Raw genomic sequence first — 72,089 nt, 5'->3', positions numbered from 1 at the left:
CGTATATTGAACCACTTTCTAAAACGAAGTATTATAGTGCAAATGAAATGTCCGTTGAAGAGAGGAACAAGTTCATGCAGTGGTACAACGACCATCGAAAGAACACGTTTGATTTCCAGAAGGAAATTATTAGCTATTGCGTTCAAGATGTCAATGTACTGCGATAAGCATGTGTTTCGTTTATGACGTCATTTGAAGCAGAAACTAAAGTGAATCCCTTCTTGGAGACGATAACGATTGCAAGCGCTTCCAATTTAGTATTCCGCCGCAATTTTCCTCAAGCCTAATACCATTGGAATTCTACCGGCACATGGTTATCGATGAAGTACGCAATCGATCGCTGCAATGCAATGGCTGGCCTACATTGAAAAAAACGAAGAAAAACAAATCTTACATGCGGTTCGACAAAAAGGTTTATTGCGGGATTCCATGTTGATGGCTACTACCAAGATCCTGAGACGTTAGAGGAGCACGTCTATGAGCATGCCGGCTGTTTATATCATGGGTGTAAAGTGTGTGTAACTACAGGCCGTAATCAACCCATTTACTGCAATCCAGAAGACAGCATGGAATTCCATTATGAACGGACGCAACAAAAAATGCAAGTCTGCGTGAATTGGGATACATTGTATATGAAATGTGGGAGTGCGAATTTAAACAGTTCTTGAAACAAAATCCAGCAATGGCGAAGTATCTCAAGAATCACCTGTACATTAATCACAGCCCCTTAAATCCAAGAGAGAGCTTTTTTGGAGGCAGGACCAATTGTGTGAAATTGTATCATCAAGTCGACGAGAAAGCAGGAGAAAAAATTAGATATCTCGATATTGTTTCTTTGTATCCGTTCATCCGGATACAGACCTAGCGGAAAAGAGTTCAAGAACTTCGCGAACACTACCTTAGCAAGGGGTAGGGAGTTTAAAACATCTTGACCCTCGCACTACCCACTGGCGCAAATCCTGGGGGTGAGGGGGACATGTCCCCTCTAATCTTGGAACTGGAAGGACTATTCCCCCAATAATCCGATTTGAAATGTGTTGTTTGGACAGAAACGTGATGATTTGTGTCGGATTGCCACAAAGGAAAGTGAGAGGAAATTGATGTTCCCCCAGAAAAACCCTCAAATCTGCCCGCCTCCCAACCTTAAAGACAAGTTGCTCCCCTAATCCTCCACAGCATTGTTTCTCAACTTCATAAATATTTTGAACATCGCTTACAAAAAAAAGCGGTCTTACCCGTCCCCCGCATATATTTTATTCCTGCCCCAGTCTAGCCATGGCTCATTTTCATTGGCTGATGGATCACATGACAATCTCCTTTTCGCCATGATTTGTATTGTATCCATCTTGGAACATGAGCCATGAGGCGTGTTGAAAATGTATGCTGATAAGAGAATATTAAAACAAGAAAATGTGATTCGCATGGTGAACAATCAGTTTTCGACGATATCGAAACAATAGAAGGCGATGGAGCAGATAAATGTTACAAAATAGGTTGTCAATCAGTATTTACAGAATCAGTTGCAATTCTGTAACCCGCCCATTCTCGTTGTTTGTTGTATGTTGAAGGGGGTTATATGTCTTTTGCTATCAATGGCATTGAATGACCTCTAATTTAATAATGATAAGTTTTTTTTTGTTAAGGACGAAGGGATGGTAATTTTCTCTTATATGATTGTGGTCTTCAGTAAATAGATTTTGTTCTCCTGCCTCCCAGAGGGTTACGCCCTCTCTTTGGCATGTGATTCTTTTATACAAAATAGTTGCAAGAAATGCTGAAGGGATTAGATAACAGATATTCTTTATTGGCACCTGGAGTGAAAGAGACTATGAAGAGGATTGTGGAATCATCATCATTTAATTTTATGTCATCATACTATATTTATTTTTATTTTGTTGATAAATATATAACATATAGCGCTACAATAACTCTAAGATTGCATAATTACATTTTGCAAAGAGAGAAAAGGTGAAAGAAGTGCAAAAAAATCAGACATATAACTAATCATCAGTGCAAGATAATCAAAGGTGTGGAATAGGTGCAGAATGTGGCCAGTGATATTCTAAAAAGTAAGATAGTAAATGAGATGAAGTGCCAGCACGTCACAAACATAAATGTGTTAATCAGACAGATGCAGGGTTATATCTTTTGTCCCGGGGCAACTCGGGACTAATGAACACAGGGGGAAGCCCTTGTTAATGGTGAGGATCTCTGTGCAATAATGTAAAAAGATGAGGAATGTGATCGGCAATGAAATAAATGTCGTAGATTTCTTGTTCGTCTGGTGTCAGGTGTGTGTTGTTGATATATAGAGATATAAATATATTTAGTGGTGAAAGTTTCTACCGAAAGGTGGAGTTGGTGAGAGCGTCGGAGTGAAGAATGTCTAAAAAGAGCGGATGGTCTGTGTGTATGCGAGAGTTGACATATCTAATACGGAGTTCTGCAAGATGTTCCGTAATTTTCGGAAAGGAGATGTATTCATAAGTGAGCCATGTGGGATATGGTAGTTTAAGGCGATAAGCTAGACGAACAACGTGTCTCTCCAGTATGCAGAGCTTTTCGTAATAAGAAGCAGAGGCATTACACCAGGTAGTATGTCCATAAGTGAGGACGCCTTATAGGTGTGAAGCAAGACATCCGCTTGTAAGCCCCAAGTTGTTCCAGTGAGTCTTCGTAAGGGATTCAATCGATTTTTAGCCTTATCTGTTAGCCTTTTCAGGTGTATGTTCCAGGTGCGCTTAGAATCGAAGACCACGCCTAAGTAGGTGACAGTGGGTGTAGGATGTATAAAATATCCATCTATAGTGACTCATAAAAGAGTTGGGTTCCTGTGAACTCTGAAATGTCTTTTAGATGGTAAGAACACTACTGCTTGTGTTTATTCTTCGTTGATTGTTAGATGCCATTTCTTGCACCAGGTGATGAAATTATTGAGTGTGGTTTGAAGGGCAGTTTAAGTTGATGTACAGTTCTGCCAAGAGCGAGGAAAACCGTATAGTCTCCATATTGAAAAGTGAACACATTGTACGGAGTTGGAGGTATGTCGGAAGCATAAAGTATATATAGTAAGGGGCTAAGTGTTGATCCCTGAGGAACGCCAGTAAACGGAAATATAGGCCAAGAGAGCACATTACCAACAGTGACGTAAGCAATACGATGTGTAAAAAAAGAATGAATAAGCCTCAAACAGCACATGGGAAGGTTGAGCGACTGAAGTTTTTGAATGAGTCCATAATGCCAAACCTTATCAAATGCTTTCTCTAAATCCATGAGTATAAGACATGATGGGAATGTTTTGTTGTACTGGTTTGTGATGATAATACTAAAGCAAAGCAATTGGTCATTTACTGAGAAACGTGGTCTGAAGCCTGCTTGATAAATAGGTAGTATGTTACGTGCTTCCAGATATGAATGAAGGCGGTACACGAGACTTTTTTCTAGTAGCTTACTGAACACTAAGTTGGATTGGTCTATAAGAGCTGACAGAATGTATAGGATTGTTTGGTTTATGAAACATGCAAACTTTCGATACTTCCCATTCCAGTGGATAGAAACCAGTTTGTAGGATGAAATTGTAGTTTGCTAGAAGGAGAACCAGCAGTGATTGTGGAGTTTCTTGGGTATGACGGTAAGAGACGTTATCAATTCCCGGTGTTGTGTTCTTTTTTCGCTTAAGTGCGGTTTGAAGTTCAGCAGTGGCAATGGGTGTTGTACCCACCCAACCAGGTACATTCTAGGAACGTGCCATTTAAGTTCCATATGTACCGTTTACGTACCTGGTACTTGAAACATGTACATTTCATATGCATAGCACGTGTCGCTAGGTACGTGCCTTTCGAGGAATTTCTGACACTTGAAAGGTACTTTTACATGCTTCACTGGAATGTGAGGAATGTGAATGGCACATACCCCATGTACCATGGCATGGTTGTGCGTAAGTTGCTTCGTATTGCGACTAGGGTTGCCAATTTAGCCACTTTGTGACGAGATCTGGCCATTTTGAGAACGTCGTTAGTCACATAATTTCCAAAGAGCCAATAGTGGCTTTTTAGCCATATGCTTTTCACTTCTATAGCCACTTTCTGAGTTTAGCCACATTGTAATATATTGTGTGTGTCATTTTGCAATTTTCTGACGTTTGATGCGTTCTCTAGGTTGTAACATTCTAAACCCCACTGGCAGAATTGTCCTCATAAAATTAGCATTGATGGTTATATTGTGACGTTACACAGCAGAGAATTAGTTCAAAACCTGTACGTTAAAACTAGACGTTAAATAAAATTTTCGGGAAGACGTAAGTTTAAGTATAAACTAACTCCTTAAAGAAATTCAGCCTGATAATATAGACATCCTTCAGGAAATGGTTATCCTTCCTTTTCCATTAGTATTTGGCTATGAAACAAATGCCGCCGCTATATACAACAGTGTGGTGTTGGAATGTGTAATGATTAGGATGTGATGTTTTATTTTATTTTTTTGAAAGTTCAACACTTCCAATGTACCCGTAAAAATGTACTAAAGAAATAGTGCCCATGTTTTTTAAATATTCAATTAGAACTGGACAATCTACATGAAATTTGCAATCGATCAGTGAAAACGTCATCTTTCTAGAGCCTGTAGTTTCTGAGATCTCATTGTCGAGAAACATATATGTGTATTTTAAAAGAGCTCCAAAGATGGCAGCACAATTCATTTGCATGTATTTCGGAGAAGGCTTACTAAAGGCAAAGGCCTTTGAACAATAATTTAAAAGGATAAACTTTGTGAAAAATATTTATTTCAGTAATTTATTTAAACTACACTCTTTTCAAAATATTTGTCTTTGTTATAAACGTGAAATCACAAATAACCGTAAATCAAAGGTTTGAATGCTAAGATTATAGGTTAGAGCTCGGTCGCTCGTAAATGTTACTGTAGTATTTTAATAGCTAGTTAAATTGCCACACAGATGCCGGAGGAGGGCATATATTTTCAGAGTTAGTTGCTTGGCTTTTTTTTAAAGTACAAGCTTGTAAATTCGAACGTAAAAATGAAGCGTTAAGGTTTTAGTACTCGCACCCCCAGTTGCATAGCACTGCCCTAAGGAACATTACTGACATGCCTAGTACATTCCTGGCACATGCCAATGCCAAGTAAATGTGTCAAGTACATACACGGTACGTGATATACACATAATAGATACATTCCTCGGTATGTGTCATGCACGTACTTTTGGGCGGAAGTAACCTTATTCCTTACATGTGTATTTCACATGATTGCTCTATTCACGTACCTATCATGTACATTCCAATGTACCTCGAGGAACATTCTTTACACATGATCAGTATGTACTTGTGTTGGGTGGGTAAGAGGATGCTCCGGATCAATGACATGCTCTGTAGAAGGCTGCAGAGCATGGATGCTAGATATATTTATCCGTTCTGAACGTGTGGAAGCGGCGGATGGAGTAAATACTGTCTGTAACTGAGTAGCAAAGGCGTTCGCTTTATCTTGATCCGAAAAGAGAGGTGTGCCATGGTCAATGAGAGGATAGGTAGTTTTGGTGTTCTTTCCAGCAAGTTGATTGAAACGCTTCCAATATCGAGAAGGATGTGCGTCCTCAGATAAGTTGTTACATGTATTAATCCTATTTCTACGTTTATACGCATCCAGATAGTTCTTAACTGTTCGTTGCCATTGACGGTGGTGCTGAAAAGGTTCACGGTTCCCTGTTCGATAATAGTCGCAAAGATGTTGTCGCGCTTTCTGTGCAAGTGCAAGGTAGGTTGGAGACAATTTCGTTTTATAAGGATGTATTAGGTCTATTGGAATGTGAAGTTGAGAGCTGCGTTGTATTGCAGTAGTGATAGTATTGAGACAAGAAGCGAGATCTGTGTCATTGGTAGGTGGTGTTACACTATGAAGAGTATCCTCAATTTCTTGTCGGAATTCAGGCCAATGAGCCTTATCATATCTCAAGACGGAGCGAGGCGCAATAACAGGACGAGTTGAAAGTCCATGTGTTAACGTTAGTTTCACTGGATGATGGTCAGTACCAATAGAATCGAGCGCCTGAAGCTGGCACTTATTAATGAGATCCAGAGATGCAATGACAATATCTGGCGTAGTTTGGCTTAAAGGCCTGGTGTACTAAGGAAGAACATGAATATAGAGCTGAAGATGGTCAGTTATATACTGTTGAAATTCATCTTTTTCTCGAGCACTCCAACTATGCATATTAATATCTGCCATGATAATGATATTGGAAAAAGCATTCGTTATGTATCTGAAATATTCTAAAGGTAAAGGTTGGCGTGATCTAATATATATATTGTGCTGAAATTTATGGTTACTGACGGGAAGTATATGGAACAAAGAAGGTACTGCGGGATATTATCGAAAGCTTGTGGGCTATATGTTCTAATTGGATATTTTGGAGAATGTCCTATTGCGTCTCCACCTTGGCCACGAGACATGTGGTCGTGATAATCATGACGTAGTAACAGATATCCAGGAATGTGAGCTAACATATTTGGTTTCAATGCAGTTTCATTGAGTGCAAGTACATTGATATGTTCCTCGAGTAACAGAGCTTCTAATAATCTTCTGTGTTGAAAAAATGATCAGATATTAACAAAGAGGAAACTAATCCCCATAATGAAAAGTATAAGTATACTGCAGTTTCCAGAGATCCAATATGGAAATGAACATAATTGTTGGAACAGGTGGCATGAAGATTTATGTGAAAAATTGATTTTGCGGCAGAAATGATATGTTGGGTAATATGGGCTCTCTGGAATGGAAAGATGTTTTGAAATACTTAAACTGGTGAAACGGAGAAAATATTCTACTTTGAGTGGAGGTAATATGAATTGGTTAGGTTGAACTGTAGTGTTTGTGGTTTTAAATGGTACAGTTAATTCCGGTCGTTTAGGTTTTGGGACTGGTTTTGCTTTGCAACGATAGCTGTACGTAGGATGAAGTTCACTACCACATTTAGGTTGCCCTTTGAGATTAGGACAAGGTTTAGTGTCATGAAGCCCCGAACAATAACCACATTTCGGTTGATTAGGACAGTTGGCTGTAGTGTGGTCATTGTATATTTGGCACTTTTCACAGCGGATCGGTAGTGGTCCGTTAGTCTTAGACGGTTCAACACGATGTATTCACTTATAGATAGATGCACCAAATCAAAGAAGGTAATCAATTGTGTCCTGTCGCTGCGGTAGAACGCGGACTAGATATGTCGGACCATTATTATTTCTAATGCGAATGCATTTGTCGACTGAGATTCTTTCTTTTTTTAAAGTTCCTCCTGAATTTCCGCATCCGTTAATTCGGGTGATACACCTTTTATTACAACCGATATAAAGGGTGGCTTTCTAGGTGGTGGAGGCTTCTTCTGTCGTTTGTTTGTTAGCTTCGACAGTTTAGCATTCTTACCAAAGATTTCGTAAGAGGCTTTATTGCGTATAGTTATCCCAAAATTTGGATCTTTCGATTTAAGAATGAAGTCATTTTTGATTTTAACTATTTGAGCTAGAATGCCCCGTACCCGAGGAACATACTTCATTATTTGGAGAAAGATCATTTTTGGATTGGTGTATTTAGCGACGCAGTCAGTGAGAAGGCAGTGCTAAAGAAAATCAATATTAGCTTCTGTTGAAATTAAATTTGAAGACACCGTAGCAGAGTTATGTTGTGGATCGACCTCGATATCCATTGAAGCTAGAGGTGAACGGGACTGTATTCGTTTAGCAGACTGTATAGACTCGTTAGATGGATGCCGATTTTTAGATGTAGTCGACAAAGGCTCGTTTCCCCATGAGAAATGCCGGGTGCGAGTAGATGGTACTCGGTATGTCGGGTGTGTTAGAGAAGTGCTTGAATTAGACTGAAGAGTTTGTGGTAAGCCAGTATGTCGACCGAGATTCGATTGTCCATGTGAGTTGCCAGAGTCCGTCATCGTGATGAAGTATCCTAGGGCCGAAACCCAAATGAAAGTGAAAACGAAAGAAAAGATGATGAATGAGGTTCAAAAATCAAGTTTGCCCTCCGAAAGTGAGAACTTCCGTCAACCCTTTAAGTGTTGTATGTGTGCTGTGCTCACAAATGCGTTTGCTATACTTGGTCCTTGCTAGCACATTAACATACACAAGAGAGGTTAGGCTCCTTGGTTCAGTATGTGATAACTCGCTACTTGGCGATGGTGTTAGGAATCTTTTTACATTATTACCGCGATTACTTGTTTCACAGCCTCATTAGTTTCATTACACCTATTGTATACTTAATACTGGTGAACGTGAGCATGAAGACGATTATTTTCACTTAAGCTTATTTCGCTAGTCGACTCTTTTAGTTCATTGTATATTTCTTTTCACGTCTTTAAATTAAAATAAATATTAATTGTCCTCTATTATATCTTTTAATCTAAAGATGAATTGTTAATGGTAGTGAATAATTAGCCTTTTTTTTTTTTTTTTTTTTTTTTTACTCAAACGAGTCTGCTGGTAAACCACTGGTTCCCCCCATTGAATCTGCATGTGGGAAAAAAATTACGGTAATTGCTTGCACGCAGGACGCAGGTAAAAATTCTGTTCTTCCCGTATCTTACCAGGCAAATGCCAGGATAGATGATAGCAAAATGGGTCTGATGATACTTTCCCGAATCTTGACCTTTATTATTTGAGCTTATCAACTGTAAAATAATGTATTGGTTTAAGGGTTCGGGTATTGGGTCTAACCTAGAAGGAGTTGAGTGATTGGAACGAAACTTGCAGGATTCGTAGCTCTTCAGGCTACAATAAAATTGCGAAAAAATTAACATTTTCCCTTTGTACATACAAAGGGGGGACGGGGAACATGATTCTAAAAAAATATTAATCTCTATTAGTAAATTAAAAGCTTACAAATATTAATCTCTGTAATGTCCTGAGAAGAGACATTTTAAATTTTTTTCTATTCCTATTTGGAAGGAGTAAAGGGGCATATTCCCCCATAAAATCCTATAGTTCGGCTCTTGGGTATAGTCTAGAAGGACTTGAGTGATTGGAACGAAATTTGCAGGATTCATAGCTCTTCAGCTTGCAACAGAAACGCGATAAAATAAAAGTTTCCGTTTGCGAATACAAATGCGGGATAGGGATATTACCCTAAAAGATTGTTCAAACAGGATAAAACTTGCAAATTTTAATCTGTCTAACATCCTGAAAACATAGGTCTAGATGGTTTTTAATTTTTTTTTCTATTCCTATTTGGAGGGGGCAGATGGGGCATACTCCCCCATAAAATCCTAAGAACAGGGACTGGATCTAGCCTAGAAGGAGTTGAGTGACTGAAACGAAACTTGCAGGATTCATAGTTTTTCAGCTTGCAATAAAAATGCGAAAAAAGAACTTTTTTCATTTACATATACAAAAGGATACGTGGGGCATGACCATAAAATATTGTCCAAATGTGAAGAAACTCACAAATTTTAATCTGTGTAACACCCTGAGAGCAGGAATATTTTTTAAAGTTTTTTTTTCAGTTCTATGTGGAGGGGGCAAAGAGGGCATATTCTTCCATAAAATCCTATGGTCCGGCTACTGTTCCATTTGGACAATTTTTGAGGGTCATGCCTTTGTACCCCTTTGTGCAAATGGATTTTTTTTTATTTTTTCGCGTTTTTCTTGTAGATTGAAGAGCTATGAATCTTCAAGTTTCGTTCCATCCACTCAATTCCTTCTAGGTTAAACTCAAGAGCCGAAGGATTTTATGCGGAGGACTATGCCCTTCTGCTCCCTAAAGGAATAGGAAAAAAATTGTTCTCAGAATACTACTTGAATTAAAATTTGTAAGTTTTGTCCCATTTGGACAACTTTAAGGATCAAGACACCCGTCCCTCCTCTGTATGTGCAAATGGAATATTTTATTTTTTCTCATTTTTATTGTAAGCCGAAGAGCTATTAATCCTGAAAATTTCGTTCCAATTGCTGATCTCTAGTGATGAGCAAATGCAAGACCAAGACCAAGACCGGAGTGGTCTTGGTCTTGGTCTTGGTCTTGCACACCCAGTCTTGGTCTTGGTCTTGGTCTTGGTCTTGGTCCTGGTCTTGCACACCCAGTCTTGGTCTTGGTGTTGGTCTTGCATGCAAGAGTCTTGCAAGTCTTGCATTTAAGAAATCTTATGCTTTTCATAGGTAAATTTTACTATGGATATAAGGGATAATAAACTCTACAATGCGCCAATAGCAACGGAAATACAATGTATGTTTCTAAATGTAATATAGGTTAACTTGGTGTAAGTATGATGATAGTGTACAACATAGGTGATGACCTTTAGTTTTTTAATGGGTGCCCACGCTTCACTACTTATAAGATATGCTAAATCACAACGTTTCGTAATCTGTTTATATTTTTTTTAACATATACAACACTCCATTGGTTCCCAAACTGGGGAGGCTACCCTTGCAACGCATGAAAGAAAATCAAGACGACACAGATTATTATTGAAATACCATGAATTACAAAATTATTTTTACACTCTAAAGGCGCCAGATTTTTCTTTTCATGGACATTACGCAAAAGCGATTTTAAAAAATTGCAGGCTTTCGAAATGTGGGCATGGAAAAAACAAAGAGAGAATTAGCTGTGTTGAACGTAAAACGAAAGAGAAGGTGTTAGAAATATTAGCAGTAGGAGAAAAAGAAGAATTTTAGATATTGTTAAAGAGGAGGAAGAGGAACTGGTTAGGATATTGGCTGAGGAGGAACTGTATTGTGAGGGACGTGCTAGAAGGTATTGTGGAAGGAAAAAGAGGGAGGGAGCGAAGGAGACTGTAGTTGAAGGAAGGTATTAAAACAGAAAATTGCTACGTCAAGGCGAAGTGACTAGCTGAGGAGCACAGAACATCAAACCTTCTCAGTTGCAGCAAGCAATCTGCCAATAATGGCAGAATAGCTATGATGATGATGATGACATGTTTAGCAACATTGACCAAAAAAAGAGAGAGAAAATTAAAATAATAATTATTATAATCAAACCTCTTAATATTTTAGAATAATTTGAGTGGAAACTGAAAATGACTCAACTCCCTATGTCTTGTATAAACTCAATTTATTTGAATACTTTCGACCTGTGTTAGAAATACAAAATAACGGCATCAAACTACAAGTTATTTGAAGTCTCACTTGTGAATATGGATTACTAGCATCAATTATCCACTTCGTTGGGTTAGACCGAAAAGAATAGTAATATATTTCGTCAGTCAGTCACTTTTTACTATTAGTAAAGCGCTCTCTGATATCGAACGTTTTCGATTATGGTATTTTTATATTTCTCTCCCATCCTCCTCCCCAAGTTGGTTGGCTGAATTGGATTTAAACGGCTTCAGAAGTGTCACTGTTCGTCTCAAAGACACCGAAAACTATGGATTCGGCACTAATATCGGTCATTTTCAATAAACATATATATATCTCCTCCTCCCCTATGTTGCAAGGCACGGGATCGGAAGTGTCATTGTTCACCTCAATGACCTCGAAAACTATGAGTTCGACATTAATAATTGTCATTTTCGATTTTTTTTAATATCTCCTTCCTCCCCCAAGTTGCAGTGCTAAATTTGCATTTAAACGGGATCAGAAGTATCACTGTTCACCTTAGCGACGCCAAAAACTATGGATTCTACACTAATATTTGATCATTTTTTATCATTATTATGTATTTCCCTCTCCCCCAAGTTACGAGGCTGAATTTGATCGTAAACGGTATCGGAAGGTCAGTATTCAACTCAGCGACCCTGAAAACTATGGATTCGACACTAATATTCGTTATTTTCGGTCATTTTTATATCTTTTCCCTTCCCTCCGCTAAGCTAAGGGGCTCAATTTGAATTTAAACAGCATCGGAAGTGTCACTGTTTAGCTCACCGACCCCCAAAACTATAGATTCCATTTTAATATAGGTCATTTTCGATCATTTTAAAATATCTTTCACCTCCCCCTTCCCTATACAGCACCGTCAAAGTGATATGACAGAAACCATCTCAGGTCCGATCCTCATCTATGTTAAAAATGAGATCGAGTTCGGTCGGGTGCTTCAAGAGTTACAAAATTTTATTTATTTTTGTACATTTTCCATCCCCTTCCCCTCCACTAAGAACTACCGTCAAAGTGATTTGACAAAAATCACCACAAGTCCTAACCTCATCTATGTTGAAAATTTGATTGAGATCGATCGATTGGATCAAGAGTGATGAAGTCACAATGACAGTCACTTATAGTTTTAGTTTTTTACATATATATTTCCCTCCTTCCCCTCCCCTACGTTGCACCATCAAAGTAAAATTATAAAAGTCTCTCCAGGCCTGAACTTCATCTATGTTGAACATTTGATCAAGATTGGTCGACTGTTTCAATAGTTATTAAGTTTTATATATATATATATATATATATATATATATATATATATATATATATATATATATATATATATATATATATATATATTTCCCTCACATCCTCTTCCACTACGTTCCACCATCGAAATGAAAGGAAAAACGAACTGTAAAAAACTTTCCAGGACCGAACCTCATACATGTTAAAAATTTCATAGAGATCGGTTCAAGAGTTATTAAGTCACAATCTTAGTCACTTTTATTTTTGTTCATATTGATTTATATACATCTCTCCCTCCTTCTCCTTCCCTACGTTGCTCCGTCAAAGTGAACTGACAGATAACATTCCAGGATTGAACATCACCTATGTTAAAAAATTGATCGAGATTGGTCGTTTGGTTCAAGAGTTATTAAGTTTTATTTATTATTTTATAACTCCCCCTTCTCCCCTCTCCTAAGTTTTACCGTGAAAGTGAAATGATGAAAACACTTCCAGGTCCAAATCTTATCTATGTTGAAAATTTGATCGAGATCGGTCGGGTGGTTCAAGAGATTAGTAGTTACAAAAATAGTCACTTTCAATTTTATAATATAGATTTATTGTAGTATAATATTATATCACTCAATCCTCGATGTGCCGTATACCTGAGGAGGCTAAAAGTTATATTAATAAACAATTATTCAACGTACAAACATCCGTCTATGAAATCAAACTTGCGATCACATGCTCTAAGTTTTTGTCAATGTTATGAAAATGTTATTTCGATATTAATTTAAAAATTTCCACCTGATGCTTGAGTCTCGGAGCAAGGCCACACCCGTCGACACCAATGGTGTACGGTATTACCGATGTTCAATACTACATTTCTCTTTAGTTTTGGAAGAAGAACACCACTAATATGCTTTGAAATGAAATGAAGTATATAGTTTAACGTCCCACCCACAATTATGCATCAAGGGTAAGGGAGACGGTAATATGAGAAATGACTAAAATGGTGGAATGAAGAAAGTAGGAGGAAAGAGAAAAACACTGAGAAAATTCACGCACACAGTGTTTGTCCACCAAAAAAACTCACATGGTGCAAGGTGTGTGGTTTGAAAACGAGCAATATCTACAGAAAACGCGAACAACTAATTCAGAAAACGACATACTGTAGCTTTATGTTACAGGGGCAGATCGACTCACACGGATTGCATAAACTACTTGAAACACATTCACTCCAGCAGCATTTTTACTAAAGCCAAGAAATCCATCTCCTTCCTTTTTACATTCTATATATAAAAAAAATTCAAGTAGTGTCGGTACTTGTGCAAGACTCTTGCGCAAGAGTCTTGGTCTTGGTCTTGGTCTTGCAGGTATGGTCTTGGTCTTGGTCTTGGTCTTGCACCCCTTGGTCTTGGTCTTGGTCTTGCATCGGGATTCCTGGTCTTGGTCTTGGTCTTGGTCTTGCATGCAAGACTCTTGCAAAAACTGCAAGACCAAGACTCTTGCGCTCATCACTACTGATCTCCTTCTCGGATAGACCCAAGAGCCGAACCATAGGATCTTATGGAGTAATATGGCACCTCTGCTCCCTCCAAATAGGAATAGAAAAGTTTCAAAAATTATTTTTCATCTCAGGACGTTATTTGAAATAAAATTCTGACTTTTGTCCCATTTGGACAGTTATTGAGGGATATGCTCCCGTCCTTTCTTTGTATGTACCATAGGGGAAAGCTGGAACTGTTTGCACATGGGGCAATATTTTTTTCCTCCCTCATTTTTCAAGATATAACATTGAAACTTCGTACAGTTATTTAACATAGTATTTAGTATCTTTGAGAATTTTTTTTGGGCTCTGTGGGTTGACACAGGGATCGCCCAGAGGGTCCCAAAATCGGGGAAAAAGATTTTTTGAGAAAAATTTCCCTTTTTTGCGAATTTTCTCCACTATGGTACATGCTAGAGACATGCGAGTGGTCCGTTTGAAAGACTGGTTCATGCCAAAGAAAACGAGATACGTATCATGACTTTAGAATAAATAATGATAATACTGTAAATACTTTACTAAAGTAATTGACTAAAAATGTGTAAGAAATGAAAAAAATAAAGAAATCGAGATTTTTTTTTACATACGACTGTTGACTCTAGCAACATGAGTCATACCTCATTTTCTTCAGCGTGAGTAAGTCTTTCAAATGGTATCACTCAAATTTCGCTATCGTGTACCTGTGAAGAGAAAAATGGGGGAAAGGGATTTTTTTTTTTAAAAATCCCTTTTCCATTTTGGACGAGATTTTCTCGCTTCTGGTACACGATAGGGAAGTTTGAGTGGTACATTTCGAAAGCCTGCCTAAGAACAAAACCAACGAGGTACAAACCATGATTCTAGGGTAAATAGTAATGTGTCAGGGATTTTTTAAAAAAAACTTCTCAAATATACCCTTTTTTTAAACCCATCATTCATGTTTGTGACGTCACAGCCCCCAGACAGAGCACGCGAGGCTGCAAAATGCCCATAAAATATGTTTTATGATGCTTCCATATTTGAATGAATGCAAAAACCCCGGTCTAAAAAGCTTTACTAGAGACTTACAAAGCAAATTCCGAAGGTCGACGCCATGGCACAGGTGTTGTGCCATCATAATTTAAAAGGGTTAAAGCTTCTGCTCGCTATATTAATTTCGCAAATTAATCTAAGAGTCTGAAATATCTCCTACGTCTTTTATACATTTGATGTAGAGAATTTTCTTTTTCGAACAATTCACTGTTAGTACTCGTAAGAATAATATGGAAGCTTACCTGAGTGTCTGTCGCGTTTAGATTCATTGTCTTAGATCTAAATTTCGTTTGAAATTGAACTTCAACGATTATAGAATTGCTTTGATATAGCTACTTTTCCATGTTTGAATAAATATTTCTCAAGATACTGTGCACTCATTCAATAATTTTGGATTTACATTTTTTCCTTTATCTGATAAACTTTTCAGTAATTTTGAGATTAAATTCCGTAACAATTACTCTAGCACAAGAAGTGGCAATTAAACACATAAAGGATGTGTTTTGTTTAATTTTGATACTGTTTATTTATTTATTACCAAGCTTTTGGAGAGCTTAAGTGTAAATCTTATACTTTTTGTATGTCGTTCTGAATTTAGTGTTCCGCCAAGTGAACTTTGTGGCGGACAAACACCGTGTGCGTGGGTTTTCTCGGGGTTCTTCCGTTTCCCCCACTTTCTTCATTCCACCATTTCATTCATTTCTCATAATCGCCGTCTCCTTTAGCCTAACCGGCATAACCGTGGGACGTAAAACGCAAAGATTTTTGAATTTAGTGTAAATGTATTTTTTCTTGCTAAATGCTAAATTTGTATTTCTTTTAAGGTAAGGTAGTGTTTTTAACTCAGATGATGAAGCAACAAAGAAATAAATATCTCTTCAATTGTAAGTGGTAGGGTGTGTCATAATTGGGGCAATATTTAGGACCTGTTAAACACAACAAATCCGAATTCAGAACAAGTTAGGCCAGGTAGCTCTTCTTATGTTACCTTTTCACGTTCTTTATACATCCGTTGTGGCGCTTGTGATAACTGTGTATAGCAGCGTTTCCCAACTGGTGTGCCGCGAATGGACCGCTGGTGTGCCGCGAGGAAATCGAAACAAAATTATTAATTCTATAGCAACCAAATTGCAAGACATAGGAAAAAATGTATATTTTTGTATTTCTACCATGGAAAAAAATTACTGTAATTGTAATATATTATTCTACACCTGTGTAGCAGACAGTATTTCGGCTCGTACACATTTCCACGGTTAGCTGCTATGTTACGCTTCAATTGAGAGTCATACTAATACCGAGAAATGGAAGCACTTGTACGGTACGCATCAAGTGAATGTTCGTAGAACACTCATTCGCACGTGAATTACAGAACAACACTTTGTTCAACATGCGTGTCTTGACTTCGACGCATCGCAAGCTGTGTGATTGCAATAATATGCACCGGTTTTGGTTAAAACAGCAAAGTTAAAAGTACAAGACAATTGTTTGTTCGTTCGTTATTTAGTGATCTTCGTTCTTAGTGAAAGGTTGGATACAGTTTTCGAAAAAGAAAGCGTATTTTTAAAAATCTGAGTCCTATATTTCATTGCAATTGTTTCTTATTTTAAAATTAGAATAAAAAATAAGCATAATGAATTAGCATAGGGAAAACCAGTGATCGAGCTTTCATCTCTGTGAGAAGGAGATCAGTAATCACAGAAAAAATTTTACCATGGTATTTTATATTTGCAAATAATAATAATAATATATATGAGTGTACCGCGAGAATTCAAGTTACACCCGTAGTGTGCCGCAAGTTGAAAAAGGTTGGGAAACGCTGGTGTATAGAATGAACTGGAAAATTGTGGGCAGTAATCTGGAAAAGACAGGTTATTGATTCTAACCACATGAGTAGGAACCCTGACCTTATAGCCTGAGGCCAGTGTCCTGGTTTTTCGTTTACAAAATCTGGCAACCCTATATACATAAACTCCATGCAAAGCGGTTAGCATACTCGCCTTTGGCGCGGGAGACCCGGCTTCGATTCCCGGCGGGAGCTTACGTGGTTCGGATTCCATCTTAGTAGGTCCACGTATCATATAGCCTCGCTGCTGAACGGGATGTTGAAATCATCTCCATGCCATATAGAACCCGAAGGTTCAATTCCGTGTTCACAAAAGCTCGCTAGGAAAAAGCACATGAAATTTAAACCTTTACAGAGAAAAAAACTTACACCCTCTTCACCGTTTACTCGGGCTTTTAGAAATAATATTGCATTATTTCTGCCGTTCAATGGAAGCTCCGCTAACTAAATTACATGGAAATTTAAATTTGTTTTCCTTAGATGATAAGACGTGGCCCCATAGGAAAACAAAGCGGGATTCTGGAGATATCACACGCTATATGGGCTGTATATTAGTCAAACTCATTGACGCTTGGACTAATTCAATTAAGTAAAAGAAATGCAAACATATAAAAACTTTTCAATTAATAGTGCTTGATTTGTTCACATCACAAAAATCGCTAGATTTGTAAATAAGTCGCCAAAGCATTATTTAAAAATCACCAAAAAAGTCGCTAATCAGGAATGTTATGTTTTGTCGCTATTCTGGAAGTCGAATTCCCTAGATTTAGCGACTTTCTCCCAAATTGGCAACACTGAGTAGCTTCTCGTTTAGCATATGACTTGGACATAAATGTTAAGCATTCTTTGTTCTAGTCTTCTCCCTCAATTTTATATGCCAGAGACGGCCATGGTTACAACATTCATAATACAGTACTTGTAAGTTAAATAACTATAAAAACTAACGTATTTAAGTATACCGGTACATATAATATTTGGTTCCTTGTAAATTAGATATAAATTATTTAAATGTTGCTTTTATGTTCTTCAGTACTTCTAGGAATTCCGACAATTCTTCCAACAAATAGAAAAAAAGTCAATGCTAGTGTTAAAAAAAAAAAAAACATTTAAACGAAGATTTACGAGTAACGTAGAAAGAGATCAGTATTTACTAGTCAAACTCGTAGTCTCTGTAACGTTTGCTACATTGTAAATGGTTATTACAATTCATAATTTCACGCCTAATTTATGTCAGTAGCTTGTGCCCCCCCTCGCTCTTCACGTTCTCTAGTTTGGGAACCACTGCTCTAGAGATTAGCGACCCGATGCAAAATGAACGTCTCTCACTGTCATATGTGATAACAATTGCCATCTGTTGGTAAAATTAAGTAGCATTTGAAGTACACAATCAATGAATTCAAGGTTCAATTTGGAGATTGCGAAATATAAACACCAGATGGATAGTTCACACAATGATGCAATCGCAATATGTTCTTCATTTCTTTCGTCATTTGCAGGTGGACAAGTGATACCAATGTATTCAGTTTTCCGCTAAATTTGGCGGTTTTAAAATAATAGCTGTTAAAATTCCTCGCCAGCTCCGATTCGTTGGAAATCTGGAGATTTCAGAAACAAAATCGCTACGAGTGCAGTACTCCTCATTACATATTCATTTAGCATAATCAAATGAACAGAAACTGATTTAATTAACTTAACACGAATGATTCGGTCTCTAATGACAATTCAGAAACACCCAAAGCTCTCAGCTTCAGTTCCGAGTTCGATTCCCAGTGGCGGCACTTGGTCGAAAAAAGTGTAAAAAGCTTTTTTTTCAGGCCAGTCATCCTGAATGAGATTTTAATGGGTTTTCCTCATTTACACCAGGCAAATGCCGGGGTGAGACCTAACTTAAGAGTCCCAGGCCATTTCCTTCCTTCCCTTTCCCCGAATAGTGTGCTCGTCGAGGGATGCCATCCTTCATACGTGACGGACTGAATGGCCATAGATGCTGAAAGCCTAGAAATCTAAATTCTAACACCCAATATAAAGACCTACTAGCAGACGATATCACAGACGATATAGAGACGAGCAGGTATGGAAATGTGATGAAGTTACAGTCATTATCTCAGTTACAGCTATTATCCCTAAAACACTGTGGCACAACTGGCACAGATAAACACAAGACACTTTGCAATAAAAAACACAAAAACAGCAGTGCTTTTTTTTTTTTTTTTTAGAAGAAGAAGTTTTCATAATATGCATTTGCCAGAGACGATAGTCAGATTATTAAGTTGAAACCGGTTTAAACCAAGATACAACAGTGATATATTATTAATATTAATAAACTTTTGCTCACTTGTATTATGCACAACATCATTGGTTAGATATAAAACAAAATCTTTCGTATTAACAAGAGTTTTATAGTTTGATTAGCAGCGGCGTAGCGTAAGGGAATGCCGGTATGCCCGGCATCCCCTGTTAATTAGAAAAAGTACGTATTTCATTATATATAAATTGTTTGCTTGTAATTATCACAATTATTTCCACTGCAATCTTCTGGCGCGCTCTCTCGACTTACTTTGACAAGAGGAACCTACGCATGCGCGTCGCTCAGATGCACATTTTCTGTCTTTCCTCCTGTCGTATGCTATTTTCCTCGGGCTTCCAGGCCTACTGAAAGCATCGGGGTTTTCGTCTGCTTTTTGTTGAATGCGCATGCGCAATACTTCCCTTCTCACTCCTCCTCATCCCTTGCAACCCTACATTTGCTTTAGATATACGCTGGCATATTCAAGTATTTCCAACTGTATATATTTTGAACTAAGCTATAATTTCTGCACAGAACGTACGAGCCCTAATATAAAGGAAATAGAACAAAACGGAAATGGTTAGTTCAACGCATTTTTGAAGCATGCCGGTTATGTAAATAATAGTATTAAAATAGTTATGCCTTACTCGTAACTAAATGCATCGTAATTGTAATCTTCATCGTAAAGGAGCTCACAGACACAGGCATAAATTTAAAGCATTCTGTAGAATTACGGTCACCGATCTGGTAGGACAAGAGAGCCACCACTCCCCGTCACTCGCAAAGATTGTGCCAGAGCCCTTCAGCCACTGACACAAATCTCGGGAACATAAGGGGAACATGTTCCCTACAATCTTGTCCACCCCCCCCCAATAATCCGATTTGAGATTGTGATGATGATAATTTCTATCCGACTACCACAAAGGAAACTGATGTCCTTTGACTTGTTTCATTTTGAAAAAGAATCGTATTCTTTAATATTTCATTGTCATTAAATTTTCAACTATTTGTTTAATTCCTGTAACAACTCCTATAATGCTATTGTGGTAATCATAATTTTGCTCAGATAAGAGTATTGGTGCGCCAAATATAGGCCTGATTGATTTTCTTTCATAGTTTTGGGGAAGTCATTATTTGTATTGTTATAAAACAAATGTCCTAAAATTTTAATGTGGATCATTGTGGATGCGTAAGTAGAAACATGTCAATTATTATTATGCATATATTCAAATTTCAGAATGTGCTCACGGCACTGAGTTGTAATAATGATATGTACCACTATATACGAGTACAACAGGTTTACCTCAGAAATCTGATTCATCTACTGTAATATAAGTCTCTTCTCCCCTCCCCCCACAATAAGCCTTAAAATGTGACCTTCTGCCGATATTATAGACAACTGTGCTCCCCTAATCCTCCACAGCATTTTTTCAACTTCATAAATATTTTGAACATCGTTAAAAAAGGAAAGGATTATGGGAACAGTCTTACCCATCCCACGAACGTTGAAGACAGATTTGCGCCCTTGACTTCAGTATCTGGATACAGAAACAGGCCCCCAGAGTTGGTTTAAGTGCTTTGTATTTACATCTTCAAATGATATATACACTCAGGCCCATATTCACGAACGGGCGTCTGAGTTCCGGACCCAAGATGACAAATTTCTAGGGGCGATATATATATATATATATATATATATATATATATATATATATATATATATATATATATATATATATATATATATATATATTTTTTTTTTTAAAGAACGAGATTGACGTGTGGTATGTGGAGAAAAGAGCCGCCCACGAGAAAGAAATGAAGGGAACGATACTGGAAACAATGTTCATACAAAAGTGCGGCCTAGTTTTCAAGTCACAACGGTAGTGGCAAGAAGGAGCTGAGACAATTGGTTATTAAATTCTAACATAATCTACGCATTCGCTTCCCTATGCCCCACTAGACCTCCAATTAGGGGGGCTTCCTTCTAAATTTTGTATAACCCTATATTTCCATTCGGAATAGCTATGTATTGCTGCTTGCAGTTTAGGGATGAGCACGAGACAAGTTTTGAGGCTGTCTCGTCTCGAAAATGTGCTGTAGAAGCTATGTCTCGACTCGAAAAATGTATATTTCTCTATTGGAAGAGCTGTGTCTCGACTCGAATTTTGTCAGAAAAATCCTGTCCCGACTCGTCTCGAATGCATCCCTATTGCAGTTGTACTATATCGCACAAACTACTAACTTTGGCATCCCCATTTCGGAATATCGCGCTACGCTACTGTTGATTAGAGGTTCCTGAAAATTTGGCACTTATGCGTTTGGTGGAATTTAATGTGATTCGATTGGCAATACTGTTGAGCAGGTGATTCGGGAGATACTATCTGTGATAATAGCTGATTGTGCTGTACAGGTGATATCGGAGCGGTACTGACAATTGGATGAAGGAACTGAGGTTTCAGAAGAAGTGTTGAAAACTTTGAAGTATGTAGATTTTTGATAATTATGCAACATGGTGATATTCTTGGTATGACATGTCGAAGAGTAGAGTATTGTTATGAGAAAATTTAGGGAATGAATTAGCTAGGAACAAGTTAAAATGACCGGCTCCGTGATTCTATCCCGCAAATCCTTATATACTGCTGTGCAGAAAGGTTTGGTTGACGGATAGCCCAAAAGTTGAATCCCCAGACGTCACAAACAAGGATATTCGATCATTTTTGCGTACTTCATTCTACGAAATCGGATGGAAAATGTTGAATATGGTATATACCTATTTATAGGCCCTATTTATGCTTCGTATATATTAAGGAGTTTCTTAAGGATTGGCTTCAAGAACAAGACCGAGTACTAAAAATTGTTAGCTGGCGTTTGAGAATGACTAGTTCAGAAGACGATAATCGACCCTTGGTCAAATGCGGGCACCGAATCTGAGACCATAAGCGTAATATATTTAGAATAATTGGGGGCAAGGTTCTAGAACACAGGTCCCCCCTTCCTATTCAGCTGTGATAGAGACGAAAAATAACATGCCCTGCGGGGCTCTAACCAGCCTTCACTCGCTAACGCTCGCTCGGCAATACTGTATTAATTAAGTATTAAAGTTTGGTACAGAAAGGAACTAATCTATATACGGGGACTTGTGTTCTAGAACCTTCCCAAAATGGGGCATTACTCGAGCAGATGGCTCTACCAAATTTCTACACATTTATTGCATTTTCCAGTTACTTCTTGCAGAGCATGCACTGCATGAGGAGCTAATGCATAAACCACGAACCAACTTATGCTAGGTGGCCACCAAAAAGCACGAATGCTATCTAACCAAGTCAGGGCAGGCGCGTCAGCGACGGGGGCATACGCATAAACCAGGATAGTGGAAAAATACATAAAATTCTTATATTCAAAATGACTTCACTGTTTTCCTGGGTACAAATTTTCCGCTGCGAGGAGAAATTCGTGGACAACTGTCGACTTCGCTGTAGATTGCTTGAACCAGAGTTGGCAAAAACCATGGGTTTTATTGAAAAAACCAAAAGCCCCTTTTTTCTTTTTGGTTTAAAACAGTTGTTTGAAGAGAAAAAGCAGCTGGTTTAAACCAGCAAACCCTGGCTTTAACACACATTCGGATAAGCAACCTTCGAAATGATCTTTCTTTTTTCCTTAACGGTGGGATTGAGTAACGGGAAAGTTCTAGATTACTGGTCCCCCGTCTATGTTAGTAGCTGAGTTAATTTCTTTCTGTACTAAAGTTTATACATTTAATTTTCACAGTATTGCCGAGCGAGCGTTAGCGAGTGAAGGCGGGGTAGATCCCCGCCGGGCACGTTGTTTCTGTCTTTATTACTGCTCAATGGGAAGGGGGACCAGTAATATAGAATCTTGTCTTGAGTAACGAACATTCCTCCACTTTGATTCTAAGGGTTAAAGCATTATGGGTACAAATACAGCGTGGAGATATATGCCATAAAAATGACAATACAGAAAAGAATAACCAATCTATGCCAAGTGGCTGCTGAAAGCAAGAATTATATCTAACAAATAAAGGCATGGCGTGACTGGTGGACCAACGCAGAAGTACATCGATATGGAACAGGCTCGTTAGCGATGATGAGGGCAAGGTTCTAGAAAACAGGTCCCCCTTCCCGTCTAGTTGTAATAAAGACAGAAAACAACGTGCCCTACAGGGCTCTAACCTGCCTTTACTCGCTCACGCTCGTTCGACAATACTATGTGATTTAAAAATTAAACTTTGGTACAAAAAGGAACAAATCTAGCTATTAACCTATTATGGGGGAGGGGAGACAGACTTGTGTTCTGAACCTTTTCAAGTATTACGAAACCTAGCTACTAACCTACATGGGGGAACCTGTGTTCTAGAACCTTTCCGATGAGGAGTATCCGCATAAAGATAGGGAAAGACGTAACTGCTATTTTCTTTTAGGAATGCACCGATTTGTAAAAACCTACGGGAGAAATGTGTACTTGATTACATAATAAGATTGAGTAAGTAATCAGAACAATCGAGATCTTACCTCCATAAGATCCATAAGGTAAGGTAGATCCATAAGGAAGACATAATGAAGTAAAATACAATTTGAAAGAAGTGTACAAAGTGTTCATAGAAGTGTCACGCCAAGGTTCTAGAACACAGGTCCCATTGAGCTGTAATAAAGACGGAAAATAACGTGCCCTGCGGGGTTCTAATCCGCCTTTACTCACTAACGTTCACTTGGCAATACTATGTGAATTAAATATTAAACTTCGGTACAGAAAGGAACAAATCTAGCTATTAACCTAGTGTTGTAAAAAAACGGTTTTTTTTCTGTGAAGTTTTTTTTCAATAAAAAACATCGTTCTTTTTCATGTTTCTTTTCAAATCTCTGTTTTTTTTCTGGCAACTATTATTTATTGATTTACGTTGCAGATTATTGAAATAATCAACAGAACTTGAGTCGAAGCCCTCGTAACTTACAATTTTTTTGTTTCTTTGTACATACATACTAGCAAAATTGTGTGATTATTCCTTTCGGCCCCAGGTCATTTTTGGCGTTTTCCTACATTTCCAGTTAGTGACTTATTGCTCAAAAACCATTCATTCGATTGATATGGTTAAGTCCTTGTTTTTAGAAAATGGATGTGGCTATTTTTTGGTGTAAGTTGCATTGCAGTGTTGCCAATGGGTGGGAAATTATTGAGGGAAATGTAGGGGTGAAAATTTACAAAAAATTCCCTAACCGAATTTCAAAATTTTTTGTATGTAGTACCACTGCTGCTATATGGGTTCAAGTCACCTAAAAAAAATCTTTGGTGTGTTGACAAGTACAGTGAAATCCTGAAGTCGCTTGCTTCCATCCAAAGAGAGAAAGAAAAAATTCTGTCATCACATGAAATTTTGACACTTTTTACGCCTCACAAGCAAAAATCAAATATGCCGGGGTTACAGCTTCTCTAATTAACCTATTGAAACTTTTTATGGTGCGTTCTGTAGGGCAAAGAGGAAGCTTTCAGGTAGTGGTACGTTTGTTTCAATGTAGCCAGTAAGAAGGTAATAATAGAGGAAAAAAGGGAAATTTTCCAAATTTTTCACCTAAAAGCGGGAATTAATTGTTTTGCCTGGAAACACTGCCATCAGACAGACGAAAACTATCTCAAACTAAACCTCAGTACTCCAAGAATATATCCTACAAGTATCATGGCGATATCTAAAAAAGTAAGCAAGAAAATTAAAAAAAATCTCATTCTACCTCAGAAATTCACCAGCTTCTTACCATTTACAGAACATGGTTTATTATAAACCTCAACTGTACTTTCCCTAATTATTCTAGTGAAACTTTTTATGGTGCGCTGTGTAGGCTAAGGATGAGGCTGTTAGATACTGGTACGTTTGTTTGAATGTAGCCAACAAGAAGGAAATAATAGAAATAAAAAAGGGAATTTTTTCCAAAATTTGCCCCTAAAATCTGGAATTAAAATTTTCTGTAGCTCGCAACACTGCTATCAGACATACACAAACTATCTTAAAATAAGCTTTGGTATCCCTCTAATATATCCTACAAGTATTGTGACGATATCTAATAAAGTAAGCATTTCAATAAATATATCTCATTCTACCTTTAAAAAATCACAGTCATCTTCCCAATTAGAGAACAAGGTGTACTGTAAACCTGAACTGTACTTCCCCTAATCATCCTATTGAAACTTTTTATAGTGCGTTGTGTAGAGCAAAGACGATACTTCCAGATACTGGTACGTTTGGTCCGATATAGCCAACAAGAGGGAAATAATAGAGACAAAAGAGATAATTTTTCAAAAATTTCCCCCTAAAATATGGAATTAAAATTTTCTGTAGCTGGTAACACTGCTACCAGACAGATGCAAACTACCTTAAATTAAACATTGGTACACCACTAATATATCCTACAAGTATTATGACGATATTTAAGGAACAAAACTTCTAATTACCAAAAATATATTACGGTAAACAGAAAAGTAAGGAAAAACTAGAAAAATTAAGTGTTAAAACCTAAATACGAATTTTCGTGCGTTCCCTAATTAACCCATGGTAACGATCTGTACTTGCATTTGTTAAGTAAGAACAAATTTCGATTGGCGTAAGTTGACTTGCACTCGGACATATAGGTACGAATTTATAAACAAAAATTTCTAATTTTTTGCCCAAACTTAGGAAAATTTTAATTTCCTTAATTGGCAACACTGCGCGCAGGCCCGTGCAATTAATGTCAACAGTTAGGTATCCATCCGAGGTATCTACCTGGCAAGTCTTAAGGTCTTTCTACAAGGAAGGAAGCTACAAGGGAAAAAAAGTAAAGGAAATTCGAAATTAGAAAATTCTCGAATTTTTGACTCGGGTGAAATTTGAGAAGGAAATTCGACACCAGAAGAAAAAAATTAATATGATAAACTATAGTCCAACCATATTTTGCAAGAATAATATCCCGATATCTTAATTAATGTCCACACAGGAGCGGATTAAACAAATGACGCACCCGTGTGTGCCACTTTGGCCACCTGGGCCACCGAGTATACATTAGATTACATTTTTTTACTACTAACTCGTGTTGTTGTTGTAGTTATAGTCTCGACTAATAATAATATCGTTGTTAGTCTCTACTAATAATAATATCGTTGTTGTAAACAATAACTTGATAAGGAAAATTTTCTCTCCTTTTTATATCTGAGTTCCAACACTGTTGGTGAGAAATGCAGGGTGTTTCAAAATGAATTTTGAGGTTTTAAGTCTTCGTAGTACTTATTACATTTTACGTACATTTATAAGCAATGCATCAAGTAAAAGAGCACCTCAAAGCAATGCATCAAGTAAAAGAGCACCTCTTTGCTACAAGTGTTCAATGTGATATTCATTCGTCTCACGGCACACATCTAGTCGATAGGCGAGAAAGGCCCATAAACTTTCCGCCATATGGTACAAAACACATTCAATTTAGGGGAGTCTCGTTTCAAGTGTACCATCTCCTGAGGATTTGCTGACGGCCAGATACAAACATTATGAGTGTTCACATTAGCTCTTAGGTGAAATGTCGATTTATCACTGAAGACGACACGATCCAGAAAATCTTCATTGTTATGCAGCAATATTTCACTTGCAAAATTGGCACGTAAACCGTAGTCTGTAGGCTTTAGACCTGTAGCAACTGCAAACGATAAGGACGTAGTTGCAAGCGTCTCCTTAACATTCTTCACACAGACCGTTGCACTGTACAGATTCAGTTTTTATTAAAATACAAAAAACTTTCTGCTCTCTAGTCTACATCTTTGCTGCTTGCTCTTTCTAACGGCAGACAGAAGAAACAATGCATGTACATGCGTGCGTACAAAACTGTTTGAGTTGCTCTTTCATTTTATATAATATTTATAATTGTAAGTTAATTGTAATAGATACTACAAAGTTTCAAAACCCTAATATTAATTTTGAAACACCCTGCATTACTTCAAATTGTGTAATCCTATATTCATGTCTTTTATATACATATCATCAGGGCCGGTCCTAGTCAATTTGTCGCCTCGTGCAATAGCATAATTTGCCGCCTACCTCTTTCTCCAGAAAGAACAAATCTTAAAAGTCATTAATTTAATTATGCTACTCCAGCATGAACAACAAAGGTGAGGGCAAGTGAAGTTGCACTCAGAAAGGCTTAAATACTTACTAAAAATGCAATCCCGTTGTGTCTGTTTTTTTTAAATATTAATCTACCAGTATTATGTTAGTGAAAGATGAAGCAAACACGCCTGCAGAGCAAAGATGGTAATCCTTTTTATAGAATTCACTATCGAGCTTCAATCACAATGTATCAGTTTGCAATTCCAGTGCAACTAGCTCTTTTATCTTTATTTCTTGATTTCTCTTCTATATTTGTTAACATTTTTTTTTAAAAAAGTTGTTTCTATCTTCAATGATAAGGAACTTGTTTCTGACAAAAACAAGACTAGTTGTCATATCAAAACTATGATAACTTACTAAATGGAACAGATATTCACTACTGTTCGAGAATTGAATTCTTGCATTTGGCAACAATCAAGCAATTTGTGCTCGGATTTATTCGACCATTTGCTTTAGCATTGTCCATGTGGCCTTAAACTAATGCAACCTAAACATAATTTATGAATGTAGTATTCAAATAGAAGGTCAGCTTAGTAAATGTAACTACCATCGTCATGAAGTCTGTTTCCAACAAGAAATATTTAATTTAAATAATATATTTATGACATTTTTGCCGGACCATCCAAACTTGCCGCTCCACGCAAATGCACGTGTTGCAAGTATGGTAGAGCCGGCTCTGCATATCATATATATCTAGTCGACAAATTATTTATATATGACATTTAGAAAAATACTATTAGGCAAATTAGTATTAGTTTTTACCATTAGACAAGTTATTTGAATTTTATACTGTTCGTGACATTATTTTCGTAGTTATTAAAGGCCTGCTTTCACGAAAAAACAAAATTTCATTTCTACTTTTATTTCTTAGTTGATATTGATGAAAACTGCTGAAACCCGAATTGTTAATAGGTATGGTATTCATGTAAATTGTAAAATATTTGTAGCGTATCAGTATCTAGCGTTTAATTTATGTTGCATTTTATGGTGATTATAAATACATAAAAATATTTAGTACTGAAATAGACGTAAGATGCATTACAAATGACTATTTGAAAAAAAACGAAATTTAGAAAAAAAAAACGAGAGGCAATGTTTTTTTTTTTTAAAAAAAACGTACATTTCTGAAAAAATACGAACGGTTTTTTTTCTATTTACAACACTATATTAACCTATTATGGGGGAGGGGGGACAGACTTGTGTCCTGAACCTTTTCAAGTATTACGAAACTGACCACACATAAGGTATCCAAGTTATCCCCCACTATTCTCGTGTGTCTCTTCCGCCATCGCTGATACGTTTGCTCCCTATGGACGCACACCCGTAGGGCCTCCCTGCTGCGCTCGCCTTGATTTGGTTAGTTTTTGTACTTTTTAGCTTCGCTACTTAGCACAAGTTTCTTCGTGTTTTATACCTCCTAAAGTCAGTCTGCACCCAGTAGTGCTATTCCTCCCTTAAGAAACATTCCCCAAGAAGTAAGAGCGTATTTCGTGCCAAGAGAGATACAGGGTGGTCCAAAAGTGTGAGAACACCCAAATAAAATCCAAGCCTTCAGAATTGGAGAAAAAAGGAAGAAAGTAATAACAGACGGGGGGGAGGGAGTCTTTTGAGACATATGGTATCATCGGACGCCATCTGGAAATGACAGGAACTTCTTTTAAAAATGGGAACTCTATCATATGATACATCAAATAGGACTGAAATTGGCATTACTGCTGTATTGCCGGATCACACGAAAAATCGAGGAAAAAAAAAGGAGTATTATTTAGTTTAAATTTTTCGTCCCACGATTTTTCTGGTTAGGCTAAAGGAGACGGTGATGATGAGAAACGAATGAAATGGTGGAATGAAGAAAGTGGGAGGAAACAGGAAAACCCACGAGCACGGTGGTTGTCCACCACAAAGTCCACACGGCGCGAGCTGGGATCGAACCAGGGACTCCAAGCATCGGAGATGAACGCTTTACCATTGAGCCACCGCGCCCCCGTTTATTTAGTTTCTCTTCCGAAATACTAGGTTGTGACCCTGGCTCACTTGGTAGTGAATATTGTTCGAAATACAGTGTGGACGTATGGCATAAAAACTAGTACATAAAACACGAGCAAACTTGTGTTAGTTGGCCACTAGGAAGCACAAATTCTATCTAACCGAGTCAGGGCAGGAGCGCAGGTAGGGAGCAGGCGCATCAGTGGCGGTGGGTATATGCATAAAGGAGGATAGTGGGAAAAACACGTATATATCATAAAGTGCATGGGTTGTGTTGCACAGCTTTGGGGGACATACTAAATGCCATGCAAAGAAGTACCAAATTGTACTAAATCAGGTTTGGTTAGATGTCCCTCTTCTATTCTGTAGTTTCAATTCGTTTCCATACTTAAGATAAACTTTGCCTGTTTAGTAGACCATGCAGTTCACAAATTTTAACTACTGATACTCCTTATTTTTGTATAACTCGATAAAACTCAAAACACGATATAACACAATCTTGTTATTTCCCATTTCCACACTGCCTTCAACATAAATCATAATAAGTATACTTCTTTGTCAAATAATCCCTTCCGCCTCCATATATAATGTCGCTTGTAACATCAAAAACAACTGAGAACAACAAGTATTTTCTTAACTTTAACTATTCTCTTCATCTTACTTTCACTCTTCCTGAGAAACCAAAATAATTCCTCCAATTCATCTGGTGAAATTCTCTAAAATTGGTCCGGCGATACAGCAGTTAACCCCTGAATTTTTTCTAGAAATCCAGTGGTGAAATGTTTTTGGCTCTACGACCAACCATTGCAAAGTTTTAACCGATTTTCTGCACTCACGTGGAGATAATACTGCGGGCAATGTGGCCCACTGACCAATTTTACAGCAATTGTTCAATGTGCCGTCCCTCCTGAGCAATCGTTAAATGTATCCGCTGCTGCCAGTCATCCATATCCCTGTTCAGCATGTCCTCAGGAAGGCTGGCACACGCGTCAATAATCCCGCATTGAAGGTGGTTAGTGTCCCTCTTCTTAATAGCATATACAACGGATTTCACGGAGTGAGGTCTGGGGAACGCGGTGACCATTCCACATTTCCTCGCCGGCCTATGTGGGAATTGCTCATCGAGGTGCTCACGAGCACATAATCCGAAATGAGGTGGTGCCCTGTCGTTGATAGAACAATGGAAAAGAGCCATCCTCTAATGCGAAGGATGGCAGGATCTCCTCCTCGAGCATGTTACGGTAGGTAATTCCATTTAAATTGCCCTCAATGGAGAATAGGTACCCCACACACCACACCACCCATTACTTTGTCAGAGCCAACGACCCGTGAATCGTCGCACCAATGTGGATTGTTGTCACATTAATATCGGTGATTTTACTTGTTTACATCGCCCCCCCCCCAAAAAAAAGCCTCATCCGAGAACAGCATGTCATATGCGAATCGAGGATTCTGTCTGATTTGTTTCGCGGCCCACTCACAGAATTCGACTCGGCGGTGTGGATCAGCCTATTTTAGGTGTTGGAATACTCTTTCTTCTATGGGTACCACTTATCCACAAATACGGGATACACCACATTCTTGGGCTACGCGACAAGTACTGCGGGTGGGGCTTTTTGCGAATGATGCTAACACGGCAGTGGATGTCGCTTCGTCCGTCGCTGTGCGAGGTCTGCCTGCTTTTGGTTTGTTTTCCACCGACCCGGTTTCCTTAAATTTTGCTATAAGTTTCCACACTGCACTATAGAAAATGGGCTCCAGTTGTGGGTGACGAGCGTTGAAATCGTCTGCTATCTGTCTGCTGCTGCGCTCTCCTGAGATCAACACAATCTCTATCCGCTCATCCCTTGTTTGTGCCGTTCCGTGTTTCGCCATCTGAAATAAAAGAAAATCGGTTAACACTTTGTAGCGGTTGGTCGTAGAGCCAAAAGCATTTCACCACTAGTTTCCTGGAAAAATTTCAGTCTTATTTAATGTATTACACAATAAGGTTCCCATTTCAAAAAAAGTTCCCGTCATTTCAAGATGGTGGCCGATGGTGCCATATCCCCTCGTCTGTTATCATCACTTTTTTCTCTGTTTTTCCAATTCTGAATGGTTTGGATTTTATTTGGGTGTTTCCACACTTTTGGACCACCCTCTAAATAATTTATGAATGTAAGTGTGCTATCCTAAAATAGGATAGTATTAAAATAACATTATATGGTTTTGTATATTTCTAAAATGTATCGTCGCGGATAGTGCTGCTACAGAAGTATGACTACCTTCTTGCATCTTGTTCAGTCACACTTCTGTGGATAGTGATCGTGTTTCAAAGTGTGTGGTTTCGCGACGTTGTCATTTTTTTTTAAACTATGATGATGTTTTACATATGTAAGCTTACTTTCTTATTTCCTCTTTTCTTTTCTCGATAATGAACGACAAATTCTGCCTACGTTGAATGGAAGTAAATAGAAATGGATATTAGAGATTTTTAACGTACACCATCGCACCAATATTTTAGTGTCTTACAGTAGTGGCACATTTTTATAGTTTTGTTCTGTCCACAGTTAGAAATTATGTAAATAATTACTGTGATACAAGTATTCACTTTGATCTCATCCAAATGGCATTAATTATAACCTACTATACTCTTAAATATATTTATATACGGTATTTAAATACAAAATACACACCACTTTAAACTATTAAAAAGAAAGTATTAATCATCATTATGTTGCTTCTTCTTCTTCTTTTTTATTTTTTTTTTTAGTTTGGTTATTTCAACTTTATTTCAATAATTTATAAAAGTAAGAATATTGATTAAATACAACTACTTTCTTCTCTCTTTTGTTGGAAATAGTCCATTGTAAAGTGGTGTAACTTATTTACATTATTAAATTAAATCGACGTTATTTCTTATATTAGAATAAACAAAGATTGACCTACAGTGAACTGTCTTTACCATGTCATTTTGACTAAAATGTATATCATAAGGGAGGACAGAAGAATCACAATTTATGGCCAATAGTTGAGCGTCTCAGAAGCGACTCAAGTTAGTGTGATTAAAGTCAGCATATATAACCTTCTGATTAAAATAAACGGAAATTTGTCTTTGATGTCTAAAATTCTGCTTTAGAGGGAGGAGGGAAATTTCTATATTTTTTCTGTTTGCCTATATCCAGATGAATGTTTTCTGTCGCATCACCGTTTGAAATAAAATTTTGAACATATTTAGTACAGTCCTCAAAACGATTTTTATCATGTCGTCAAAATGGTATGCTAAGGGGTTTGAAATGCATGTCAAAAATAGATATTTAATATCCCTCTTATGTTAGAGAGATGGAACTTAGTATATAGACTCCTTATTAAAAATGAGATACGTTCACACGTTCTCCAGCATTTTCTAAAATTTCGCTTTTAAGGGGAATTTCACAAAATATAATATGTATGTGACACATAATGCAATTAAAGTACGTTATTCGTGGATTTCTTTGGTCTTTCTGGATTTTTTTGGCATCTTGCAGCCTTATCTGTCATAAATTAAAAAAAAAATAATTATTTCATCATCATACATTTCAGATTATAATTAAAAAAAAAAAGCCCGCGCGAAAATATCTTTTTGGCTTTGTTCTTTCTTTGGTGAAACTTTATATAGAGGATGAAATAAGAAACATACTATCTCACAGTCTCGCTGGTGAAAGGGACGTTAAACTAAAACTAAAAAAGAAACATACTGACCAATTTGCCTACATATCGTTCGTCTCTTCTCAATGGAAGAAGAAAGATTTTCTGTTGAAAGTATCAAATAACAAAGCAATACGAAGCGCTCGAATCTTCGAGGTTTTTTTTTTTTTTTTTTCAAAACATTTAAGACATTCTGTTTTTTATTCAAGTGACAGAGGCCAGCTTTCACTCATCTCCTATTTCTGACCGTAAACTGGCGCTCAGTTCAAATTTTTTGGCAACCCCAGATTTCGGAGACAAATTGTTTCAGTACCATGTAATGGACGGAGAAGGCTAACAAGTTAATTTTCCGGTTCACACAATAAGATCGTCATAATTGTGTAAAAATTCAACAAGAAATTGCTACACATCATGACTTAATCTTCACATACCAGTACAATTCATCATGGGTTCCTTATATAATATTAGAAGCATACAATTTGCGTTACATATTTCTACCTTACTATGCCTGTTTCAAAAGTGTAGAAACAGTTGTGAAAAAAAAAAAAAAAAAAGGAAAGAAAATAGCCCAGTAGGTTTTATTACATTGTGTACATTCATTTTAAACCCGTACTCCTATTTAAAATAACACTTAAGCATTCATGTTCTATTATACACATTTGGAGTGCAAAAATGAAATTCCCTTGGCGCAGAAAGGAAATCCTTGAAGACCCACCTGCGTTTTGTGAGACACACTTTGCGCATTGTTCACTTATATTTTGATTTCCAGAAAGAAAAAAGTAGATAATTTTGTAAAGTAACAAAGAGGTGTGAGATTTTGTGCAATATAGAATAGGAATAAAATCCCCTATTACCGTAGGATTGAAGATACAGCTGTCCTGACTGAAGATTTCTTTAACTTCTCTCAAAACATACTATGCGAATTACTCCACCAACTAAGTAACAACAAATTCCATTTTTTTAAAATCCAACCCTTATTAAGCTTCCAACCGATTTTTCTCAACCAAAATTATAACTGCTCAATTACAGCTTTAGTCTGCACTAATGATTGGTTATTCATAAATTATAAGTTGTTTCTACTCGAATAGTATTTGACCATATAACTGAACTAAGCTACATATCGAAATTCACATAAGAGATTAATCTTCCTATTTTGAACTAAGGCGGCTGTGTCGGCTTTGACGCGTGCATTTCAAAACCAGGCGACACCAGACTCAATGTACATTTTTTAATGCACCGCAGGAACTCGTTGATGTTTTTGTTTTAAATTCTGCGTCGACAGTTCGGGTTTTGAAACCTTTTTGTTCTTTAATATAAGGAAATTAAATTAAATCATAGGAAACATGATTTAATTGAGTTAGACCTATCTTACATATTTTTAAAATTAGGATAATGGCAGCTTGTATTTGCAGATGATTTCCATTCATATGTTTTATTTTTTATGTATATTGCAGAAACTATTTACTATGGCTGCACGAGCTCTCTCAAGCTTTAGCAAGAAGGAAGTTTCCGACTTCTTAAATTCTTTTGATACCGTATTGACAGATTGCGATGGTGAGTTCTTTAACATAACATTGCAAGTTTTTAAATTCTATTTTTCATACTTCATATAGGAAAACATAGAATTTATTTCGAATGTGAATTTTGTCATGCTAATTTGTTTTATCAATTATTAAATCTAATTAATAGCATAATAAACTCCTTGAAAACAATAGGGGAAACTTTTTTGTATGGAACTTAAATGTGCATACCGGTACGTGAAAGACGTAAAGTGATTTAAATATGTGTAAAAATCTAAAGTAATAAAATTAGTAATCGAATTAAGTACTTAGTTGCATGAAATAGAGCCATTCCATGTCAAATCAAAACAATTTTCAAACAAATTCTGCCTTGCCTGGCCAGATTTTGATTGAATTTTGTACAGTTCATGATATGACTAGAAAATGACAAACGTTGGTATTTTGGGTTCATATGTGAGGTAAGTCTTTAGTATAGGCATTTCATCGTTCATTTGATTCTTTGATCAAGTGATTTGGTTGTTGATGTGAATCGTCTTTAGAACGTGATTTCTCTGGTACGTGGTACTTTCGTTCTTCTTGTATGGAATGTTGGGTGTGATGTCGTGTGGTTGTGTGTTTGTAGGTGTGGTGTGTCAGTGCTGTTTGTTTTGTTTTGCTGTAGGTTGTGCTGTGCTCTCTTCCCAGCTGTGTACGGTTTAATGGCAAACGGTGTTGATATTTTATATGAGGAAGAAATCGCTAATTTAAATTTGTGTAGGCTAGGAGCTTTGATGGTTAATAGTGAAATGGTTCTTTATCAGTCATTCGAAGTTGCAAGTCCGTGAAATTATGTTAATATCATATATGTTCGTTGCTGGTGTTACTAACTACGCAAATATTATTCATGAGTGTTCGTTTCAAGGAAAAATAAGTTCGAGAACTGTTTCCGATTGGCTAAATTATTGTAGAGAGGTGTGCTTTGAGCAGTGTCGGTTCGTGGAATAAAAGGTAGAGTGGGCCAAGCCCCAAGACAAACACTTTATGGTTACTGCTGCTGCTACTACTACCAAGATATTATTATTATTTGATTATCAAGTGAATTGCTTAAAAAACTCGAAATTGCAGTCAGAAAAACTTACCATACTAACACATTTAATTCTAATTGTGTTAAATTCCTTTATTATGGTAATATAGTCTTTCTACGTAGACAACATTGTTAGTGCATTTAGTCTGCCTTGGCTCATCCAATTCCTTAGACAAGTTTTCACCATTTTTAATGTACTGAAACAACGTTCTGATTCTGCTGTAGCCACAGGCGTTGTCAACACTATGTCCACCAGTTTTGATACCTCAGAAAATGTATCTGTTAAGTCATTGTCACGCAGAAATAGTAATAAATCATTGGTGTCATTAATTGCGCAAAGAATATCGGTGCTGTGTGCGTCCGATAGTTCGGATTCGAGCTTTTCTTTGTTCAGCATCGGAATAGGAACAAGATACATCTGTTAAGTCATTTCCAGGAAGAATGTTTAAAAGTGGAATAAAGTTCTGAGGATTCACCTGTTGAAAACGAGCATAATACTTTCTAACAACACTCTTACTTTATTCATTTTTGCACAACCTCACGAAACCACAGGGGGAAAAAACAGAACAAAAAACACTAAGAAGATGCACGTCTAAACTGAAGGGTGGACTTGCGGTTTAATTTGGATTCCTTCAGCAGAAGACAGACAAGAGAGCAAAGTCAAGGGACAAAACAACTGAAAGTGCGGAATCAACAACTACAGACAAAGCGAATTTTGGCAACAAGCAAGCTTTTCGTTCGGAAAGGATCGGGTGCAATCGTGTGATGAGGGCCTACGATTCTTGGCCCATCACACCTATATTCAAACTGGGTTTTCACGTTGTTTGCCACACGAGTCAATGCAAGACGATAGTAAGTCCTCATTGAAACAGCCTAGGCCCTTTTTCCCTTTGTTTTATACTGACCGCGTGAATAGCGTGCCCATAAACATAAGTAATACATGGAAAAACTGATTTGAAGGAGTCAGAACTACTGTTTTTGGTTCAGAGGGAAATTATAGCAACAATACTAGCAGGATAACTTAAGATATATACATTTTTCTATGTTAATACAAAAACGATGGGAGGGCTGGGCCCATCGGGCCCCTTATGACGGGAGCCTCTGGCATTGAGGCTGTTGTAAGACATTCTGTTCCTGTTATTGGCGGACCCGGGTTGACAGTAGAGATTGATGAGACATTCTTTGGACGGGGAAAATATAATGTTAGAAGGCGAAAGAAGAAAGTGTGGAATTTGCCGAGGGACAGAAGATATTTTTTGAGTCCGAATAATGAGAGGTCGGCAGAAAATTTAGTTGAAGTTATTACTAGACATGTTAATGTTAATTCCACAATTATAACTGATTGCTGGAAGGGGTATTCATCATTAAGTAGTGATAGATGACATAATTTGACTGTGAACCATTCTTCAAACTTCGTTGACCCAGTAAGTGGTGTCTACACGCAAAATATAGAAAATCTTTGGTGTCATTTGAAAAGAAATTTAAGTTGTACTCGTGGTTCTTAGTACATGATGTTGCAATTTGTATATTATTAAAACACAGTAATACACCGAGCAAGGCTATGTAGTATATGTAACAAAACACACAATCACGTAACAGTTTCGACACAATAACTGTGTCTTCATCAGACTTCCACACTTCCACTGTGTATTTTGTTACATATATCACATAGCCTTGCTCAGTGTATTGTTGTGTTTTAGTACAAAATGGAAATAAGAGCTGATAGAATAGTTCTATACTATCTATGATATCGAAAATTTTGTAAGGATGCGAGAATTGGTGAAAAATATTTAATTTTTATGAAGCATGCTGGTGAATTTACACTTCAGTTTAGTGTCAGGTATGTTGTTCTTTTATATATTTGTTTAAATTTTGATATGTAGGTAGTGCTTTGGAGGGGGGTTAGGAGGGTTTCCCCCCTTCTAGTACAATGTATTTTAATACATAATTTTTGCTTTGCCCTCCCTTGTAGTATGATTTAACACGATTTCTGTTTTATATTTCGTGCAAAGTTTTTTTTTTTTTTTTTTTTTTTAAGTGGGTTATTGGTGGAAGATTGTTTCCTTTCTTTATGAAATTGCTTATAGAAAGTAACCAATCTGGTTCGTAATCAGTGTGCTAGACAGCGTTCCAGAACCTTTCTCGAGTTGATTCTTTAGGAACTGGTTCTTCGGAACAGTTGAAAACTGTTCCGTGTAATCAGTTTCTAAGGAATCGATTCATTGAACGGGTCAGTTGAATGAAATGCCTATAGTAAAGTCTTGCCCATATGTGATCTGGTTTTGCAATTACAAACTCCCGGAGTTCTTAAAATTTACCAAAAATTGTGTAAGTGACATTTGTTCGATTGGCATTTGCAGCTGACCTAAAGGACCTAGGACGTTGGTTAAAGTGTCATTTTAAAGCTTATGAAAAGGGCTTTCATGTGGCTTTAATACTGTAAAATTTTATTGATTTATTTTTCCAAAAATTCAAAATTTGGCCTATTGGCACTGAGATAATGAAATTTACATAAAGCTGATTTTGGCATAGAGGCTAAATGCAATTTTGCTGCAACAGGTTATAGCAGCGTTTCCCAACCGGTGTGCCGCGAATGGACCGCTGGTGTGCCGCGAGGAAATCGAAACAAAATTATTAATTCTATAGCAACCAAATTGCAAGACAGAAAAATGTACATTTTTGTATTTCACATTACTATGAATTTCTACCATGGAAAAAAATACTGTAATTGTAATATATTATTCTACATCTATTACTGTGTAGCAGACAGTATTTCGGCTCGTACATATTTCCACAGTTAGCTGCTATGTTACGCTTCAATTGAGAGTCATATTAACACCGAGAAATGGAAGCACTTGTACGGTACGCGTTAAGTGAACGTTCGTAGAACACTCATTCGCACGTGAATGACAAAACAACACTTTGTTCAATAGGTGTGTTTTGACTTCGACGCATCGCAAGCTGTGTGATTGCAATAATATGCACCGGTTTTGGTTAAAACAGCAAAGTTAAAAGTACAAGACATTTGTTTGTTCGTTCTTTATTTAGTGATCTTTGTTCTTAGTGAAAGGTTGGATACAGTTTTCGAGTAAGAAAGCGTATTTTTTAAAATCTAAGTCCTATATTTCATTGGATTTTTTTATTTTAAAATTAGAATAAAAAATAAGCATAATGAATTTGCATAGGGAAAAACCAGTGATCGAGCTTTCATCTCTGTGAGAAGGAGATCAGTATTCACAGAAAAAAAAAATACCATGGTATTTTATATTTGCAAATAATAATAATATCTATGAGTGTGCCGCGAGAATTCAAGTTGCACCCGTAGTGTGCCGCAAGTTGAAAAAGGTTGGGAAACGCTGGCTTATAGAAAGGGGTCTTGTGATGGAATTTGTGTCACAGTCAAGAGGTTGGCAGCCCGAGCAAGTATGCAGCATCCATATAATGATGCAGTTATTACAGTTCGCAAATTTTTGACTAGGTAGCGATAAATTTACATTTTACATTTTAAAAGTACATTTTACATTTGTCAGTCAGCAAAAGTTTACAGTCAGTAACATTCCTAGAAGATCGCTTTAACAAAGCAGAAACACTTTTTTAGACACAGAAATTTTATGCATTCATTTCTGCAGCTTCAGATTCTCTCAAACGTTTTGTCAAGAAATTTTCGTATTACTTGAGTTCATTGGAACAGACTTTCGCTAAATTCGATGACAAGCTTTCAGTGTCAGACATAAGTGGATACATAATCGTGTAATCTGGGCCGCGGTGACAATGATAGAACGTTAATCTCTTTGTGCATGTGGTCCTTGGTTCATCTCAGCTCGCGCCAAGTGAGCTTTGTGGTGGAAAAACACCGTGTGCGTGAGTTTTCTCGGGGTTCGCCCGTTTTCTCTCACTTTTTCGTACCACCATTTCATTCATTTCTCATCATCATCACCTCCTTTAGCCTAGCCGGCATAACCGTTAGACGTAAAACTAAAAAATTTCATTTCATTTCATAATCGTGAACTCTATAACAGGTGGTGGCTGTCACATTTTGGAGAAAGGTGAAGAACAAAATGAAGTGAAAGTGACACTTTCTACCCTGTTCTTGGAATTCTTCGTACAAGCCATGTGCTCTGAATGTAAAAACACCGACTTCAGGTATAAGAGTGTATTGCTATTCTGGGACGGACTGGATAGCGTAGTGGTTAACTCATCGGCACAGTACGCCAAAGATCCTGGGTTCGAATCTCGATCCAGCCATTCACTTTTTCATTATTTGTGTGTCATTGTAATGCATCAGTTTTAACTTGATAAGCAAAGGGTTATGTAAAGTTCGTGCACTGTGGAAAATGTATTTATTAACAAAATATTCTCCATCATTGTTCGTTAATTATGTACTTTTTATTTCTAGGGGTTCTATGGTTAGAAAAGAACGCTATTCCGGGATCTTCAGACACATTAAACAAATTAAGGGACTTAGGAAAAAAAGTATTCTACGTTACGAACAACAGTACCAAGACCCGAGATGAATTCGTTAATAAATGCCAACAACTGGGCTTTATAGCCAGCAAGGTGAGATAGCTATTCTAAGGTCCTTAGGGCGGGGTAGATTTTATGTACAAACCGAAGGAGAGGAATTCCTTATTCGAATTAATATTTGATGTACATAGGCGAACCATTTGTCTTGAAACGCTCTTGTAATTTTTAAACTGATACATAAAAAATAATTTTAAAAAAATACTAAAACTCGACAGAGGAAAATTCTGTGACATACGCTACAATACTAATAGTAGGGTTCTTACAAATCTGGAAAACAAGGAAATCCAGGAAAAGATAGGGAAAATGAAATGATATGTAAAAGTCAGGGAAAATTGTACTTAAACTGAAAACTAGGGAGAAACCGAGAATTTTGCTTAGGAAATGAAACATTTTTACGTTTTACTTGTTTGAGATAAGCTGATAATTCAAACACGGGTGCGCAATGAAGCAAACAGAGCACAAAATATGCTCCAATATGCCGTAACACACACTGTTAACATTTTATCTTAAGAAACCATTTTTTTGGTATAACCAGGTTAAAAGAGATTTACATTTCGAAAGACCTAGAACCGACACGAATGACATAAAATGGGTGGGATTGTCTATTTTTGCTGAAATTTTGTACCATGTAAATATCGGGAGGGGGATATTGTTTGGCATACTATGTAATACTACAAAGTTAACAGAGTGGCTAACTCAACATAAAATTGTATTTTCTCAAATGGCACTACGTCAGGTTATTACAAATTTCAAATCTACATATAAAACGAAATCTTAACAATACCACACTTTGTCATACAGTGTTGCAAACTAAGAACGCTACAGTATCACAAACATCGAACACAACCAACTTTTGGAGGATTCTATGATAATAATAATGCATGTAAGACAGGTAATTTCTGTAGAGGACACCAAACTTGTAATACTATAGTGTCCTTAGTTTGCAAAACTGGGTAATAAGTGTGGTTTTGAAAGTTTTCGTTTAATATGTAGAATTGTAATTGGTGCTACGTAATAACTTGACGTAGTACCATTTAAAAAAAATACAACTTTGTTAGGTTGGCAATACTTTTTAACTATTACAAAGTATGCCAAACGATGTTCTGCTGCCGATATTTGCATGGTACAATATTTCAGCGTTTTTTATCGATTAGTTTAAAAGTTACATGAGCGTATGAAAATAAATGGCCCACCTTGTATATATAGTATAATATAGTAGTAGACATTGTCCTCGAGATATATAGGCCTTTACTTGAGAACCATATTGTTTGCAATTGAAAATTTGACTTTTATATCCTTACACTTTTATGGACGACAAAAACAGACGAAATTGTTTGACTTATCGACTGAATTACGAAGTTTCCGTGAAGATTGGTATCATGCCCTTCGTCTTATCTAAATTCATTTCGAATTCGATTTCTTTATCCCGCTAGCAACATATCCACGCTTGCATTCAATGGCCCAGGATCATCTTGTATCAAGACTACATCTTCCGCATATACAGTCTTTGGTTGCTATCTTCAGGTATTCTAATCGCGTGTTCTAAAGCTAATGTTTAGAAAGAAGGAATGAAAAAGAGTAAGCCATCTCTTGGTTCAACCTTGATAAATTTCGAAAGAATCAGAACTGCTTTCTTCCATTTGCACCTTACATCTTATTTCACTAAGACAAGCGTTCATAGCTTCTTGAATTTCGAATTCTTCCAATATATTATATAGCTAAATCCTTCCTTAATGATATGAATTATTTATGACTTATATCGATATAATCCCATTTTTTGTGTAGTATCTATCTGATCTAAAATATTTGATCCAGTGTTGCTCTGTTACAATACTTCCTGCAAAACTGGAAACTCAGAAAAAGTAAGGGAAATTAAAGATGGTCAGGAAATGTGATGAAAATCGATTGAAAGTCAGGAAAGTTTCTTCGTACGGTTTTGTTTTGATAAGTGGAGAACACTTAAAAGTGACAGAAATATCTTTAAAGCCAGTATAAGTCATTGATGGTGCGATGAATCGGTGGACTGGAATATGTATAACCTACTACGTCACTAGCACTACTTATTCAGTACCTCTCCAGCTCATCTAGGAAATAATCACAGGACGCAAAGAATTTCTTATGATGGTGTTCGACGTCTGCTGCTTGCAAAATGCTAGTTGCTTTCAGAGACCGATGGGAATTTGAGACTATGTAATTAAATTTCCACAACAAAGCTGCCAAACAAGAGACCTATAGAAACCCTGAAGAAGGTAGCAAGCTATCTATTTATCGAGTGCAAACTGACTTTCTGCAGGATGGCAGCCATTGAATTTCATCCCTTCCTGCGTAGCTTTCGGAAGACCAATGGGCCCATTCGTTTTTGATGCTATAGGGAGATTTTAACAAGATCTTTGTGTAAAACCAAAACTGCAGAAATGTACAGATACATAGCTATTGAGTGTTGATGTGACAGAAACAAAGGTCGCATGGTGAATAAAAATGTCGACTTGGATTTGCTACCTGGCATTTTCTCGCATAAATAGGAACAGAGACCAGGGAGCAACAAAAAACTGAAATTTTCAAGATTGCCGCTAAATTCTAACTTCTATAACTGTCAGACTTCAACAGAGCAGTCCTTTAGAGTACAAAGCAGTTAAAGACCTGTCTTCGTTAGGTCCTAAAATAATTCAATTTTTACCTCATGTAGGTAAAAAAAAAAAGAAAGATTCTCTCTTCTCGTAGACGAACTTCATACATCTGATATAATTGATAATGTTCTTGCTAAGAAAGAATACATCTCTTTCTCTAGTCTAAGCTCAAAAGAATTTCAAGACGTCTTCCAGAGTTCTAACAAATTAGGACTTGACACTGTTTACAGCAAGTTTCTTGCTGGGACTGTAGAATACAAAACTTCTAGAAGGCAGTAAAAATCGGGCTTCTATTCTCGCATCGAAAGGCAACAGTTGAAAGATTTTGCTTAATAAGTCACTCTTAATGGAAAGTATGCATGAAAAGACTATTGTAACAGAAAAGCATATTTATAACCAGGTACAAGAGACAGGAGGTATTGAATTCGTGTAAATCACCAAAAGATGCTGCTTTACGTAAAAAGCTTCAGGAACGCTACGAAGAGCTCTTGCATCTGCAGAAGGAAGAGAGAAATGAATACAACGAAAAGGAAGCTGAAAAGAGAATGTTTATGTACTACTGAGAAATTTGGAGCAACAGAGGATGTGTCTGAAACGGGAAAGTGATAAAAAAAAAAGAAACAAACGAAGCAAATCATTGAAACTAAAGTGAACGAGATCTAGAAGAGAAATACTTCCTTGATATAAATTTTCAGTAACTCTGCGCAAAGGTCAGTGTTTGGTCACGATTTTGCATTAAAACTGTTTTTAATTATAGTTTAATAGTTTTAATTCAAATAAAACCGTTTTCTCAAATAAAATAGAGGAAGATTAAACTAATGAGGCAGATTATATACAGAGGAAAAGAGATAATGAATAAAAAATTACATAAAATAAAAGACAATACAAAATAAATATTATACAGAAAAATAACTAAGAAATTATGGTAAAGATGAAAATAGGAATTTGAGAAACGGAGCTTTTTTTTAAAGTATTTTTTTCACGATTTAATTATTTGAGAATAAGCGAACGTTCACGAATTCAGTTGGGGGGAAAAACCCATAGAAAAAGGAAGAAAAAACTATGAAATCTTCTTCCGAATTTCCTATATAAAGTTACATGTATATAATGAATGAAAGCACTAAACAAAATAAATACTTCATCGTGCAAAGTTCAGAAGAGAGCTAAGAGAAGAAGAAACAAAAGAAAACAGACAAAAATATACAGATGAAATAACATATTTCCAGATCAAAGCCACAGTAGCTATTAAGAGAGAAGATAGCTGCAACGTAAAATGTAGAAATTGAGGTGTTGTGGTTGATTCTGCGACCAGTATCTGGGAATAATATGACAGGAAAATACCTCTATTTGTCAAGAAGAGCATGGGATCCAAATAACCATTCACGATCTCAGATAAGATCCAGTTACTATAAGTAACTTGTTTAGCTGTGTCTTATTGTTTCAATTCATTCACTACTAACATTATGTCTATGGAACCTGGAGATTCAATGCAGCATTCACAGGTCGGAAAAGTTACTTACTTACGTCATGGAAGCTCAGGGAAACTCGTACCAGGAATTTCAGTGTGAACCCTATTGGTTATGGGAACCGTGTTGAAATTAGGATACTTTTCTGCAAATTAGGACATTCCTCAGTCTATAATTAAAATACAGTGATATATGTCTTATGTTGACCACCATCAGTTCCACTGCAAACTGACCAACTTAGGCAAGATGGCCAACTTACAGAAAATAAATTTTGTTTAAAACAGAAACTATTACAGATCTTAATAAGCACTTATATTGCAGCTTATATATATATACTATGTGATCAAAAGTATCCGGACACCCCCAAAAAACATACGTTTTTCATATTAGGTGCATTGTGCTGCCAGCTACTGCCAGGTACTCATTATCAGCGACCTCAGTAGTCATTAGACATCGTGAGAAAGCGGAACTCACGGACTTCGAACGTGGTCAGGTGATTGCGTGTCACTTGTGTCAGAAGTCTGTACGCGAGATTTCCACACTCGAACATCCCGAGGTCCGCTGTGTCTGATGTGATAGTGAAGTGGAAACGTGAAGGGACACGTACAGCACAAAAGCGTACAGGCCGACCTCGTCTGTTGACTGACAGACCACCGACAGTTGAAGAGGGTCGTAAAGTGTAATAGGCAGACACCTATCCAGACCATCACACAGGAATTCCAAACTGGATCAGGATCCACTCCAAATACTATGACAGTTAGACGTGAGGTGAGAAAACTTGGATTTCATGGTCGAGCGGCTGCTCATAAGCCACACATCACGGAGGTAAATGCCAAACGACGCCTTGCTTGGTGTAAGGAGCGTAACCATTGGACGATTGAACAGTGGAAAAACGTTGTGTGGAGTGACGAATCACGGTACATAATGTGGCGATCCGATGGCAGGGTGTGGGTATGGCCAATGCCCGGTAAACGTCATCTGTCAGCGTGTGTAGTGCCAACAGTAAAATTCGGAGGTGGTAGTGTTATGGGGTGGTCGTTTATTTCTTGGAGGGGGCTTCACCCCTTGTTGTTTTGCGTGGCACTCTCACAGCGCAGGCCTACATTGATGTTTTAAGCACTTTCTTGCTTCCCACTATTGAAGAGCAATTCGGGGATGGCGATTACATCTTTCAACACGATCGAGCACCTGTTCATACTGCATGGCCTGTGGCAGAGTAGTTACACGACCATAACATCCCTGTAATGAACTGACCTGCACAGAGTCCTGACTTGAATCCTATAGAACACCTTTGGGATGTTTTGGAACGCGACTTGGTGCCAGGCCTCACCGACCTACATCGATACCTCTCCTCAGTTCAGCACCCCGTGAAGAATGGAGTGCCATTCCCCAAGAAACCTTCCAGCACCTGATTGAAAGTATGCCTGCGAGAGTGGAAGCTGTCATCAAGGCTAAGGGTGGGTCAACACCATATTGAATTCCAGCAGTACCGATGGAGGGCGCCACGAACTTGTCATTTTCAGCCAGGTGTCTGGATACTTTTGATCGCATAGTGTATATATATATATATATATATATTAGCTTGTATATTATAGCTACATGGCAAAATGGTTGTTGACCAGCAAGCAACAAAGAAAGAGGCTCTTTTATTATCTTATGTATCTTTCTTTTTAATACTTTGCAACATTTATCCGATCGTCGTTTCTTCTAAATTACCTGCACGAAATGATCTTGCACTAAAGAATATGGAATGGAAACCTTAACAGAACCAGTCTGTTGGTACACGTGCCGACATTAGTCATAAAAGCAATAAACAGTACCACAGCTTGCTGTATTTTGGGGAAATTATTTTCAATTAACAAATTTTTTCTTCTTTCTTTTCCTCTCTTCGTTTTGCTGACCTGGAACATACAATGGTAAAATATGTTCTAAAAATGTTTCTAAATAACAAAGATTACGTAGATGTCCAACATTCAGAAGTGAATTTAACATTGGCAACATACTTATAAATAACGTTGCTTCAGTGGCCAAGTTCCAAGATAGACAGGTAGCCAACAAGTTACAGAGTAATAACTAATATGTCTTACGAAAAAATGCAGGTTTCATAGGAGAGAGGGAAAAAAGTGGCCCAATCAACAAGTTTTTCACTCACTCTATGGCCTATGGAACCCAGAGGTTTAATGCCACATTCACAAAATCTCTCCATTGACTTCTGTCGTTAGCTAGATAGATCCACTTTGTACTTTGTATTCCTATTTCTGTGAGATCCATCTTAATATTGTCCCCTCATCTGCATCTAGGTGTTCCTAATGGTATTTTTCTGATTGGGTTTCCAGGTAAAATTTTGAAAGCGTTTCTACTTTCTTCCATTCTGGCTACATGACATGCCCAGCTAAGCCTCCCAGTCAGTCTTATTCATGACGTGCACATATTATATCTATAACACGTACTGATTGTATCTGGTGCATCATGTATATAAAAATACATTTTAAAAATTAAACTTACCTTCATGTTCCATATAATCTGGTAAATAAACGGTAATTTCTAGATATTTCGAAAAAAAAAAAAAAAACAGCTCGGTTTTTCTTTATCAACAGACATGGCTTCCACTTGGTCATGTGTTGCTAATTTCTGACATCTTTAGTTGCGAATAGGATAGAAATCTTGTCCATTGAGAAAGAAAAACAAAACTGAACTTTTTTCGAGATTTATCGAGAAACTACAATTTGTCTACCAGACTCCAAGGAACATGGAGGTAAGTAAGTCTAACTTAGATAAATTTTCGGTATCAGTTTTTCGTATTTCTTTTTGAAACTACAGTCTTATGTTTGTATTAGTGAGGCTGCTTTTAATAGGAATTTAACCTTGATATTACATATTAATGATGTGTGCGTGGCGAAAAAACAAAAAGAAATTTAGATGTTAAAAATTTTAAAATAACATCGTTGTTACAAATTACTATTTTTTTAAAAAAAAATTTCTTTCTCTCAAATTCTGATAGCAGTGCCTATGAGTGAATTCAATATATGTACATATTGTGCACAAATCCATGAATTACTATGAGTTTTCTTCTGTACTTCAGGAGGAGATCATTAGCACTTCCTACCTCACAGCAATGTACTTGAAGGAAATCGGGTTCAACAAGAAGGCTTACGTCGTAGGATCCCGTGGAGTCACCCAAGAACTTGATTTGGTGGGCGTCAAATATTTGGACATTGGGGTACGTGTAGATTGTGTCTTCTCGTTACACTTACCTCTTATTTCAGGCAAATCCTGTAATAAGGTAGATGTGTTTATTGAATTATATTTTTAAAATGTTTACAAACTAAAATTTATATAGCTTAGCATTTTTGGTACGTTTATTTTCGAGAAAGGCGAATTGTTGAATATGCCCCTTAGAAGAATTTTCAGCATATAGAAATTTTACTAGTGGTTGTGGTTATTCAGCAATCTGACAAATCTTCAGTTGTGACATCCTAGATATAGTGACATACTATTCAACTACGAGTGATTGATTAGTTTGCTGATTTGTAGGTTACCGTTCCTTTCAGCACCGAGACTATATGAGACGTCTGAATCACATGCGCTTCCACCAGTGATCTAATCCGGGTCTCCCGCACTAAAAGTGTATACGCAAAACAGTGCGTTACTTCTTAAAATCGTAACTAATTTTGGCTTACAGTATTTTATAAATATAAACGCTGAAAGGCTGCACTGTAAACAGTACCGTAGCCAAGTTTTTTTTAAAAAGACAACATTTACTCAAATTTATTCTCTATTAGGTTTGGAGGTGAGGTCTTTGAGTCCATGATCACATTATTGGTTGTACCGATTGAATTATATTTTTCTTACTACAATTTGATATGATAGTAAATTATAATAAATATACTATAGTGTAATGTATAATTGAGGGTACATTAGACTATATAAAAATAAATGTTGCTTCTATTGTTGCTCAACAATGCCGAGGGGAAAGGGGTCTCAGGAGTCCCGTCAGGCGGATAAACTTCGACATTATAACGCACACAGGAGAAATAATGTATGAGCAAAGAAAATGGAACTTAAAAGTCTCGACAGTCGGAAAAGGGTTAATACTTCTAAATTTTGAAATAATAATAATAATAATAATAATAATAATAAACTGTATTGTTACATATGTAATTTTATTTCACAGTATAAACTGTAAACAAACCATGCAGTTTCAGATACTCGTTATTCCATAAAGATCGATTAGCGATAATTGTATAATTGCACAGTTTACGGGTAACTGTATAATCTGTGCAAAATAGACGAAAGAGTTTCTTGCGTTTTGTTGAAAAATGCAAAGTATGAAATTGCAGGCATGTGATTTCCAGTAAGAATGATTTGGATCTAGGGCCAGAACATACGATGCAATTGTAACAAAAAAGAGGCAGTTTTTTAACACGGTATTTCACTGGATTTATGTATAATATAGGTTCTTAACGAACTATAGGAACAAACTGTTAAAATGAAATGGTGTTGAAATAGTGGAAATATTATAAATTTTAATAGAAGTACAACTTTTGCACTTAACAATACTGGAATAGGATAGGTGCTGAGAATAGAATTAAAATTTGCTATCGATCTTCCCCAAAATGCCTTACTCTTAACCTGAGGATTTAATGGCAACCCTAAACGTCACAAGTACATACGGGAACTACTACAAAACCACTTATTCTTGCCTTCAATCGACAAAAATCATTTCTATATTTTCCTGTTCGCATAGTCTCAAATACTCAAGATTCCCTAACTACTAACTAAATCACTTTCTGCTCAATACTCTCTTCCCTTCATCAAAACAAAATAATAACTACACAAGATGAAAATGAACTAACAACCTATCAATGTTTTATTTGGTCTAGGAATTAATTCGTGCGGGTGGACAAGAGATGGCGCAACGAACGGAGCGTCCCACAGTTCCGTGTATCCACACGTGTGTTGCAAACCCCTGTCATCGCGTATCGTTCGTAGTATAGGGCAGCGGATTAAAGCGTCAACAACACCAGTTTGTAGTTAAGTGAACATGGCGCAATTTGTGCCTGATAAAGTGTTTTTGCGGGGTGTCCTGCTGCATTACTTTAACATGCAGAAAAGTGCGACTGAAAGTCATCGTATTTTGGTGGAAGTGTCTGGTGACCATGCTCTAGCTGAGCGAACGTGTCAGAAGTGGTTTGCACGGTTTAGAAGTGGTGATTTCGGCTTGGCAGACCAAGAGCGAGCTGGACAGCCAAAAAAATTTCAAGACGAAGAATTGACAGCATTGCTCGAGCAGGATTCGTGTCAAACGCAGGAACAACTTGCAGCAGCATTAGGCGTTAATCAAACAACAGTCTCCAAACGCTTGAAAGCCATGGGAATGATTCAAAAGATGTCACATTGGGTTCCACATGAATTGAAAGACAGAGACGTTGAAAGACGAAAAACCATTTGCGAATTGCTGCTTCAACGACAGAGCAGAAAGGGGTTTCTGCATCGAATTATTACGGGTGATGAGAAGTGGATCCATTACGAGAACCCTAAACGAAAAAAGACCTGGGTGAAACCAGGTGAACCAGGTCCATCACAACCAAAACGAGATATTCACTGTGCAAAGGTTATGCTGTGCATATGGTGGGATATGAAAGGTGTGGTGTACTATGAGCTGCTGCAACCGGGTGAAACTATGAATGGAGAACGTTATCGACGACAATTAATGCGTTTGAAGCAAGCTCTGGCCAGAACACGACCAGAATGGGAGAACAGACATGATAAAGTTATTGTTCAACATGATAACACTCGCCCACATGTCGCAAAACCGGTCAAAACCTATTTAGAAAATGTCGGATGGGAAGTTTTACCCCACCTGCCGTATTCACCAGACGTTGCTCCTTCGGACTACTACTTGTTCGATTGCATGAACAACGATTTGATTGGACAGTGGTTTACTTCTTCAGAAGATATCGAAACATGGGTCTCTGACTGGATCGCTTCCAAGGATGAGGACTTCTTTCGCCACGGAATCCGTACATTGCCTGACACATGGGCGAAAGTGGTGGCTAGCGATGGACAATATTTTTCTTAAGGTATTTATGTATTTTGTGTTTGTACTACAGCTTCAATGTGTGCGTACCAACCGCACGAATTAATTCCTAGACCAAAAATATTATTTATATAACACGTTCCTTCTTTTTTCTTCTCGACTATCTAAGATACTGACCACTTTGGCCACTTGCAGTTTGAGTTTCTGGACTTCCGAAACCACCTTAGCCAGAATAAAATCTCGATCAAGGTTACCATATCGTAAAATCTTCCTCCGAGCCTTCCTTGGATAGCGCACATATTAGTTCCTAAGTGAAGTCTTGACCCGACTACGGTAGGTCCCATAGTTTTGGAGCTATGGACCTCTAAAGTTCAGTTTTTTTATGTTTTCGGCATCCTGTAACTCCGAAAAGAAGCATTTGTGCATCCAGGTTGGTCTATACTTTTTGTCTTGTGTTGGTGTCAGGAATCATCTCCCAGACGTTGTCGGTGTTGTTTTGAAACACCCTGTATAAAATAAGTGAATAACAAGAATTGAAAAGCATAAAATATAAATTAATATAAATGCATCAGTGCATTAATATATGTATCATTTGATAAATATGCTCTTTATTTAGTTACTTAAATTAAAATGAAATTAATCCAGTAAAAAAAATATTCTTTTTATGGGAATTCTCTCCAAAATATTTCTTTTTATTTTTTAGTAAAGTCTATCCATTATAATTTCAAGCGCTTTGAAGTAATGAATCCTATCAATATATTGAAAATTTAATTGCATTGACTTAGCGTGTCATATTATATGTTGCTCAATTATCATGTTAAAAACCGAATTTTCCCTAACAGGTATCACCATTATCAAGACATGCAAGAAATGTTTTTAATAGAGATAAGATGTATGGGAATTAGTTAATATGATATGCACGTGTAAAATACTTTTAAAATATAAACACGGCAAATATAAACTTCTTGCTGTCCCACCGAATAAACATCTTAAATCTTGGTGTTGCTTTTGTTGATTACGACGGTGAAAATATCAATTATGTTATTCAACTTTTATCCAGAATACCCATCTCGTAATTTAACTTCGAACTCTTCGTTCGAAATACAAGAGGTCTCCTATGCCTGTATGAATAGTAAAGATTACTTGTTTACTTCCATTTTATCGATATTATGCTTTGTATCTGTATAGTGTTTAAAAAGGCTCGATATTCGGATATCAGAAAGTTTATTCTTTCAGTCTTACACAACGATATTCTAAATCGGGTATTTCTCAGCACTTTCAAGATCGATTCTACACTAATCTCGGTCATTTGAGACATTTTATTTCTCACCTTCGATACCGATGAGGACTGAACTAGGACTTCAACGCTATCGGGAGTGAGACTCAGCGACACAGAACTATAGATTCGGATTCGATACTAATATCGGTGATTTTGGATTATTTTCGTATGTCAGCCCCTTCCCACCGCCCATGGAGTACTAATGGGGGTAAACGTAGACTTAAATGGTATAGGGAGTGTCACCAATCAACATAGGGACTCCGAAAACTATGGATTTGATACCAATATCGATCGTTTTGATCATTTTATATATTACCCCCTCGCATTCCCCTGAAATGGGCTAGGGGTTTTATTCCCTGTGAAGGCTGAGCTTGAAAATAGTGGGCATCGCAGATGTCACCAATCAACTTTGAGACTCCAAAGACTATGAATTCGATTCTAATATCGGTCATTTTCAATTACTTTTACATAGACTATCCCCTATCAGGATACTAATGGGGGCTGTATTTGGATTTAAACGGCATCTGAAGTGTCACTGTTCATCTCAACGACCCTATAAACTAGTACGTATTCGATACTAATATCGGCCGTTTTCGATCATTTTTATGTGTCGTTCTTTTTAGCCCCCTAGTTGTGAAAGAGGGTCTTACCTTCACTGGGGGCTTAACTTGGCCTTAAAGGAGGGGAACATGGTGGCTCAGTGGTAGAGCGTTCATCTCTGGTGCGCGGGGTCCCTGGTTCGATCCCAGCTCGCGCCAAGTGTGGTGGACAAACACCGTGTGCGAGAGTTTTCTCGAGGTTCCCCCATTTGCTCCCACTTTTTTTCATTCCACCATTGCCTTCATTTCTAATCATCACCGTCTCCTTTAGCCTAGCCTGAATAACCGTGGGGCATAAAACTGAAAACTTTATTTCATTTCATTTTTGGACTTAAAGAAAATCGGAACTGTTATCATTTAGCTCAGAGTCCCGAAAACTATGGATTCGATCAGTTTTATATCTCCCTGTCTCATTCCCCCTAGGTGTGCTAAAGAGTCTTACCCCCACAGTACTATTTTTCAGACTATAAGTAATATTCATAACAAGTTTGATTAAAATTGCTCCAGGCGTTCCAGAGTTATGCTGTAACATACACACAAACACACACATACAAGTACCGTACTACAACTTTTATATGTATAAAGATAAACTTACATTTAACTCATTCCTGTAGTTCTTATCCCTACTAAATTTTTTTCTTACCTAATGTCTTTACATCTATAAGTGAAAATGCCGTAATATGATTCTTTGAACAATATATAATACGATACAGAAGATCAAAATGAGAACATATTCTATTCATTAAGAATATAGTATCTAGTTTCTCTGAAAAACTTAAAAACCAAAACGTAAACATTTGTCAAAGAAAATACCATTTGGCTTGTTTATGCTAACTTAACTGTAATTTCTTAGTTTCATTTGTGAAAAATTACAAAACCTGAAAATGTTATATTAAGCAGAACTATGAGTATTAGGATGTTTATATCAAGCTGATGATTTAAAATTAAAGTAAGCGACTGCTCGATGTCGCAATACAGAATGTTACTGAGTGTTGCGACAAAATAATCTTTTTCGTGTTGTCATATATATATATATTCTTGTAAACTAATTGTATGTATATTTATAATATGGATATATGTATATTTCCTCATAGCCAGATCCAGTATTAACAGATTTTGCTACTATAGTTAACTCCAAAGTGCCAATGGAATCTGATGTTGGTGCGGTAATCATAGGATTTGATGAGCATATCAGTTATTTAAAGATGATGAAGGCTGCCACTTATTTGAACCGTCCAGATTGTAAGTTCATCGCTACAAACACTGATGAACGGTTCCCTCTTTGTAGTGATTTAGTGGTCCCAGGTATGTCTATTTTGACATGAACATACAAAAAAATCCAGTGTTTTAATACTTCGTAGCAATTTGACTGAAGTAAAATCAAAAACTGTGTTTCGTATACGTTGTTAATCAGGAAAGCTGTGTAAAATTGATATTGCTAATATTTGTTAGAAAATTAAGACACATACTCCAGGGCTTTATCGTGCCTAAAGGGTTTAGCTTCAAATGTGGGAGGCTTAGTTCGATTCCTGTGAAGACTCATATTCGATTCTATTCCTGTGGAGATATTCAAAAGGTACTTACCGTCCTGTTTAGTTTATTGGGTTATCTTTACGTATCAAGTGCTGATAGTAGATTTTTATGAGCTAATCTTCAGCCATGCTGATTTTTTCTCAGGCTCATTTATCAAGTAAAGGGTAAGTGGAGGACTTGCCAAAAATTGAACCTTCCGAACCAGTAAAATTATATTTTGTTCCTAATGTATGTATGTGTGACTTTCTTGTATTCCCCCCCCCCCCTTTTCTGTGTTTCACATTTAGAGTAAGTATAGTTATTAGTCAATTGACTGAAACTGAACAACAACATAACAAATAAAATAAAATAAAAACAAACAATAGAAAACAAAAAAGAAATACAAACACAAAAGGTTCACCTCTAAATTTACAATGTTCTCTGTAGCTGAGTTGTTAAGTTTTGTGTAGAAGTAAAAATATTACATCCAATTAGCAATGTATTGTAATCATACGATAGTCTAGCGTTTTACAATTGATAATCTAGGTGTTTCATAAGTTAGCAAATTAAGAGAATGAGTTCGCCGGAGAGGAACTCGAAAGTTAATCTGTAATAGTAAAAATTCAGAATCAGTTTTACCATTGATAATTTCATATAGGTAAAATAGGTCTGCAGCTCGGCGTCGTTTGTCCGGGGTACATAAATTCATTAAAAGATTTTGTATCTTGTTTCGTGTGGTCACATAACTCGGGAATTCTAAATTTAACTATGCCAATAAAAAAGTTTAAGATCAAGTCGGTGTCTGATAGGTTAGTAGGTACTGATAAATTGCATATAGGTGAACAATATTCAATGATCGGGAATTTGTTATCCTGTAGGGATGGTAGCGAGACTCGTAGCCGGACCCTGAGGGAGAGCGAAGGGTCGTTCGCCACCTCCAATGGCACAAGCACCAGTTCTGCAAAAGTTCAAGTCTGTACATAATAAAACTAAAGTAACCCTAAGTAACAGTGTTATAACTTACCGCTATCCCTTTTTCCTTCTGTATTTCCAGGAAAAGGGAAATGCAGATATTACACATGAGTATACAGTAATTTAAAATATGGTATTGTCACGGACATATGTGCATGAAAAATTTTAAAAGTTCTAGATCTAGATAGTATAGAAGTGGCCATGTGGACAGACAACAAAGAACGAAAGTTACTTTTAAAAAAGCAGGATTCAGGAATTTTGTCCACATGCTATTTCACTTGATCTGTTTCCCTTAAAAATTATTCATGTAAGTATCTTTCAATTATTTCTGAAGAGAGGGTTTTGACCTCGCTTTCAAAGGGTAATTTTATCCTAGATTGATTCCAACAATATTTTTCTATAATCTTTCCCAAAGATCACAAACTGACATCTGTACTATGTTATTTTGCGAAAATGGTAAGCTGACAACTTCCCTTTCAAGAATTCGAAGAATGAAAAGAGAGAAAAACAGAGAGAAGGGAAGAGAGATGAGAAAAGAAAGTTTTGGTTGTACCACTGTTTATGAATCACCTGATAGGAACAACTTAAGCGAGGCAGAGAACTAAACTTCTCGCTCGAATCGGGCGGAAAGGAAAAATTATAACGTCGCAGAGTGTTCAGGTCTTACTGTTGCCATGTTTTCAAAGTTACAGATGGAAGCTTTCTTAGTGGGTTATATATAATATATATATATATATATATATATATATATATATATATATATATAAAGAGAGGCAGGGTGTATCTTCTCTAGGTCGGTTCAAATTTTTGATGTTTGTAACTTTAATAATAAAGAAGAAAATAGTGAAAAACTTAAATGGGCTAACTTTCAAGGTTGCTAGGGGTGCCAGATCACCTTAATACAGTAAATTGGATCAGGCCTTAATATGTTCATGTACTTGAGAAAAATCTACATTCATTATGTGTAGAAATGTATACAGAAAAAATAAGTTTGCAACAAACGTCTGTACAGGTTATTATTATGTAGTTACATTTCTTCTTTTAATAATTTTATGCCTAATATGTTTTCTTTTGATATACAGGAACGGGCGCAATAGTTGCAGCAATTCAAACATGTGCAGGAAGGGAGCCATTCGTTATTGGGAAACCATGCACTTACCTAAAAGACTTCATAATGAAACAGCACAATATCGATCCCAAAAAGACAATAATGATCGGCGATAGGTAAGTATTAATGGTAGTAGAATAAAAAAGGATGGTAATCTGGACTCAGATCTAAAGAATACGAAAAATTTCAGTTAAAATGTCGAACTTTCGTTTTAAATTGAGAAACACTACATTATTCCTACATTTTTCATTAACCGAAGACAGAACATTATCATGATTTTCTTTAATTAACACTCCGTGATTTATACTCCGAGGCTAAGGGAGACAGTGATGATGAAAGAAATGATGGAATGAAGAAAAGTGGGAGGAAACGGCAGAACTCCGACAAAACCCATGCATACAGTGTTTGTCCACCACAAATCCCACTTAGTACAAGTTGGGATCGAACCAGAGACCTCACGCATTAATATTACTATTTTGCTCGCCTTATTGCGGTTTATATATATTTCAGTTGATTGGTCTAGACTGGTTTCAAGCGTAGAATTGAACAGGAAACGATAACATCTTTTGTATGCTTTCTATAAGTAATATAAAATATCCCCTCTCCCCTCAAAAAAAAAAAAAGAAAAAGAAAAGAAAAAAAAGAAATTTAAAATTTGTTGTACATCGCAGAAAATCAAATCAATTATATCAAAAATATTTCGAATATTAAGCTCGAAATATGTAACACTCTCGTTTCGGTGGAAAACTCGATGCCAAATTATATCTGCTATAATTTATCAGCGTTAGTGAATTGAATTTTTTATAACAAAATCGGATTGTTTATCTAAATTTAAGTTTAGATCTTTCGTCCTGATGAAATAAAGATTCGCGTAGAGATCCTTCTATCATAGATGATGTCTTATGGAATATCTTTACGTGTTGTAAAATGTGCTCGGAGTCACATTAATGTTCGGATAATCCAGATACAGCTAAATGATTGTCTTTGGCGTCTTTAGTATGTTCTCTAAGCCTAGCATCAAAATTTGCTTTTCGCGTTCCAATATATGTTTGGTTACAATCTCTGAATTTACAGTATATCCCTGAATTTACAGTATCTAGCACATAGAATTTTTTGCAACGGTTAATGACTTTTTAACATTTTTGCAAGGTTTGAATACAGCTTTGCACCCATTATTTTGTGCACTTTTTGAAGTCAAACAATAGTTGAAGTTTGTCAACAAATACAATCAAGGAAAACAAAAATTACGCCATATTAAGGTGAACAAAATATTCTTTATTACAGAATTTGCGTAAAAATGCAATCTTTAACATAAACTCTTGCATACTGTACACAACTGTGAGGAACTCAGGTATAAGATTGAGCTACTGAACGAAGACATCCGGTTTTTGGAAACGTGTAGAACAGAGTGTATTTTCCAAAATACATATCTTTTATATTTAGTTCTGATATTAATATTATAAAAGCCAACAATGTTAGACATTAGATTTTATTATACATCAATCTTGTAAAAATTATTTTGTCCTTAATCTCAAAAAGATGCGCTCCGAAGACGACGCTGCATCGGGAAAAGCGTCTACAGACATGCTTAAGAAAAAGATTCAGTAAACACACTTCCCAAAGATGAAGAAATATTTATATTAAGCGCGTTTATAGACACTCTTCTAGGATTAATTCTTACCTTAAAACAAGTGTATGCTTACAGCTTTCAACATTATTATTATTATTATTATTATTATTATTATTATTATTATTATTATTATTATTATTAACAAGAACAAAAACAACAACGTAACCTTGGGCTAAATTACGCGGTTGTAATAAATACACTTTCTCCTGGAGTGCTAACGCAGCACATATCTCACAAAAGCACCGTCATTTAATCATTCTCATCATCGTTAACAATCCTTTTCATTAGTTTATAGAAACGCCAAAAATACACTTCTATTTACCTATATAAACTGAAATGAAAATCCGAACGTTTCGATCAAAACCATCATTAGGTTTTTCAATCTCCAGCTGATTAGAAGGATCGCCATTTCCATGATTAGAGAAAAAGACCAACTAACATTGTGTATTATATCTTAAATACGTCAGTTACACAAGGTTCTTACAATATAGGACTACTAAACTGTAAATAACGCATTTATATATAAGTATTGTATCTAAATGAACCATTGGGTTGTGATCGCTAAGGTGACGGGTCTAACTACTGCAGTCTCTTACCTCAAAGAGCATCAATACATTCACACAATCACTTTCCCCAGTCAAAGATTTTTATACTATTAAAAATGTGTGCGGTTTTTCATTTTTCCTTCCTCCATTTTGGTTAGTATTAGTTTCAACTTGTTAGATTTCTAATAGCGTACTAGAATATGAGGATCAATCAAAAAGTTCCCGGAATTCTGTTGTAGCTCTTTATTACCACAATATAAGTACACATTTACGTAATCGCCTTCAAAGTCAGCACCTTCGGAACACACACATACACTTGTTTCACTGCTCCTACAATTGGTGGAAACACCGACGAAAGTTCTCTTTTGGTATCTTCCGAAGTTCAGGCGTTACGTTAGTTTTGATCTGTTCTACGTTGGCGAAACGAAAAGGTCCATTTTTAGCTGTGGGAAGAGCCAAACATCCGATGGTGCTAAACTGTTTATAAGGCTATCCAAGTCTCTAAAGCAGATTTCCCCAATTTGCATATAAACTTGATTTTTGCGCGTTGCTCGATCTGTGAAATTGCACCAGGTGATCACCACCCATTCCTTTGTTCAGCTACATTACTCGTACTTCCTGTTATGATAGCCCATCCAAGCCCACTAAACGCACATAATAACATTTTTGGACGTCATTGTGGGCTTTGTCGCAGACTAGCATTTTCTCGCTTCAACCATGATCTTTTTCGGTCATTATTGTTTAAGTTATCCACTTTTCATTATTCATGATCAACTGCTTCAGAAATGGCTCGAGCTTGTTACGTTTCAGTGGAGATTGATCGAGTAAATATGATAGAGAGCTTTGGTGCTTGGGTCTGTCTGAGGTACTGATTTTGTTGACACTATCTGTTTCGGGCCAAGCCGTCGGGCCGCTGTAGACTGTAGGTTAAAATATAGCTTAATTTAAAGCTATAATTGATTACATTTAAGAAATTTATTAATTTCTGAAGTAATGGAATCGTCACAATAATTTCAAATCAGCAAATTACTTGCACAGTTTAATACTCCATAGCGCAGATAACGACATCTATTGCCATGACTATGATTAGAATCTGAAATGGCTCGTAAATTTCTTCATAGAAATTTCGGATAACTTCCTTCAACTTTTGTCCGAGAGTTTGATAAAACTGGAAGTAATTTAGAATTTGCATTAAATTATGAAATTGCAAATAAACTTCTTAAGAATATTGACTTGGTAGACGCTTCACATGTTAAATGTCGTTTTCTGTTTATTTTCAGAGCCAATTCAGATATCCTATTTGGAAGACGCTGTGGGTTTCAAACACTTCTGGTGCTGTCAGGCGTCACGTCGTTAGACGAAGTACACAGGTGGCAGAAATCAAACGATGAGAAGGAAAAGGAATTAGTCCCCGATTTGTATTTAGACAAATTGGGAGATTTACTACATCTTATTTAGCTTGAAATAAATTATTTTTTAGTTTTGTGATGTAGTGCTTGATACTAGTTGTATTAAGAGGTGCTAATTACGATCTACAAATTTATATTTTTTAAGAAATGAAGTAATTTATTGAAATTGTTTTTTAGTGTTTGATTTTTGTTAGCCTTATCATATATAAATATAAATACGGAAGTTTTTAGAGTGGTGGAAAGGAAGCATATCGTACCTCAAAATATTTTTCAGTATTTTAAGATAGTAGGTGTGTGCTTTATAGTACATTTGTAACACAATGGAATGTATTGAGCCTCAAAATAGTTTAGTCAGTAAATAAATAAAAAGAATTTCCGTTGAAGGAAGTACGTGACTGCTAAAAGAAAGAAAGAAAAAATAGAAAACGCAGTTTTCAGGTTTCAAAGTAGTGATAATATTGATGTGATCTGCAACAGAAAGATATCTAAAGTATTTTAGAATCATCTGGAATGTCCCAAGATTATGGGAAACGACCAGATGGAGTGACATTAACCCCTTAAAAAAAATAAAATGAAATGAAATGAAATCTTTGAGTTTTACGTCCCACGGTTATGCCGGTTAGGCTAAAGGAGACGGTGATGATGAGTAATGAATGAAATGGTGGAATGAAGAAAGTGGGAGGAAACGGGAGAACCCCGAGAAAACCCACGCACACGGTGTTTGTCCACCACAAAGTTCACTTGGCGGAGGCTGGGATCGAACCCGGGACCCCAAGCACCAGAGGTGAACGCTCTACCACTGAGCCACCGCGGCCCCCTAACCCCTTAAAAAATGATGCAACGACTGGTATAGGACGTCACATATGTTGACACATTTGCACCTTCTCATTTAGGTTCATCATGTAAAGAGACAGGAAATTCTGCTGAAACAGCCTGTAAGCGAAAACATACGAAATATTCCGAATCAAAAATCATACTTTCGTCGCTTTTGCTACTGAAACTATGGGAGTTTTTAGCCAGGAAGCTTGTGAATTCCTAAAGCAAGTTGGGTCGAAATTAAATCTCAAGACGAGAGATCCGAGAAATGCACAATTTTTATTTCAGCGCATTAGTTTATAATTGCAGCGAGGTAATGTGGTTTGAATTTTAAGTTCCTTCCCTTCTTCTAAACTGGAAGAAATGTTTTATTTGAAATGAACTGGAATTTATGAACACTTTGGATTAAAAAGTTCGTAAACTATTTAAGTTTTGTCAACTCCGTGATATTTCTCATGCTACTTCCAAATATGTGGAAGGTGGGCTTACTCGCCGTTTTCAGTTATGAAGTTAACTTGTTCTACTCTTTTGTGCGAGTATTGAATCAAAATCAGATTTGAATCGAATATGTAACAGATTTTAACCTCTTTGTTATTGAAAATGTCAACAATATCAACATGGACGTATAGTAGTTACGTTATCTTCATTTAGAAACTTAAGTTGAATAACCATTATATGTATATTAGTGACAAGTAATTCCGGAACGATTCGTTTCCAAACGCAGAAGACCGATTCTTCATTGGTGTGAGAAAAGATCGAACCAATGAAAAGAACCAGATCCGTTCAACGAAATCAAAAGACCAGAGTTGAAAAAATCGATTCATTGGATTCTGTTTATGAAACCAAACAGCAAACGGATGGACATAGTAGAAGATTGATGGATTGAGATAGATAGAATCGGTGAAAAATATTTTAGAGCGAATGAATTTTACAATAAAAAATAAGCCCTTTGGTATGGCCTATACGCTATACTATAGGGTGATGTATAGTTCACATATGCAAGTTATAGAATTCGTAGTCGATGCTTTGAATTTTAACAACCCACTTCAACATCGACGCTAAATGAAAGGATGTATTAAATGGAATGCGAGACGCCCATCATAATTGTATGAAAGTACCCTCACCAGGGATTAAGTTGGGACATGCACAGAAACCACGCCGCGCTAGCCACTTGTCTACGAATGGAAAAATCAACTGAGCCGAAAGTTGGAAGAAGAAATTTGTAATTGAAAAGAGCTAAACTATTTTTTTCTGCTACTACCTTACTAAGCTGGTATCTCTAAACCGTGAATTCTTTCATTGAAGTTGACGTCTGGTAACTTTTACACAGTATCTCCAGATAATTTCCTAAATTTGATAAAAATCTGAATCAAGAGGGTATTTAATCTTCGGGCTAAATACATCCTGTCAACTGACCTTCTGTGGGCCTTCTCTTAAGTTTACATTTTGGATTGTGTAGGAAAGGGCGTTGGTTGAATTGTGTTGTTTATTACAAGCCTGCGTTGTGACGAAAAAACGAGCTTATTGTTTATTGCAAAGTTTGATAGCATTTACCAGTACATGCCATTTACGATGTAGATGTTAAAGTATATTTTAAATGGGAGAGTTGTAGCTAGGGTTACCAGATTGAACTAAAGGCAAGCTCGGAAACCAGTGACATTGGGGAAAGGAACTTGAAACTGAAGATTCATGCGTGTTATTACGTGTCACCGTTACGTCAAACACACAACCACTATTACTGTTATCACTACTAATAAAATTTGTACCAAACTAAATGAAAATAACACAAAACATTAGTGATTATGGACGTCTAGCTTATTATTCATACTTTTGAAACTTCTTGCTGCGTGAAGAGCCCTACTTTCCAGATCCAGTTTCTGAAAATATTAAGCGTTCATTTTCCAGTTCATCTGAATCGAATTTTGGACATCACAGGTTGTATTGACATTTTATCATCGACCACAAATATCTCATTACACTAAACACTCGTTCGATATGTGTATTACTGATTGGCATAGTAAAAATATAGTTCATTATTTTGAACAGATTTCATATTTTTGAAAAACGCATTCCATAATTTAAAACAATTATTATTATTCCTATCAAGCGTTCATATTACAGATATCAAAACACGAAAACTTACAACTCTGTTCCATCAAAACGAATTATAAGAGAATAATTTTGCAGTTATCGAATTATCAATTGCAAACCGTTTTGGTGCCTAGCAATAATACAGGCGCAACAATGAAAAAATAGATCCTAGCCTTTTGTTACAATAAAAATATAATCTTTGTAAATAACTAACAATTAAGTACAAGATGAAAGGTATACATTGCATATACAGTTAAATATAGGTAATGTAGTACGATATTTAAGACTAGATTCGTTGACTCGTAGACTAGACTAATTAGTTCGTTGACTCGTAGATTGTATATCGAACCCGGGCACCGGGGATTTACAGCCTGCAAATTCTAAATGTGGCTCTCTAAAGCCAATGTCGCGTCATTTTGTGTAACTTAGGAATTTTCGAAGGGGGAGGGGGGAGAAATCTAATTCAAGTAGTTCGTAGGATACATCCTTGTTACTCCAAACTTATAAACTATGAATACAATCAGTGCTCACCCTAATTCCTGTTTTGCTATCTTGTTCTACTAGTTTTGTTTGTAAGACTTGGCAATGAGAAACATAGTGGCCACGGCAATGCCAAATTTTCTCCAGCTGATTTACTGTCTGAAACTATACAGACTATTACAAACTATCTTCTCGATTAGCAATACTTATGTTTAATGAGGCTCAGAAACACAAAAAATTGGTCCGTATCAATGAAAGGAGAAACTTTAAAATGTTTTCTTTGACATGAAAATTGTTTACAATATCAGGGATATTCAAAATGAACCACCCCCTTTGTCACTCGACACAAGTCTTTAGTCAAGTTTCTCCCATATACATTCAACATATTATGATCGATTGATGATCGATGGTTCCTCTAATACTTGTTCACTGGTCATACATGTTTTAACGTCGGTGCTAGGAGTGACTTGTAAAATATCTTTAGTTCACCTTCAGAAAAAATCACAGGGTGTAGCTAAAAAAGTTTACTATCGAACGATCAGCATGGTCAGTCCGTATGGTAGTAGCCAACTCAGCTGACTTGTGAAAACGGTGAAAAGGGATTTCTCCATCTTATTCGAAGATTAATCTTATTATGTTCCAGCTGCGAAGAAGCCATCTCCAGGTACGCGATTCCCGTGATTGTTTGTTCAGCGAAAATATAAATACAGGGGGAGCCATACTTTCTCATGTTTAGTATCGCAAAACTTATACTCTTGAGGTGAGTCGCGTTAAACTGGTTCGCTTTACTCGAGACTCGTGAAATGATCGGTTTCCATCAACTTGCGTACTCTTGCATAAAGAAAAGTCGCATTACTTCGTCGAACTGTTTCAGAGCATGTAACAATAATGGTAGAAATAAAATATCCACGTTTGCGCAGAATTTACCATACAGTTTGCTGCAGGATGTCCAATTTTTGTTGTATTTGACAGTGTATGTCTGTGAATTTCTTGTGAGAAATGCAAGAACATATTTCAACAAATGAATTTCAACTTTCAAATGCAATTTCTCTACCTATAATAGGACTACCTCTACGAATTGTGTCTACTAGGCAGTTTCACCATTTTTTTCCCGAAAAATTACGTTACAATCTAGTAATACTTGTTACATGAAAATCAAGAATAAAGGGAAAAAAACGGCCGGTCTTGGTAGCTACGTTTTGTCATGTCGAATCGTGTAACATGGCTACAGTTTCACTAGCTACTGAAAACTTTTTGAGCTTTTCCACTTTAATGTATCTGAATGTTATTAAACGAGGTTTACAGTTGTTTTAATTGGGAAGATTATTTGTAATAACCCTTTTTCAACTTTTTGCCGTATGATGTGTTGTTGCCATAGAACTCGATTGTATTTTGAAGAACTACTATTTCATAGAAGAGAAAAGCTGCTTCTGTAAAAGCAACAGCAATAAGTTCTGAACTTAACGGGATGATCTACCTTTTCTCGGCACAAAAATTTTTATATTGGACCTTATGGGGAGAACATGGCTACCGAATTTCCTCAGTTTCTAAGGAACTAGGTATCTCTAATGGGAAAGAAAAATTTTGCAGCATTCTACAGAAGTTTATTAACAAGTTGAAATACTTAAATTGTATATTTGTCTGCTAGTTTAGCAGAAATAAATTATTAAAAAATAAATAAATTAGTTTCTTTTTATACAAATTATAATATGTCTAACTTTGGAACCAATTATGGTAGAAGCATCAACTTTTTTTTGTTTTATTCCTTGAGAAGAAACGACTCTAATAGTTTTAATCACAACCATATCTGATACGCCAATTAAAAAATAGTATTTTAATATAAGTATTAAAGTCCACCTGTCAAGAAGTTTGACGAGGGTAAGGCATCCGCGCCCACCCTTTTCTTCTGTTTTCGTCCCGAGAGATATGAAGGGACCGTTTTCACAGCAGGTGTCAATGCGAATGTAAACATCCTGTCCTCACGTTCAATAGCCCAAGTTCGGCCACTTTCTCTCTCTTTTTTCTCTCTCTTCCGAGGAGGTGTTTCTACCCTGTAAGAAAATTATAGATATGTAGAGAAAATGGTGATCAATTATTTCTGATAGCCAGATGACAGACAATCATTCTAAAATGCCTTCAAATTCCAAAAATGTATCGACCATAACTTTATCATCTGGTTATTTTCAGGAGGCAAAAGTTATATTATTATTATTATTAGTATTAGTATTATTATTATTATTATTATTATTATTTGGAGTTAGAGTGCAAAGCCACGAAGATACAAATGGCTCCATTGGCTAAACATACACATAGCTGCCCCCATTCAGAACATCCCTTTGTGCGTTAGAAAACATGCTATAACAATGCGCCCCTCGCAAAAATATAATTCAACTCTTATTGACCTCAGTAGCGCTTAATAATAGCGTAAATGCTATAAATCAGGCATTTGCAAGTAGGAACAGGGATTGGCCGAATCACAGAAATCTTACTGTCGTCACGGGCTGTAAAAGGTAATATGTGACAAAGGCTGTATAAAAGAACTCGGCGTGTCAGATCCGGCCCTGTAAGGACTATTATGAACGGAAGGTGGCAGTCAGTAGTGAAAGAATCAAGATAATTGAGGAACAAACACGTGATCAAAGCCTAACAGACTTGGTTTGATGAAGGAAAAATCCGGATTACTGAATCAAATGCAAAAAGGGATTGCTTGCAGAAAACAAAATACTAGTTGTACAAAGATAGTGAAGGACTGGTGTATTCTAAGGAATATAACACTGTTGCGACAAATTGGGGGAAAGCACATGAGGCTATAGCACGAAGAAAATATGAACAGGTTCTAGGAGTCTCTGTTATTCCTTGTGGTCTATTCATAGATAAACAAAACCCCTTCCTAGGGGCAAGTCCTGATGGAGAACCATATCTCTTGGAAATAAAGTGCCCTTACAGTGCACGATTTTGCGAAAGTATTGCTGAAGCTTGCGAAAAAATAAAATCCTTCTGGCTACGCAAGAATGAATTTTTTTTTCTCCCAAAAAACCACACGTACTACTACCAAATTCAACAGCAAATGCTTTGTGCTGGAATGAAGAAGTGTGATCTTTTCGTGTTCATCCCTGTAGCAAGTGAGATACCTAGTAATCAGAATGAAAATTATGCCATTATAACAATAGAACGTAATGAAGACTTCCTCAATGACCTTGTGCCAAAACTGCAATAGTTTTACGTATATGAAATGTATACTACCAGAGCTCGCTGATTCTCGTGTGTTTCGTGGGCTCCCAATCAGGGAACCAAAGAGGCCATTCACGAAGGCAGATGACAATCCACAAAAAAGGTACAAAGGAAGTAGTGATGTGAACCTCGGTGTCAGTAACAATAAAACTATTTAGTGGCCACAAATATAAAGCATATTGTATGTATGTACTGGGCAGTGTAACGCATTCTTAAGCACAAGTTTATTTGTGAGAAACTATCACTTTGTGTAAATATACCAATTCATATATCACTCAAATATAAGTAGCACAAGGGAAGAACGATGAAAGCCACATTTTCAGTCAGGTTTGGTTATGTTCAGAAAATGTTTTTTCTGCACCAAAATATATAAAATGGATGGTGAACGCAGGTTGTAGTTCACTCATGGGTACATCCACGAGTGGATTACAACTTATTGTTACCACCCATGTTATATATCTTGGTGCAGGAAAAAAAATTCTAAACCTAACAACCAAACCTTACTAAAAATGTGATATTCGTCATTCTTCCCCTGTACTACTCATATGTAATTCATCACAGTAAACATTTGCAATAACGTACTGTTTACAAAATATTACTCGTATTCTAATGTAAATATTGTAAATAAGTGCATGAATGTCATTAGTGAATAGTCTCAGTAGCTTAATCTGCACACAGAAACTGCAAATCAATGGTTTCATATGCCTACAGAGGAACCTTCCATTGTAAAAATAAAAAGGTAACGCATCATGGATAGTACCCCTCGGGTGATGTGGAAATCTATCCAGTGTTTTCTGCATACATATATATATATATGTATGTATGTATGTGTGTGTCGTGGATGAATAGTTACGCTCATCCCTTATAATCAAGGAGTCCCTTGTTTGATTCCCGAGGAAGACACAAGTGGTTCGGATCCTACGTTAAGCTGTAGGTCCCACCCATAGGACGTCATCATTCTGAAAGTATGTTCTTTTCTGCGTATCCTGCTTCTTGTTTCAACTCCCTAGGACAGTGATGATTTCAGGGGAGATTCTGGGGGGAATTCTCCCAAGAGCTACGAAATTCACCCTCGGGTGCTTGAGATCTTCGCAGATTTCTGTGGAGCACGCAATTTTTAGTCGCTTTCCCCCCTGTGCGTGGTGCCTCCGGAGGAAATGATCTGAAATTAACACTGCTATAGGATAATTGGAGATTGGCTTACAGTGCTTAGTCTTAGCGAAGTAAGCACGAGAAACCAGAAATATCACAAAAAACAGGGCTTTTGCTCCGCTGTTCCCTCGTGAAAATGCACGGTTTACACACAATACAGGTTGGATCTAACAGGGCTATTTAGAGAACGTCTTATAGAGCATTTGGTGTGCAGTGTTGTCTGCGGACAAGGAGGCAAAACCGTGTTTTTCATTAAAAAATGGAGTATTTTAAATTTCCCTCGCCCCCTCAGGAGACGCTTCTTCAATGAGACCGTATCCTGCCTCTTTCTCCCATTCTCTAGGCTCTAGGCCAATTAGGACTGACAGGCATTTGAATAAGTCCATTACTTGGTTGCCTAGTAATTAGCCATCATATTAGCTGCCATATTGGATTTAGACAAATGTTCTCTCATGTTACCATGTAAAATATGTCTTGTCGTGATGACAGCTACCAGAAAAAGTAGGTTTCGTTTAGTCCTGAGGAAGTACGCTACATCCTAGAGTAATGCGTGCATATACGCATTTGTAACTTTGTACAGTTAATCGTTAGACAACATTGTTGCCAGATTGTAAGGTTTCTAAGTGGCAATAAACAATGCCAAATTTAAATTCATCGGCCTCAGAAACCTATAGTTTGATACCAAAATTATCTTTCTAAGTGCCTTGGTTCACGATCTCTCTCTTTATATATATAGGCCTATATATCTATATCCATATATATATATATATATATATATATATATATATATATATATATATATATATATATAGAGAGAGAGAGAGAGAGAGAGAGAGAGATTTACGTAGGGCGGCGGCCATATTGGAAAATGACGGCTAACAGGAAAACACCTCAAATTTGAAATATATTCCTAAGACATTATTTTTTTTAAAAAAAAACTTAGGGGACATTATTTTACGGACACCTATATATGGGGGCCGGGACTTTACATTGTCGGAATCCTGTGGCGGCACCCCTCTGCCCCCCTTCCCTTCGCCACTACTGTATGCTATAATATTTGTCCGGAAGGGAAAAAATTCCAAAATAACAGCGTTTTCTTATATATACTGTTCTTCCCGCGCACTCTAGAATGCATCTTGATGAACTTCCATCCAGAGGTAACGCGGAAAAGAGGATACTTCACACCACATCGTCCAGTGTCTTAGTATGGAACCATTGAGGGAGAAAACTCTATAAAGCTAACAGTATTTGGCAGCTGACAGGTAATCTCAGAAACTGGTCGAGAACCTGTTTCATTCAGACATCCACTCCCTTCCCCTTCCATTTCACCAACCCCTGCCGTTTCCGCGGCCAAGCTTAGAGTGGGGCGTGACTTACCCTCGTCAAACTTTGACAGGTGGATTTTAATACTTATATTAAAATACTATTTTTTAATTGGCGTATCAGATATGGTTGTGATTAAAACTATTAGAGTCGTTTCTTCTCAAGGAATAAAACAAAAAAAAGTTGATGCTTCTACCATAATTGGTTCCAAAGTTAGACATATTATAATTTGTATAAAAAGAAACTAATTTATTTATTTTTTAATAATTTATTTCTGCTAAACTAGCAGACAAATATACAATTTAAGTATTTCAACTTGTTAATAAACTTCTGTAGAATGCTGCAAAATTTTTCTTTCCCATTAGAGATACCTAGTTCCTTAGAAACTGAGGAAATTCGGTAGCCATGTTCTCCCCATAAGGTCCAATATAAAAATTTTTGTGCCGAGAAAAGGTAGATCATCCCGTTAAGAAGACACTTTGGAATAATAAAAAGAAGAATATGTACAATGGCAATGACAGTTATCTTGTAAGACTTTTTTTTCTGAAAGAGGACAGATAGTTCCACCAGAAGAAGCCGTATCAGTACAAAGCCAGACTGACTTCCTGTTTTTAAATTTAATATTTATAAGTAACCCTTCGTTGATCATTTCGTTATATATATTTATAGTAGAAGTGTATTTTCAAATGTGATTAGCAGATAATGGAAGTAAGAAATTGTAATATTTTAAAATATTGCTGTTAATAAAATTCATCGTGAATATTGAATGAGAATCGTGAACATATAGAGAGGTTACCTTTTGTCAAAATCATCCCGATAATGTTAGTTCAATGATGATTGCATTGATTTTTATTAGATATGTGTTTGGATATAGTTTTTAATGTTTCAGTAGTTTTGAAACCTTACTTCATTAAATAAAACAATCTTCTATCTCACTGAATCGCATTTTAGTTCTTCTGAAAGTTTATCATAATTTTAATGTTTAGTTTTTGTAGTTAGCGAACATGTTGATATTACAATGACTGAATATGAATTTGTAGATGCTGATATATAATATTTTAATAAGCTTCTCGCTTATTTCAAATATTTTAGAATTGAGCATTTATATATGTGTATAATCTATAGCCCTTCACCATTCGATAATTCCTCAGAATTATCTTAGTTTATATTAATGTTTGCAGTACTGGTTCTCGGAGCTTTATTAACCTGTCAAACATATAAAGACGTCAAGAATTGTCAGTGAATGGTTATCAGTAAAGCCCGGAATTGATGGCGAAATAAAAGCCCGGAAATGGCTGGCAAAATTGCAAAATAAACACCCAAAAATGACAGGTAAAATGGCAAAATAAAATAAACAAGCAATCACGAACTTTGGGGAAAAAATAGATACTAAAATTTGTAAAAGCTATAAGCTATAGGCTATAATTCATTTACTAATCGAATAAAATGTTTCATTTTGCACTTTGTACTTACCACTTAAAATTCTGGAAACTAGTGCAACCCGTGCAGGGACGACATCTAACAATTTATTCGCCATTCTTCAGTAGTAACAATGATACAATAACGTAAAAACACTATCACATTTTATTCGCACGCGGTTACATTAGCACAAACATTCAAAGCACAAGAAATACTAAAGTGAAGTCATTTTACACTACACTAACAGTTTATTTTCACTTACGAAAGGTTTTTCATATTTTTGTTCTCTGAAATTATTAACATCTTTTTAAGATTTTCAAGGGAAAGACTTTGTCTCCTGTCAGAAAGAATTCGCTTTAGATGTGAAAATGATCTTACCACATCTACAGATGTCACTGGAGCACATACATGGCGCCAGGATTCTAGTAATATGGGTGCAGGCATAGAAGGGGTAAGACATCGTAAAAAAAATAATAAAAAAATATTAACATGGTGCGCAACAAAAACTATTTTGTACATATTTAAATACACTTCATACATGGATACACGCGTGTGAGAGTCATGGATTTATTAAAGAAATGTCCGAATAAGTGTACAAGGGTACTTTTTTATTTTTTTCAAGGGCATCAATTACAAGATCTTTGGTTGAAGATGTGGTTTTTATCCACCCAAGCAAAGTTCCTTGTTTTGATTTAAGCATTTTAAGGACAAATTAACATGCCGACATGCGTACATACAATAACAACTCAACTAGCACTTACATCGCACTATTCGTCGAAGACGCTCTGCCAACACATCCTAACACTGTTGCCAGAATGCTCTGCACTATTGAGCCTTAAGATCTCAAAAATAATCCCCAAGTTTTACTTAAAAAAAAATAGAAAAACACAGTATGATAGCAAGTAACTTAAGAAGTCAAAGGATTAGGCCTATTGTAGAAACTCTGAAAATCAAAGTTAATGTGGGTGCAGCTGCACCCACTGTGGCGCCGCCTATGCTGGAGCATACTTGAAACATGTAATTTGGGAAGGATCCATTCACTGTCAACAGTTGTATCAGCATCACCTTCCATAACACTAGCGACGTCCTTCAATTTTCCCAAATCTGGATTAGCACTTACAACACGATCATACTTACGCCGAACGTATTCGCCCTTGTCACCAGGTACAACACTCAGATCGTTGAGAGTATCATTGAAGATTTTCAGAGAAGTAACGAGAGTCTGTTCTTTTTTTTCAAGTTTGGCAATAGCATCTGGTAACTTTGCAAAATGTGTTGCAATGAAGACTAAGGCCGTGTCCAAAAGATACAAGTGTGCATTCGAAGTACGCTTATTTCCGGAACTGACGTCACCTAGTGTGCGTCAAAAGGTCCAAGTTCACAAGTCTGCGAGTGCATAGTGCGTAGTGTGCGAAGATGTACACTACGTTAGCACACTTGCGTACTTAAGATGGCAGTTCTTCGTAGTAGGAACAACAATGTCAAAGTGACTTAATAAAATTTTAAAAGACATATTTTTAATACTTTTGTTGAGGTGAATATACTTGTGGGCTGATCTAATAATAATTTACTTGATAAATATACAAATTAGTGATTTTACAAGTGGAATATAAAAATGTTACACAAATAACAAACGTATTACGCTGTGTTCTTTGAGTATGCAATGCAATATAGGAAAAGCAACCAAATGTTTCTTTAATGATGCTATAAAGGCATTTGTCTTTAAATATTACATGGTTTATGTAGCTTATTTGAAATAATTACACTATAAGTAATGGAGCTATTTGCTCGTAAATGACAAATTTTAATGGCGTATGAATTAAAATGTTAAGCTCTAGCATATAATAATGAATACCTCGATTATTCATTTCTCTATAGCTACAGCTACAGTTGCAGATGCAAATGTTAATTCGTAGGTAGATAGGCCTAATTTTCTAGTTTTGATTCTAAACAAATTCCTTTCAAATCGCATATTTCCTTGCGCTTGAGAGACTGTAATATACCAATTACCATACATTTTGCATTTTTGACAGCTGCCCAAAAGTGAAATACAGATCAAAAATTTATTTCTCCACATTTATCAAAGATTTCATTTCTTGGTAAGTATTTACTTTGGCCACTTCATTTTTTTTAATTTAATTTTTTTTATTATTATTCAGCGATTTGATCTTTCGGATTCGGTTTTGAGAACACGAACCAACCTAGTAACTAACTTATAAGTTAGTTACTGGGTTGGTTCCTTTCTGTACCAAAGTTTAATATTTAATTCACATAGTATTGTCGAGCGAGCGTCAGCGAGTGAAGGCGGGTTAGAGGCTCACAGGGTACATCTTTTCAGTCTTGGTTACGGTTCATTGAATGAAATGGCCAAAGTAAAGACTTGCCTTCCTTTTAATCGATATAATCCCATTACGGTAGCCATTATGAATTGATTATGAACAAGTAATTCCTTCTGTATAGTTG

The 72,089-nt window shown here is 36.6% G+C and overlaps 1 protein-coding gene across 1 annotated transcript; it reads left to right on the top strand.

Moving 5' to 3' along the window:
• The first annotated feature begins 21,652 nt into the window (after nucleotides 1–21,652).
• On the top strand, nucleotides 21,653–59,285 carry LOC145680649 (glycerol-3-phosphate phosphatase). Its single transcript, XM_081751359.1, has 7 exons — nucleotides 21,653–21,793; nucleotides 34,275–34,374; nucleotides 39,800–39,960; nucleotides 47,103–47,240; nucleotides 53,033–53,243; nucleotides 55,505–55,646; nucleotides 58,986–59,285. Exons 1-7 carry the CDS (start codon nucleotides 21,782–21,784, stop codon nucleotides 59,161–59,163), a joined length of 942 nt encoding a protein of 313 aa, XP_081607485.1. The 5' UTR covers nucleotides 21,653–21,781; the 3' UTR covers nucleotides 59,164–59,285.
• The last annotated feature ends 12,804 nt before the right edge of the window (nucleotides 59,286–72,089 follow it).

The sequence above is a fragment of the Thermobia domestica genome, chromosome 3 (assembly GCF_964235325.1).
Source record: "Thermobia domestica chromosome 3, izTheDome1.hap1.1, whole genome shotgun sequence".
In the NCBI taxonomy this organism is placed as follows: domain Eukaryota; kingdom Metazoa; phylum Arthropoda; class Insecta; order Zygentoma; family Lepismatidae; genus Thermobia; species Thermobia domestica.
The sequence above is the reverse complement of the archived record's forward strand: the minus strand, read 5'-3'. Positions and strand labels throughout refer to the sequence as shown.

Bases quoted from the DNA above. Each gene is read 5' to 3' on its own strand.
- LOC145680649 (XM_081751359.1), top strand. The intron at 34,375-39,799 runs GTGAGTTCTTTA...TTTTATTTCTAG, and splicing joins CGTATTGACAGATTGCGATG to GGGTTCTATGGTTAGAAAAG. The intron at 47,241-53,032 runs GTACGTGTAGAT...ATTTCCTCATAG, and splicing joins TCAAATATTTGGACATTGGG to CCAGATCCAGTATTAACAGA.